The following is a 72,089-nucleotide window of genomic DNA, read 5'->3' on the forward strand; positions in this document are numbered from 1 at the left end:
GCATCAGTTTGCATCAACTTAGTGATTGCTATATCTCCACCATAAATGAATCGGAACTACAAACACGCCAAGTTTCGCCATTTTTGTAATAATCAATGTGTAACATAGCAAACCATTATCACTATGGAGATTCAGTGGAAAGGCTCTTTGTGGCACTGATTTACCTGTGTATTTGTATTGTTGTGGTGTACAGGTACGGTAGTCAACAATTTTGTTTATTTTCTGTTTATTGGAGGGAATATTCTCGAATACTCTCATGACCAAATTAAAAATATACCAATTGTTTCAAAACGAAATCATTGGGCATAATGGATAACCATTACCGATTTTTATTAGGGGGTATTTTTCCACACGTTTGGAATAATTGGTCTATTGGTCATAGCAAATTAAAAGTGATAGCTAACGCCTTAAGTGTGCAAGAGGTATGCAGGGTTTCGATCGTTCTTATAATTTTTACCTGTCACAACACACGTGTATTCAGCAAAACGAACTGTCAAGGCGGATACTGTCTTACTTGTTTAGCATTATGGGATGGTCATCAAATATCACACTGAGGGGACATAGCTGTCATAATGGGGGTTATTGTGCCTTAATATGACTGGCCACACGTTATTCTCGATTACCACACGTTATTCTTGGGCGTCACTGGGCAGCAGTCTCCAGTGATTGCTGATTTCTTAGTATAAAAAGATATCGTTACATAACATATATCATGTTAGCATGATATCATAACTTTAATGTATTAGAAGGTATTTCTCTTTACTTTCTCAAAATAACGTATCACTAGTGTTTCATGGACACTAGTAATAGAAAATCAGTGGATTGTTTTTATGTAGTGTCAAGTTCGATACACTTAGTAAGCTACCTAACACAGTACCGTGCAAGCGTACCCAGGACTGCGACTAATTTGAATGAGTCAGGTACGAACTCTTGACCTCACAAGCCTTGTTTATTGTCTAAAGATTTAAAATCACGGTCACGTGCTTCTTTTGCTGAGTCGCCTTTCCGCACATGGCCATACACTCAGCTCCCCTGGAAAAAAAGCCCGAGTCATCTTCAAATTCTGATCCGTTTGGCAGATTGATCCGCCCAACAAAGGTGATACATCAAGGATTAATCAATATTTTAAAAGAAACCTCCTGGAAACAGCCGTGTGGATAAGGCTGTGATCTGCTCGAATTCAGTGGCGTGTTAAGTTTATTCTTAAATTAAAGTTTTGATACAGGGCAGTTAAAATATCCAAAAGTTATCGGTAAGCTGTTGAATTTTAATCGAGCCCTGTCTAATCTGTACTGTGTCTGATGCTTACTGAGCAGTGAAGCTTGTCTAAGTTGTTGTTGTTTTTCAACAAGGGACCACTAATCCGGCTTCATGCCCGATCGGATGACTGTCTGTAGAGAAAAGTACCAATCCTGGCAGTAGACTGGAGAGACTTCCAGGCTATTAGGTACCGTATGACGTACCGAAAGCTACAGCGCTACTCGGCTGTTACGAACAGGTCTGACCATCTAGTTATACAACAATCGTCTGGACATTTCACTTGTACAAAAAGAAGAGAAAACAGCTTAAAAAACAGTGACCTGTACCAGTGATCTAAAACACAGAAAACTGCTTTCTCTCTAAATTTCACATTTATAAGAAAGAAAAGCACCTTCACACTATGTAGGCCTACACCCTACTGCGTGTGCTCTACTAACCGTTTTTGCTTGTTTCTGTGGTCTTTTTGAGGTCTTGGAATGGGTGTGGTGGAGGTGGAGAGTAGAGTTTTGGGGTGGGTGGGTGGGTGGATGTTTGGGGGTAGTAGGACGTTAGAGACATTTGGGCGTCACTATCTGTGTCTGATGAAATTTCCCTACGTAAACATTTATGACGAATGAAGCACGACCACTTGCTCTCCATACGAGTAAACATGATCAGAGGTCTTATAACACAGATCTTTTTGCACCAACACACTGGCAAAGGCATTGTTACAAACATTAATTTTTGGTTATCATGGCGAGATCAAATCCACTTGGTCCTTGGGCTATCCCATTACTGCATATTAACATAACAGTACCTTTGTTACTCACTTTGTTTCAATCTCAAAAAAATATGATCTTTTTGAGGTGCTAGGTGTTAACGAGTGAAAAAAGTTTAAATCATTGATATATCACCATTATACGCAATCATGCTTTTGCTATCTATTATGTCCCTTTTGTTTTAGTTGTCGGATGTTATTTCAAGACTATATACTAGACAACATAAAACATGCTTGTGACCTTTCATTTATAGTTTATAACTTCTAGAGTTTACCGCTATTGTGCACTCGTATTGTTCAGAAATAGGTCAACAACAGCAACACTCCATGAGACTCCATCGACAAATCGACTTTTGCAACAAAGGGCATTGTGGGTTGAATGACGTCAGTGGCAGAGAGATAATCGGGTGTCTATAAATAGAACAGGATCATTGTGATAGGATGACTAAATGAACCTGTTCACTTCCGATCCACTCTTGTAATGAATTTGCTGAAGTATTTTTATCTCTGTGATTCAGAGCTTACCTGACATTTTGTGCGCTGTTACCCTGACAAACAAAAAAAATCCCCACCAATTGACAGCCATAGCAAAAACCAGGCATCTTCTCGGAACAATTATCTCAGCGGGACGCGAGAGGAAAGAAGTTCGCCAGTTAATCCTACCCTCAATTCAGGTTCTCCAAGCAGCCTTACAGAATACGTTTAATACATACTATTCAGCAGAGATCGTGTGGATATCTGAAAGCTTCGTATATTAATGGACGCGTATGATGCATTAATAAGACAACCGGATACTCTCCTCTTTCTAATTCCAATATCTTACTGTCATCTCAAAAAAGAAGCAGTTTACGGATTGGTTTTGAAACGCTGCATTGTCTGTTAAAGCTCGAAGTTTGAGGTTTTCGGTGTTTGCTTCCCTCTCAAGGTAAAAGAAAATATCAAAGGTGTGACCGTATGACCCTAAAGTGCCCACTGTTAATTAAAATTAATTTCAAGCAAATTAACATTGCTATTCACATGCATCAACATACATTGCCTTTTCTACCGAAAAAGTCAGATCGATATTTCACCCAAGTCATGGAGATATATTTATGTGTTTGTGTTTTTGATAATATCGTGGATACATGAAGAGATTTTCACATGAAAAACTTCTTTCATATTGGACAGATTATCAGTATGATCGTTAGATCAAACCTCACAAGAGAAATCGAAGGTGCTTCTGAATGGAATCTCTGAATGGATGGACTGGAACCTACAGGGGGCGTTGTCGCCTGTATCTAAGATTCTACTTTATACGCTAATCATCTGCTCATCTAATTTAAGTATCAGATAATGGTTGGCAGTCTACTTCTTGACATCGATAAACCTTCTACGAAACCATCGGCCAGGCGTGAGGAGGGTGGGTATCTCATGAACTTTAAACGAACAGACGGATCACATGCGACTAGACCGACCAGAAGAACCCAGGAAATCATGACTGATCGTGTAGCTGAAAGATAAAATAAATGAAGGGAAGACCGAATGAGACAAGATATGATAATCACTCTTATAATCACTGATGGTGAAGGGGACACACTTGAACTGGATGAAGCTATGAATCAATGACTGCAGTCTTTAGTTTCTACACATTTACTCCCTCATAAACCTATCTGCCTTTATGTTTTACAAGATAGGAAGAACAATTTTTACATACCAGCGCTTGGCATGTTTAGTAAAACAATATCAGTCTGTCAAACAAACAAACGAAGCCACGTGTTGCTCTTGGATGCAATTTACCATGTGTTAACTACCCAATACTCATTCTGCCGCCACATACATGTTGTTTAATACGATTCCACCCTCTGTAGTACTATTTCTAGTGGTAGCCAACGCCAAATGTTCCGTGAAAACGTTATTGCTGTGAGCAAAAAAAGTTAAAAACATTTTGATTCCAAATTATCAAACAGCAAATTTAAAGAGCACACCAAACTTTTTCTATAGCTATTCCCATGGGGTGAAGTAATAAGGAACTAGACATTTCAGGCGGCATAGTATGCACTTCCTGTTTCTCACATACTTTGCATTCATTGCAAAGTGATGGCTCTTGTGATCAGAAATTTTCAGTATGAAAACACGAATAAGAACTGAAGATTTCTAATAGTTAATATCTAATCGTTTTCAAATCCAACTGAACCGATCCATTGATTTATAGTTTAGCTAACCTATTGCCTGGTTAACCGCGTTTAACTTCAGATCGCGTTTAACTTCAGTGAAAGTGGAACTTTCTAGTCCAGTTATGGTCCTTCCGTTAGAAGTAAGGGAAAGGAAAGGAAATTAAATCTTAGAGACTATATATGAATTAGGATTCGCAGTAAAAGATGTAGTTTTCAGTAATCAGTACCAAAAAAGGCACAATAATTCCTATGCAATGAATTGCGAAACTTTGGTCGCTTCCCACATGAGCAACTATCTGTCTATGCAAAGTGACTATTTAACTATGCGATATTTACAAGGCAATTTCTCCGTTATTGGAAATATACACTCAAAGGCTTCTTAAGACCAGATTGTGCTCTCTGAGGGAACGGAAAAAGGTGCCAAATAACGAACGATCGATTTAATAATAAGCCATATAGTGGAGTAAATAAGCCACGGCATGTCATGGCGCCGGTAATTTGTGTTTGCTGCTTCATGTCGATGGCAAATCGTTCTAACCAGTAATATATTTAACACATTTCGTCTCAACTGCCTCTCAGTCCTAACGACCTACAGTGGTTCAGAAATGGCTTGGGTAATTTGATTGCTAATGGTCTCCAGGATATGTAAGAAGGAGTTTTGTGCAAAAGTCTAGTCTAAATAACCTAACGTAAAGCATGGCTTGTTCATTCCGAAGCGTTTATTGTGTTGTTTTGGATACCGACTCAACAACGCGGACGCACCACTCTGAAATATTCATGTACTTTATGCTACAGTGGAGAACTGTTTACCCAAAACGCCATTTGAAGTTCTTTGATGTGTTTTCCACACAGATTTAAGGTCGTTTGTCCTCACTAAGGAAAATCTAGTACAAGTGGTTAGAACGCTTGACATTCAGATAAAACACGTTGATTTGAAAATGATAAGACTTCAGAGCCACGCCCCAGCAGAGTTCAAACCTTTTACAAGAGCAGGATCTATACATGAACATGTCTATGTCAGATACAGGCGCCCACTCCTAAAACTGAACTAAGTAATGGACAATTACTCTGTAACTGGTGTTGGTAATGAGTCCAATAGCTTAGGCGCCACTGTTACCGTACAGTTTTCCGTTCAGACTTACCACATTCGCAGTACTTCTACTAGACACATATGCCCCGCGTTACTATAATTGTTGAACCATCAGCAACAGGTGGATCTTGTGCATGATGAGCTACCGCTCCATTTAGTCAAAAGAAGTACAAGACTTTAGTTACATTTTGCACAACAATAATTGCTTATATTTCATGCTAAGTATGAAACGATTGAATGTTATAATAGCCTATTGCAAAAAAGAAAGTCTTTATAAGTGTTCATGAAATGTGGAGAATAGAACTATTAAATACAAAACAAAAGTGTCTTATTTTTACATGAATCTTCGGAAATGAATTTGCTAAATTCTTTTTCTGCATCTTCTGTGTCTTTTGCCCGACAAGTTTAAAAGTTGTGTATTTAGTTCCACCATCACCATCTTGACACATCCTCATTAGCTGTAATCGAGCGATCTCTAGTAATGGCTTTTCCAACAATGAGTCCAATTGTTGATTTGGAGATTTTCACTTCACACCTTTATGAGATGTGACGACAGGATAGAGCAACTTTTGTGAAGCATTTTGTAAGCACCTATGGAAAATTTTTAAACTACTTCAGGGGATACTGTTAACTGTGAACAACTAGAATGTATTCAAATTATTACCCTATTATCAGTGTTTGTGCCGACCCGTGTAACACCACTTAAGTCCAACATATTTTACCCCTGTGTTGAATCAATTATTACATAGCAAACAAAGAAGGTCATGTATTTATCTACTTGTTTGGTTGTTGTTTAACGCCACACGGAAGAATTTTCACTTTATATGATAGTGGTCAGTTTTATGGGTGCAGACAACATGTGACGCACAGATATACACATCACAGTGGGAGACAAGTGGTCAGCAAACTTTGAACAGCGCTTGTGGATAAAGATCGTCGTGGATCGCTTATTATCACCAAGGCCCGATGATCGATGAGTGTGAGGGAACTTAGAGATTTCCTAGGCATTGCAGATTGAATGCAGTGTAAATTTGACCTTTGAATATTGCTAAAAATCAGGATAAAACGGCTCATCTGAGAATCAGTTGATTTTAGGGTCATTTGTACAGTGGGTCATGTTGACCCTTTTCCGTAAGCCAATCCCTGATACCTTTGTTATGTAAACAACAAGAAGAAAACCTCCGAAAACATCTGAGTTTTCATGTTTCCTCCCATGGGAATGTGTAATAAGCGAAACGTCACTGTATAAGAGCCTAGTCAGATATAGCCAGCCATTTCTGTCCACGATGGGAAATCTTTCAGTAGTTTGCAAGTTGCAATTCATCGGCTAATATTAAACCGTCAGTTTTTGTCGGGCCATATTCTCATAAATCCGTCCATGGCATCAAGCTAGTAAATCTAATCTCTACAAACAAAATGAAATACAAGAGGTGTCTAATACATGGTATAGACTGACATTTACAATGTTACTGTTGAAATCCCACACAAATAACATACCACCTCTGCAAATTTGCAATACATAGCATAAAGGTTAGCCATATATCCCTCAAAGACATTTGCATTGTGCTGTCATATTAAATTTTGCAAATTAAACGTATTTAGTACCTCTAGTCGTAATGCCTTCGAACATATTAACACCAGCAATCGAAACACATTTCATGTAATTTTCGACTAGAAAGCTATGTTGTTTGCAAAACATGCGAAACTGCAGCGTTTAGAATTCTTCTGAGGGTTGTTTCTAGCTTGTGAAATCATGTAATAAAAACCTTGCTTTGTATGATATACGCCTCCTGCACAAACTTAAAACAAGACGAATAGACGAAAAGATGAACACAGGTAGCAAGGAAACATAAAAACAGACAAAGTGGGAGTATATATGTCAGTGTGCAAATTTCTGTTTTGGCTTTTTAGCAAAATGTGTTAGCATTTCTGCATTTGGAATAATATAAAGTCTTCTTTTCAGGGATTGGTTAACTTGACAGAAAAGCCATATCAACTCTTCTGGGGTGGAATCGACCGCGTTTCTCTGGGCCAATATCGTCTGGAAGATAACAATGAGCCAGATGTACACAATAGGTGAGGCTACGTGTAGAAATTATGCTACAGACACGATAGCACGGCTTGGCCAAGTGTTCATTTGCACACGGTTTGACTAACGCGGAAACCAATTAAGTCTGAAATCTTTCCGTTGCTCTTTAACTGTTTCCGTTCGTCGTATTGGCACTTTAGTGGCAATGACTTATTCAGCCAACTTCTCTTCCGCACACTTAATGACGGGAGTGGTTACACAAGAACTTAGTGGAGTCTGAAAATTGTCAGAGATGTAAATTTATAAGCTATTATTTGAGCAAGTACACATAGTTAAGTGCAAAATGTTGGCATAGTCGACCGTGTTTTGCTGTTATCGTTTCCTAATTGGTCGATCAGTATTGTTTTCCAGTTCACAAGTTTTGCGAACGAACACGTATATTTGCACTCGCCAGTGCGAATATCTCAGCCTCGAACCTACTTAAACAGCAAAGATTAATGCCTGGATAGCACGAAGGCATTCCAGGTAGAAAGGTTAGCGTGTTTGATAGCCAGTAAGCTTAAACAAAGCCATTATTTACTTTGCATGGTTTCTCCTTTGGGACGGTCGACGGACATCGGTTGGGATTTGGTCAATGGTAGTTAATGGAGCTTGAACGTACGTGGCTTGACACCTAAATCAGTTTGTCACGGTCAGTTATAACTCACACGTTAACCGTCTTGTAAACGTTGGCAGTGATTTGTACAGCACTACTACGGTAGCAGATTTGCGCTGCTGTCATATAAACCCACTGCCTGTCTTCTCTCTGCACTGATTTGTTCAGCTATCAGGCGGGGTTAAGGAGAAAATTAACAACCGTGTGCCTAATTTCAGTCTTAATCTGTCAAAGCTGAACGCGCACGTTTCTGGTGAAGTTAACAAAGCCCACTAAAGACATGGACTTTAAAGTTGCTTCCGAAGTGATAAATCACGAAGTTTTAACAAAATCGGCCTTTTGTTGAAAATCTCTGCAAAGTTTCCTTTAAGACTTCCAGGTACACTCATTGGATACAATGTACAGACCTGAGGAAGTTTATATCTGACCGAGTTAATCAAATATCTTGAATATCTTAAAAATCCCAAGGCATCTCCAATAATTAACGGAGTTATTTACTGATCATATGTGGAGCAAAACCTCAACAAACAGCAAAGGTTCATTATCTTCATGGTAAATATGCAGACATATTGACCCAGTAGTCAAAAACCGTGTGCCTTACACAGTGTCAGTTGTGCCCAGTGTTATGTATAATGTTGGAAAATAGGGGCCTCTGTGGTTCAGGCGGTTAGCTCGCTAGCGCAGCGTAATGGCCCTGGTGCCTCTCACCAATGCGGTCTCTGCCAGTTAAAGTCCAGTTCATGCTGGCTTTCTCTCCGGCTGTACGTGGGAAAGTCTGTCAGCTACCTGCGAATGCTGACCGCCGTGGTATGTGGAATAATTTTGACGGCGTAAAACACCAATCAACTAGATAAACAAACAGATAAAATGTTAGAAAATACAAAAATGTACAGAAAAGAAAGAAACCAGAAAGAAGGTATGACGTTACATGTATATGTCAATAGCTGCCTGCTACCACCTTCCGTGAAAATGCAGTGAAACTGCTCTATAAGCCTAATTTTTGATTGCTGTGAAACCGTCTCAACGTAGATTATCTCTAGCTGACTGTAGTCAGGGAACTGCAATTAATTCTAGAAGCCATGGAATAAATCACCAGGTCTTTAGTGGTAATTTTTCACGGTAAGCCTCATAAATGCCAAAGCTAATTTGTACAGGCCATCTGGCGAGTGTCGTCCCATTAGCACCCCGGTGCTTGATCTGCTATATTCGACCAGAACAAAGATTTACCGCCCTTTTCAATAGCGGCTTACATGTTACCGAAACCTCACTACGCCTACAAAGACATCTAATACCCAATGCATATTCTTTTACCGTTCATGTCTCACTTTTAGTATGATTCCAGACGGCGAGAAAATTCCAAACAGCAAACTAGAGGGTACATTTATTTCTGCCATGTTATTGGCTGACGTTATCATACAGAGAAGGTTAAGTTATTAGTTATCCATCACTTAACACTGTTTGGCACAGTAGCATCCAGTACAAAAATACACATGGGTATTACAGCAAGAGAGTAACAGTGAGTATACTGAGGCGTGAATATGTTGGCAACATGTTCAAGATTAAATCTGCGATGTGTCTTTTGATTTAGTGCTATTATCGAACTTTTACCCAAAGAAATTAGTAATTCGTATTTTTGCTCGCTTAGTGAGCCACTTTACGCAGTATTTGTCCAACATTTACACACATATATAAGCTTCTGTAAGAAGGTAGAAACTTATCATGAAGCTGTAGACTTCCAATAATGAACAGCCGTTAAGGTTACAATCGTTCATGTGGGGCCTCCTTGGCTCAGTTGGTTAGCACGCTAGTACAGCGTAATGACCCAAGAACTGCTCACCAATGCGGTCACTGAGTTCCAGGTCATGCTGGCTTCCTCTCCGGTCGTACGTGGGAAGGTCTTTTAGCGACCTGCGGATGGTCGCGGGTTTCCTCCGGGCTCTGCCCGGTTTCCTCCCAGCATAATTCTGGCCGCCGTTGTATAAGTGAAATATTCTTGAGTACGGAGTAAAACATCTCTGTTTCTCGGCAAAAAACACGAAAAACAGTTCTCTGATCGTATATGGTAATCCTCGTGTGAGAATATGGAAATATATGTAAATCTAGTAAATATATTGGTAACCAAGCTATTTTTATTGCTATATGTATCGGCAAAACAATGTAACTAATTGCCTATGAATTGCTTCAATGCATCGTTTAAACTGAACAATCTACTGTTGTAATTCTTTGAACCGGTTGTTAAAAAATGCGCCCAATAGATTGATTCCATCGAGCCTTACGCTCGCATTGTACAGCTGCTAGTATTTACGTGATTTGAACAAATGCAATACCTGTCTAACCAGTCAACAACAATAATACAATTATTAAACTCCTACAAGGTTCAATGCATTTCAGTTGTATTAAGTTCAAATTTTTAGCCTGTGTTAATCTTTTCACCACGGCATCTGCCACGCCATTGAATGCGCACTGCATCATTTTATAGGTTGGGTAGTAGGCTTGTGGATTTAAAGGCACATGTAGTATTCAGTGTGCAATAGGCCTACGGGTAAACAAATGGGTATTACGTTTTGCAAAGTCTGATTCATGCAAAGATATGGATAGTCCATACATCGCACTGAACCCAGCACTTTGAGTCTCTGTATAATGCAATCTCCTCAGATCAAAGTACAGTCATGCGTAGGAGAACGCCCCCTCGATGGTAACTACTAAGTGCTCATGTCAGAATCCCGCTTTAGAGAGAGCAATGGTCGGTCGCTTGCTTCTTTGAGATTGGACATTGAGTGACAGAGATTCCTGGCCTGATTAGAGGGCTATCTGGAAAAACAAACAGCTCACAGGCGGAACAGCAATCATCTGCGCCTTGATATACGTTTGAACAAGTAAATGTATTTACGACTAATCAGTCTTTAGAAAGGACAGTTGAACCCGTGTTTCCTACAAGCTGTTCAGATTACTTTTTTTTGGAAGTGCAAGCTCTGAACTGCAAACGTATCTGCAAACCTTGTAGTACAGGAGATATTAGTTGAACTTTAATAAATGGCAAATAAAATTGCGCTTACATGAAGAGGGGTGATTTACTTCACGCGATTCCTTTAGAACAAGTGAACAAAAGAGGTTGACGCAGTTAACTCCAGATCATACCGGATAAAGTCAAAATTGACTAATTTCTGTGTAAAACAAGCCTACTGACGAGACCACTAAACCCAAAACAACATTGATATTATACTGTGTGGATGGATAGAGTTCCTCATGACAAAGAACGAAACGTTTACTAGAGTAAAACATTGTGTTGGGTAGGTGGGCTGAGCTGAAAGGAAGACGTTTTTGTATACAGTTCAGGATTGTTCTCTATGGGAGACCAGAGTTTCTCATGTGACAGAGACTGTGCTGTGTGGCTGTGAGAACGATACGTTTTACACAGTTAGGGACTGAGTTTTGTGCTTGGGCGGACTTCATCATGAGTTTCACACATGCAGTAGAAACTATGTGAGGGTTTATCTTGGACTGAGAACAGTTTTACACATTTCGGACAACAGATGAGCTCGACAACGGTGTTCTGCACGCATTATTATTAAGGACCTTCATATACCTACAAATCTACCGGGAAACGCACCAGGGCCGACATATATCTCTACACCTCCATCTTTTTTGTATGAATATCTTTTTGCCAGTTAATTCTACATTTGCACTCTTTTTCTACAAGTCACGTAAATGACCCACTTTTCCTTAAACGAACAAGTTGAAACTAATGATAAAGTGTTATATGGCTTCATGAATGATGTACTGAATATGTAGATCTAACTCCTGTCTTGAGTTGTTGGAGTGTGTTATAAGATTAAACAATAACTCTATAACATTATGAATATGAGAATGTGACATTTGAAGTCTACCTGCCATTATGTCCAGTTAATAATATTTTCATGCTTTCGTATATCCTTCTATATGAGTATCTAAGTGATTGTTTATCTCAGCTCTCTCACTTTCAACTGCAGATTTATGTCTGGTACCAACAAAAGTAGTTCTTTTCGGGCTATCCTGCTCCGATAAACTTAGTACGTGTAACATTTTGAGCACGGTGTTAGACATCAGTCTATCATTTTAAACTTTTTTTGTAAAAGGAACATGTGATATTTTTCACAGTCAGATCATTTATTTACATATAGACCCAGATGAGAATAAGTTCGTTTTTTGGAACTTTATTCCCGTCATTTATTAGGGTCCCTATATAAAATGTCTTTTTTTATCTTTTTTGTTGAAATTATGTGGTAAATAAAGCAAATGAATGAACAAAATCTAGAGACGCAAGCTGTATCAAACTGACGGAGAATTTACCTAGAAGAACAGGACGCAGTTTGTCAGCGTGTCGTTGTAGCCACTTGTAACTGTAAGTAAAACACATCCAGCTGTCCGCGAAGCGTTATTATTAGTACATAACAACCTCCTACACCTCCTACCATGTATCCTTTTACCTGCACAATTCGTACGGTGTAAGGGTCACGCTATAATATGCCAAACACATGGGTATTGTGGGTGCCTTACACGTATTCAACTCAGATACTTTCGTGTGCCCTGCTATTTCGGAACAGACGTATTCTCGCGGAATTCCACAGCCATCTCCTGTTAGTCTGTTAAGCTCCGCCTATTCCTCGGTCTTCCACATCAGGTGCAGCTGCTCCGTTGTGCCTTTTCCTCACCGACTAATGAACCTGAGCTCAGTGGGGTGAAACTCCGGCAAACAGCCATGCCCTCAGTGCGGACTGATATCCTGTCAAGCCACTTACTCCATTTTCCGTCAGACACTTGATGGTTAAGTTTCTTCTATTTTCCCAGCGTTGTTGGTGGTAATATTCTTACCATTCTGTCGGTGTTTACCAGCATTGGGCCTGTTATTTTAACACTTCTAATAAAGTCTCTGTCACTTGATGAAAAGATAGACAAGCTTATCACTGGATATACAGAAACTATAAAAGAAATGTTACCAGGACAACAGTGTGCGTACCTATAATAGTACTAGTTTTTAAAAACTCACAACAGGGTTGGCGAAGAAAAAAGAATATTAAAGCTGGATGAAAGTCCAGATGACGACAACTTAATTAATACACTTCCAAATGAGCTCGGTTTGCAGTAATACCCCTAATATCAAGTTCCTCTTTTCCAAAAGTGACCTCAAACCGCGAATACCATCAGGATTAGAGCCTTTTTATGTGGTATTTACAAGTAATTACGTAATTAGTACAAAAACCTATAGGGTGGGTAGTAAAATTAGAGCAGCAACGACAGTGTGATAGTCGGCACAGACTCACGAAACCGGAGAAGTCTGGTTTGTCACTTTCCCTTATGGATAAGGCTTTATTCTAACGACTCGTCTAAATACCAAATACACTTTTAATGAGTAAGTACGGAATATCATTTCATAACAGTGACGAGTTGTTTTCTGAAGCCGAAAGGAACTGATAAGATCAGTACTTACACATTTTACTTGATAACATTCAAAAACATAACAAAAGATATTCAGTGGGAGTGAATTCACGGGTGCTTCTACTCCCCGAAAGCATATAATTTTGGTTTGAAATAGTGTAGTATTTAAAGTATATTTTCTTGGAAACTAATAAAGTGAAAAGATTCAAGAAACTGGGTATGACTTAAATTCTTTTGACATTTAAGGAATAATAACAAAAGAATTCTTTTCTCAGTCATATTTTAGGAAATATCTTGTTTTTCTCTCATTTAGGAAAATCCTGAAAGATTTCTCAGTTTAAAAGCAGTTCAAACTGAGCAACTTTGACCTTTGCGTTTAAGGCATCTTTCATTCTGTGGCAACGACCTCCACCTTAATGACTAAAAATAATTTGACATCTGCGATTCTGTAGAACTGAAAAGCGTGTTTTCTCAGAAACAAAATGGCAAGGAAAACTAACAAAAGGTAAAAAATTCCAAGAACGTATTAGTTTTCTTACAGGGATCTTTTTTTTTTTTTAAAAAGGAGACATTGTTGTGTTTTCCCTAAGTAAATCCGTAACCCTGTGTGTCAGAGAATGGCTTTTTGGTCTCATTACTTTTAAGCTGTTTTCTGATAAGAAATGTGATATGCCAAGAAAATATATCTTGATTCTTGAAGCAGTGATGTGAATGTCACACGCTGATGTTTAATTTCAGCGGAATAAATAAGGTAAATTTGAATAAATTTCCAGGATTTCTTAGGATTATTGATTGTGTTAAAAACAAGAATACTGGCTTTATGAACTTGTTTTGAATTTGAAATAAAACTATAATGTGATCTTAGTGCATACAACATTGAAAATGTCCTACCTGCAGAAAACTGAACAGAAATGCTCAGCATCAGGTTGTTGACTACCTTTTGTCTGTTCGTTAGTTTCGTGACAAGGTTATGTATATGTTACATGTAGTCGTGATAAAAAGACAGTCGAGATATTGGGTTGCTAAATCAAACCCCAACAGCAAGGAACATGTATACAACTCAAGGATTTTTAGATTCTGCTCTCATACAGTTATTTTCATGCCAATAACTTGACACCTAGAACAATATAACATGATTGGTTTATTGGTCCTATATAGGTATTTCTGTCATGAAGATATTTTGAGATCTGTATGAGGTTTGAAATGCCCACGCTGCATGCTAAGCTCAAAACTTAATTACTACTTAGGCAAAGGAGAAAGATACATGAAATCATGTATGTAGCATTTGTACACTGAATATATTTGTTTATGTATTTCATTGGTGTTTTACGCCGCACTCAAGAATATTTCACTTACACAACGTCGGCTAGAATTATGGTGGAAGGAAACCGGGCAGAGCCTTCGGGAAACCCACGACCACCCGCAGCAAGTGGGCTGAATATAGTTGATTTCGTTTAAATGTATCATTTGTGCCGAGTTTCATACTGTCCTGCTTTTTACAAATTAACTAACAGTTATATTGTGCGATTCCAAAAATGATTTAAAGATATGCTTTCAGAAGTAGAAAACACTTTGTTAGCAATTTTGTAGTCGCTGCTGCAGCAGTGTACTATTTACAGCTAGACAAATTCAAACTGGATTAAACGTTTTTCAATAAAACTTTTTTTATGGGCTAGCCGGAGTATTTTTTTTTATCAAACCTCATGCCTCCAATCTTCAACAGAGTATACATATAGCGGTGGCAAACCTCAAGCTCAAAATGGGAGGTATATCCAGTACAGTTTACATTGCAACAAATTTAAAAAGTCATTAAATTGAGTGACTTCTTAAAATGGGGAAAGTTGTGTGCACTGGTGACCAAGCCTTAATGGCAGGTCCATTTATCAGGGAGAGATGAACTCACGTGGTATTGTCCTTAGTTGCCTGGATTATGTCAGGTAGCTGGGGAGCAATAGATCGAAAGTAAAGTACAGTGGATACACAAAATGATGATATAGTAATGTAGTTACTTAGGATCTGAACAAAGTAGCTTTCATGGTATTATTTTCCGACCAGGTATATTTTGTGTACACGTAGTTCCCTGCTCATAGACTAATTCCTGTGTTTAAGAGGTAATGTGCTCCCTGGGCTATACGTTTAAAAGTCTTGTAAACATCCCCACCTTTACGAATCCTGTTATTATGCTGAGTGGCTGGGAGCAGTTTGAAATATCACGTCCATTATGGTACTACATGCCCTTTTATTTCCTGCAGGCCATACTGGTAGAAAAGCGCACGTTATTCAGTCCGGTGGTATATACCCCTGTGGATAATAGCGTGTATCTTTCGCACAAAGTCTATGGAGCTGACCAGGGTTCCAGACGCCGCTGCGATTGACGAGTGATTAGAGTGCCCATTCTGTAGATGGGAGGCATGGACTCAGTCTCGCGTTGGGTTATGCGTAAGACTTCACGTTTTACGTACTGGTACTTTCTGGCATAGTCTGGATGAAATAGCAAGATGACCTCGAGGCATTTACGGGACTAATTTTATAACGGATAATTTCACTGTAGTGATATTTGAGAAATAATGTGGAGGCGAAGTTTCAAGAGGTTATAATAAAGATTTTTGGCCAAAAATTAATCAGGGCAAATTTAAGGAAACTTTTGACATTATTTTAGAATGTCAGCATTGGAGGACAAGAATCGTTCACAATAACCACAGAGTTCATCTCTCTCTTTGACAAATGGACCTGTCATTAAGGCTTGATCACCAGTTCATACAACTTTCTTAATTTAAAAAGTCACTTTTAAACTTATTAGCAGGTAAACTGCACTGGACATACTTCCCAATGTGACCGCAGTGTGATGCATGGTAGCCAGTCCAGTACATTTAACTGCATAAGATGATGCCATGAGCATTTGCCACTGCTACATGTATATGCTGCTAAAGTGGAGGTACGAGAGTTGATAAAAATAAATACACTGGCTATTCCATAAAAAGTTTTGTTGAAAAACGTTTAATCCAAATTAAAGTTGTCTCGTTTTAAATACTACAGCTCCTACACATCGTTAACAAAGACTTTTCAACTTCTGAAGTCATTTTTAGGACTAGCACTGCCCAGCATCGTTGTTCTTTAGCGCAGTCCATTTGTGAGATAACACGGATGTTAAAAAAATAAACCAAAGTGGAAAAGTCAAATAACACCATTCGTATATTAAAACGAAACCAGCTCCATTCATTTCGCAAATGCTACTAACATGATTCCATGTATCTTTTCCTTTTGCCTAGGTACATTTTGTATAGTAAGGGTATAAAAATCTCATCTTTTTACTTTTTGTTGCTTTTTTAGTTTTCATTTATTTTGTTTTTTTATTTATTGCTTTTTGCAGAAACTGAGTATCTCTAGCTTGTTTCGGGTTTATATCATCATCTTCACGCTTTTATGGTCAATATTTTCTCAATTTGTGGAAAGATAGTAAGGGGAAAGTGGAACACTTTGGCACTGGCGTCGTTTGAAAGGGCTTAACCAATGGTCTTCAGTATAATATTTATGCTTTGTCTTGATAAATAAGCCATATACACCGCTTAGCAAATCTTACACATTTGATTATGCCTTGGAAATATTGTGTTTTTATCAGAAACGTTAGCACACCAGAGTACATGCTTTGTAAGCCGTTGTGTCATGACAGAACTTACGAACGTTTGCAAAATTTCCCACAATTTGACTGAAATGGCGGTGTTATATACTTGCATTTGTTTTCTGCTTGCCAGGACTTAGAAGCGAGTATTCCTCTGAGTAAATGGCCTATTGACATGTATTGAGATTTGCCAGAACGTGATAGTTTTACCCTAAAGTTATAGTCCCTTTGGGTTTAAAGACCTATTTAAATGTGAAATAGTGTGCCGAGATGAATAAAACACAGCGGGCGGCTATTGGCCGTTTTACTGTACTATTTACGATCGTAGACGTGAGAGCGGAATACAGAGTAATGTCTCCTCACACTAGCCTCCGTATTAGGCTCACGTAGGTAGGCCCAGGTCTCATATTTCAGTCACCTATTCTCCCTACACTGATTTCATTACTGGCACATATAAAAAATGACCTTATTAGAAATATTTGTCCCACAAAAGCCTTCTTGGACTGATAATCTAAATGAGTTTTCATATTCCATCTTTAAGTTATCCAACATTCATTCAGGTTTCTCTAGAAACAATGCTAATTTTGACATGCTCCCTTGACAGGTTTTAGCATTTATGAACAAATTGGGTTTACTTTGAGAAAAGATCGAGCTCACATACTGATTGAGATAATCAATCACGTTAACAGGTCAACAAATCACTTTAAATTATCTCATTGATAAGGGCAATTACGAACATCTTAATAATTCAACGAGTATATTAAACACGGACTGCCCTACATATTTCAGTCACTTTATAATTTTCGGTTCTTTCATTGGAATAGGTTACTGGGTTTCTGTAACCTTGAACCTTGCCTATAGAAGAAACGTTGATGTTCAACATACATGGCTTCCAGCAGAGGTCCTACCTGAGACTGATCGGGACTAATTGCTACCTTCATGACTACTGGATCCGCCTAAGCTGCAGCAAATCACACTTACTCACCAAAGTGTTACACGTACATTGTGGAAAGGGAAAGAGAAAAAAACCTCACTGGGCTGGGGTCGAGAGAATAAGGTTATGATTGGCTACAGGCTGAACTGATCGAGATAAACATCAGCTGGGAGTCTGGGGAAGACATTATTTAAGTGCCTTGAGTGAAAGTCTCCCACACTGAAGACAGGATAGACTAGATAACGACAGCCAATTGTACTCATTTTCACGTCACAAAATATGAAAACTTAGACTCGAAATGACCAATTAGACAATAAGGTAAATAAAAGGTAATCGCAACGAGAATATTATGTTTCCTCTGCATTCCGATATGTATTCTCAATTGGTAAGTAATGCGGTAATTGTTTTGTGTTCCAATCAAAGTGATATTTCGATAAAAATTGAAAGATGCAATTCTCAGTTTTTTTGCGTTAAAAGTGGTTTGCCTACTTGATACTTGGTGTTGCAAATAAAACATATTGTCATTTTTTTGTGCTTCTTGATAAATACCAATATTTTAAAACGTTTCATTATATAACGATTTATAATAATATTGCAAAAAATGCCATACATTTTCGATCAAATCTTCCAAAAATAGGTTTTAGCCAAGTACCATTGGCGAGCTGCATGCCAGTCCTTCAGTTAGGCTGGGTCAGTTCACTTGAGGCCAAGCCTTTCTACTGAAAACGTTTTCAGTACCATACATGCAGAAAAAATAACAATGAACAATTTTTCTTTCAGAAATGTACAGTACTTAAAAAATGGACATATTACCGATAGAGATTGGTATATTATAAACCATATATTATGAATACATTTTTTGTTTATTTACTACATTTATTTAATCCTTATTTCAGTTATCTATTTGATGTTTCCACGGTGTTGAAGAATAATACAGTTGTATTACGTCGGTCAGGTTATTGGAAATAAGGAACCTAAGCGATCCAAGTACGAACCACCGTACATAACAAAGTGGCTGAATCATCCATGTCCATCTGTCAGACTCTCTAGGTCTTATGTAGAATTCTGATCACGGTGAAAGGCGAAGTAGCCGTCATCGGATGTGCGCAGATTGTTATGTTCCTCTCTATTGATGTTATTCTTGTGCCATAACCAGTCTGTGCACCGACATGCTGCCAGAGACATGTCCGTGTCGGCTCCAATTCTGCAGACTGACGACCTCATGTTTTACTCACATGTCCACCACAATATGAATAATATTGTGTTGATTTTGACAGATGGTAAATGTTTTCACATAGAGTACAAATACTTCTACAGCTTGGGCAGACGAAGAAAACATTGGAAATGATCGTCCAGAGCAATGAGTGATTTAATTTCTTTAAAGGAATTTTGTGTGAAAAGGGGCCAAAAATCACCCCATGTGGATACGTGTCACAATTTGTCAGATATCACACTGCTCTGGGTTCTCTCTCTAAGTTGTACGTGTTTAATCATGTCATTATAACTTATTGATCTTTATGATCATTTAACACTATAAATGCTACAAGTACAAATCCAGTGTTTACAGTCTGTATTTTTTGCAAATGCAGAGAGTTTTAATGATTATCAAATATGAAATTGGTAAAAAATCGGCGGCGTTGACCCTATAGGAACCTGTACCCTGTTAGCACTTGCGTTTTGTCAGGAGGGATGTAACGGATGTAATTCGGTGTACTTTAGGGTGTTAAGTCTTTTTTCGCTGTCAACCTGCCATTTTTTGTGTACAGGCACATGCTTGGTATCAAAATGATGGAAATTGTCAAAACTTTGGGCAGGTATGAGTTTTCATGATGAAAGTTTGAAATTCTTGGCGAGGGGGCCCAAGGACACAGGTGGTGATCAAGGCTGCTAGTGACGCCCCTTTGGGGCTGCTAAGCACCCCGATCAGATGCTGACATAGAAAGGTCATGATTTTTATGGCTGCTTTCTCACGAATTAGACCAGGTATGCACCAAAGGCCACGGAATGTTTAGGACTAAGTTATGACATTAAACGTTAACATTGTCGCTTATGGAAAATCAAAAGGGGTCTGAGGCCATCTATAAACCCATTCACAATGTAATCAAGTGAAATTCAGGAAAGAAGTGTAATAAGAAGTGACTGTTTATTTGATTGATTGGTGTTTTACGCCCTACTCAAGAATAGTTCACTTCTGCGACGGCAGCCAGCATTATGTTGGTATGAAACCGGGAAGAGCCCTGGCATTTCTCCATTAGCTAAGAGCTTATAAATATAATATGCGTTGTGTATCACGCAGGGAAAGCGTTTATTTCTTATGGAATTGAAAGAAGTTTTCACGCTTAAATAGCTTCATGTTTTCAAAATTTGCCGGTAATAGCATTTTCACAAAAAAAATCTTCTACATATATTAAAACCTGTCCGGTACACACGGGTTTCTCTGGACAACCATTTAATGTTTCCAGCATCTGCCCAGAGTGTAGACGTACTGGTACTCTGTGAATCTATTTACCATCTGTCAAAATAAAGCTGATATCATTCAGGCTGTAGTAAGTGTATGAGTAAAACATAAGGCAATCAGCCTGCAGAATCGGAGCTGACACGGACATGTTATACCAGAGTGTTTATGCACGGACTGGTTATGGAACAAGAATAACATCAGTACAGAGTACCAGAAGAGACGGACACGGACCCTCACAAACGACAGTGGTGTTTCCTATCTCGTTAGCTGTCTGCATTGATTAAGCGGGAGATTCTTCCGCAGAATGTCTGGTAGCCTTTGCCCATAGAATTCGCTACAAGTGCTTTGCTAAATGTGGAAAACCTTACCAAAGTAAAGCGGACGAAGTATTCTTGAGCACGGTAAAAACATGAAGTAAATAAGTAAATAAATAAATAGGTATACAAGCAATGGTAATATATACGGCCTTATACACAAAATAACCTTAGATTTTGTGTCATTAATTCAGATGTTTTACGATGTACCAACTTCTATCGGTAATACATCAGTCCACATGTGAAAAACTGTTCATAAGTAAGCGATAAGTTGTTGAATGAAAATAGATCGATGTTGTTTTTTATGTACTGAAAATGTTTTCCTCAAGTGTTGGGACAGCCCCCAAGTGAGTTGACCCAGCCTAAGTGGAGGACTTGTAGCGAGCTCGTCAATGACCCTTGGCCTTTTGAGGTGATTTAATCGAAACTTTCCAGCGTTTTTTGCGTTGTTAGCATCAACCCTTAACATAATGAAACTTTTAAGAATATTCGTATTTATCAAGGAACACAAAAAGTAAAAACATATGCCGATTGCAACACCGAGCATCAAGTTTGCAATACACTTTTAGCGCAAAAGAACTGACAATTGAATATCTTTATCGAAATATCACTTTTATTGGAGTACAAAAATTTATCTAATTACCTCATTACTTGCCAGTTGAAAATACATATCGGAATTCAGATGAAACCTTATATTCTAGTCGTAATTACCTTTTATTTAGTTTATCGTATAATTGGTTATTTAAGGTCTATGTTTTCATATTAGGTGACGTGAAAATGAGTACAATTTGTTCTCGTTATGTAGTCTATTCCTTCTTCTGAATGGGGTGTATTTCACTCCAGGAACTTAAATAGTCTCATCAACAGACACCCGACTCAGCTGGCTAGCGCGCTAGCGCAGCGTAATGTCCCAGAAGCCTCTCACCAGTGCGGTCGCTGTGAGTTCAAGTCCAGCTCATGTTGGATTGCTCTCCGGCCGTTATTGGGAAGGTCTTACAGCGACCTGTGGATGGTTGTGGGTTTCTCCCGGGCTCTGCCCGGTTTCCTCCCACCATAATGTTTACCGCCGTTGTATAAGAGAAATATTCTTGAATACGGCGTAAAATACCAATGAAATAAATAAATAAATCACTAGACTGATACTTATGTAACTCAGTTCAGCCTGTAGTCAATCACAATCTTATTCTCTCGACTTCAGTCACGTGTTTTTTTTGCTCCATGTGCGTATAAAAGTTCCCCATGGCCAAAGGTTAAACAAGTTTGGTATATAAGCGTGATTCGCTGCAGGTTAGGCGGATCCTGTTGTCACAAGTGAGTTAGCAATTAGACCAGAATTCGAAGTCTCAGAAAGGACATCTGCTGGAAGTCATGGATATTGATCCCCAACGTCTCTTCAACAGGCAAGGTTCAAGGTTATCGAAACCCAGTAACCTATTGCAATGAAAGTGCCGTAAATTATTCAGCGATTGAAATATGTAGCGCAGTCCCTGTTTACTATACCTGTTGAATTATTAAAATGTTCGCAATTCTTCTTATCAATGACACACTTTAAAGTGAATTAGTGACCATTATCCCACTCTCAATATGAGTTCGCTCTGTTTTCAAAGTAAACCCAGTTTGTTAATGAACGTTAAAAGCAGTCAAGGGGGCACGACACAATTATCGTTGTCTTCGGAGAGACTCGAAGTGATGTTGCACAGCTTAATGACGGAATATCAAGACATGTTTAGATTTTTTTGTCTGAGCAGGCTTTAATTTATGGTGCAAATATTTCGAAGCTTCTTATAAGGTCATGCAAGGGAATTATTGTCTTTATATAAATCAATAATGAAAGCATGCGGTATAGGGAGAACACGTAACAAGCGTTCACTACACATTGAAATATGAGACTGTGGGCCTGCCTGCGTAAGGCCAGTAACGCAGGCCAATGTGAGGAGACATTATTCTGTATTGTACTATATCGAGTCTAGGCTCTTAAATTCAACCCTACAAACGGTCAACAGTGGTCCGGTGTGTTTCATTCTTATCGCCATTCTATTTCATACTTAAACAGGTCTTTAAACTACCGGCAGATCTCAGTTCAGGTCAATAGGCCGAATGCTTGCTCTCAAATCCTGACAAGCAAAAAACAAATGCATATTTATAACAAAGTAGTTTTAGTCAAGTTGGGAGAGGTTCTGCGGCCGTTCGCCAGTTCCGTCATGACACAGCCGCTTACAAAGCATGCATTCCGGTGTAATAAAGTTTCTTATAAAACACAATAGTTCCAAAGCATAATCAAATGTGTGAGATTTGCCAAGCGATGTATATTACTTATTTATCAATACAAAAGCATAAATATTATACTGAAGACCAGCCTTTTGAAACGACGCCAATGCCAAGGTGTTCCACTTTCCCTTTATTATCTTTCCACAAATTGAGAAAAAAGTCCATAAAATGGGGGAAATGATGATATAAATCCGGAACAGGTACATGCTCACCATTCACCAGGCCAATAAACATATTTTGTTTAGTCTAACTAAACCGATTATATATATACCATATATATATATATGGTGTGTGTGTCCAAATCTGGGTAATCTACTGATCACGTTAGTAGAAAAAGTCGAACTCTGTGCCAAACAGTGAAACAATGAATGAATGAATGATTATGGCTTAACGCCACATCGGCAATATTTCAGCCATATCGTGGCCAGAACAAGGTGAAAACATGAGACGGTTAAGGTTTTCGAAATGATGGTGAGAACATCAAAAATAAAACAAAAATTACAGACATATTTAAAATCAGATAAGAAAAACCCAAAACAGTTAAAACTCGAAAACCAGCATATTTAAAAAATAGTATATCTGGAGAGCTGTATGTATATAACTTTTACCTATAAATATTTCAGACAATTGAAATTTATATTTTATGATATAGGCCAATGGCCTTCAAATATTTTATGACAACATCGCCAGCGATGCTGTCAAATAAATCATATATAGAGTTGACCGTGTAGAACCTTTGCCTAACATTTGCAAAGTCTACACAGTCAACCAGGATATGTTTGATGCCATATTGTGCATCACATCCAACACACTCGGGAGCACTGCACCCATCTAAGATGAAATTGTGTGTCAGATGAGAATGCCCAATACGACACCTCATTAAAACTACTTGGTCTCTGCGAGACATTTGACAAGTATAGGCACTGTAGCTAGTGACAGGATGGATGACATGCAGTTTATTGTGGATCTGCAAGTCCCATTCACCTTGCCAAAGGCGACGAATATATTTAAGAATATTAGACTTCACGTCAGTATAAGGGATTTTAACCCGAGATACAGGTTTATATAGAGCAGCTTTCGCTTCCCTGTCCACGACTGTGTTTCGTGGATACCAGTGTGACTTGGTATCCAACAGAATATAATATCTTTACCTCTTTTAATTAGTTTTTGGTGTTTGGCTATGATCTCAAGTATCAACGGATTTTTAAATTTATTATTCTGAATTGCCAAAAGGCAAGACAGCGAGTCGCTGCATATCACTGCCCTCTGGGCATGCCCAGAAGAAACATGTGATAAGGCCAGGAGTATAGCCCTGGCCTCTGCAGAAAAGATAGAAGATGAAGGTGGTAGACGAAGAGAAGCGATCCGCTGCTCTAGGACAGCCGCAGCCGCAACCCTGTCCCCATCCTTTGACCTGTCATTATATATAAATTTATAATCCATATAATCAGCCTTGCTTTCAGCAAAACCTTGCTGAATGATAAGAGGATTTGTACTTGATTTATTATATTTACGTAGATCAAATATTAGTCTAGGTTGTGGAAGAAGCCATGGAGGAGACTCCGGAAAAGACACCGGAGCTATATTCTCCAGCTTGATGTTAGCACCCACAATATGGTCCCGTATGCGAAGACCAAACGAAGGGATCTTGTTAGGACATTTAGTATATTTGTCTACATGTAATGGATTGAAAACACAGTCGTAGGCATTGTTGTTGGATGAGCTTTAAGCTTTGTAGCGTATTGAAGGCTCAGTTTTATACGTCGGTTGTATAAAGAAGGCTCATTAGCCTCCTCGTATAAACTTTCTACTGATGAGGTTCTAAAAGCACCAAGGCTGAGCCTCAAACCTTGGTGATGAACAGGATCCAACATTTTAATATACGACTTCCTAGTGGAATCGTAAATGATGGATCCATAGTCCAAATTAGACCTCACCAGAGAAAGATATAAATTAAGTAAAACTGATCGGTCAGCACCCTAATTGGTGCTAGACACGACCTTAATTATATCGGGAGCCTTTGTACGTTTAGGTTTAAGCATTTTAATATGAGGTATAAAAGATAGCTTACTATCAAATATTATACCTAAAAATTTAGTTTCTCCAACGATTTTAATCTGTTCACCACAAAATTAAGCTCAGGGTCAAGATGAAGTTTCCGTTTATTACAAAAATGCATACCGACGGTTTTAGATGTTGAAAATCTAAAACCGTTTTCAGTTGCCCATTTCTCGATTTTATTGAGACAAAGCTGTAACTGACGTTAGATACTATTCATATTCTTAGCTCGGTAGCATATAAGGAAATCATCAACGTAAATTTATAAAGGACCCTCTGTGCCCGATGTTAATGTTTTGGCTAGGCTATTTATTTTTATGCTAAACAGAGTTGGTGATAGAATGCTGCCCTGGGGTACACCCATTTCCTGCTCATAAGAGTCAGAAAGAGTGGACCCAACCCGTACCTTAAACTGACGATCAGATAAAAATTGAGATATAAATATAGGTAATCGACCTTTAAGTCCATATCCGCGAGGTCTTTTAAAATACCATATTTCCATGTAGTGTCGTAGGCCTTTTCAAGGTCAAAAAATATGGACACCACATGTTCGTTATTGATGACTCCATCACGAATAAAGGTTTCGAATCAAACAAGGTGATCCATAGTGGATCTACCTTGTCGAAAACCGCATTGAATATTACAAAGTAACTTGTTGGTTTCGAGAAACCAAACAAGTCTATCATTAATCATCCGTTCCATAGTCTTACAGACACAGCTGGTAAGAGCTATGGGACGGTAATTTTTTGGATCAGTATGATCCTTACCCGGTTTAGGGACCGGGATAATACACGCCTCCCTCCATGACGGTGGAAAATTACCAGTTATCCAAATATCATTAAGCAAGTCCAAGAGAGTGTCCAGTGGCTCAGGTGGTAAATTGTTCAGAATCTTATAATATACATTATCAGACCAACAAGCAGTATCGTGGGCCTTTCTTAATGCAGTTTTAAGTTCTTCGATATTAAAAGGACTTTCTTAGAAATTCTTAGAAGAAAAGGGCAATTTCATTTTCTCCTTCTGCTTTTTAATACGTTGAAATTCTTTAGTATAATTCTCCGAAGAAGATTTCTTGGAAATTGTTTCAGCTAATTTATTGGCTATTTCAGATGGAGCGGTTAATATATTATCTCCATCTTTTAAATGCTGGACTTTTGCTTTATTATTTTTGCCCTTAAGTTTCTGAACCATGTTCCAGACTTTACGCATAGGTGTTTTTGACGTAATGCCCGAAACAAAGTTCTGCCAACAAGATCGTGACTTGGACTTGAGTAATCGACGAGCCTTAGCTCGAAAAATACGAACGTGGTTTAAGTTGTTATCATTCGGACATATATTAAAATTTCGCTCGGCCTTTTTGCGGTCTTTAATGGCTTTGCGACAGTCCTTATCATACCAGGGTTTACTTTTGGGTTTTGGATTTGTCGAGGTCTTAGGAATAGTTCTATCGCAGCTCGTAAAACAAGATCATTAAATTTTAACATAGGATCATCTACTGCATTGAGAGCCTCTGGAGTGATATCAGCCTCACAGAACATCTCAAATGCGATCCAATCTGCTTTATCGAATGTCCACCTAGCTACACGTTCTAAAGAATTAGAAGTGATATGTTCTAGGATTATAGGAAAATGGTCACTTACCACAAAGATCGTCATGCACCTTCCAAGAAAAATGGAAGTGATGGATCTGAGATAGTGAGATCGATAGCAGAATAAGTGCCAGTACCCGGATGTAAATAGGTATTAGAACTATCATTGAAATAACACAGTTCTTCGTTAGATAAGAATTCTTCTACTATCTTGCCCTTATCATTTATGTTATTACTGCCCCAAAGGGGGTTATGGGAATTAAAATCACCCATTATTATAAACGGTTTAGGTAACTGTTCTTTTGAATTATGTAACTGCAAAGCTGACAACGAAGTGTTCGGAGGTATATACCCCGATCATAATGTGACTGTTTCACATAATGAAACACGAAAGGCCACAGCCTGAAGCTCTGTATGGAGAGCAACAGGGCTGTGGATAATATTGTTATTTATGAAGATCGAGGAGCCGCCTGCAGCTCGCTCTTCTTCATTACAATAGGTGCTATAAAGTGAATAATTTTTAAGAGTTATTTTATCTTTTATTCAGGTGTGTTCCTTGAAGACACAGGGCAATACGATTTAATGATTGAACAAGCTGTGTTATTTCAATAAAATTTACCTTAAGGCCTCGACAATTCCACTGTATAATTTTGTCATATATCGCTACTATGGAGGTAGACGAATAGGAGATTTTTCTTTATGTTTGGACCGAGGACGACCCTTCCTTGGAGATCGGCTGTTAGATCTCCCTGGTGGGGGTGATATATCCATCACATCCACATATTGTTGTGAAGGATCAACGTCCTCCAAAGATCCAAACTTATTATAAGTTTGAATGGGATCCCTAGTGGCCTTAGACGGGCGGTCTGACTGTCCACTAGGTTTACGATCTTGTTGATTAGACCCTTTTTGACCCACCTTAAATTTATTTTTATCAGCAGGAGCAGATGTACTGTTATGGTTCTTTCGTTCGGTATCGGGTTGAATTGTCTGCGTAGAGCAAGAAGAAGTCATAGTTTGGTTTACAGGTTTAACTAATTGTGGTACAGTTATTGTTTTAGGTTTGTCATCACCAATGGGCCAAGTTATAGATGTTTGAGTGCCAACAGATGTGGACACTTTCTTGACTACGTTGGCGAATGAAGTTTTCAGGGGAGTGCTCGGGGCAGAGATCAGGTGACGTGCTTCTAGGTAAGTAATGTTATTTCGCACCTTAAATGTAATAATCTGTTTCTCTTAATAAAGAGAGAACAGTCCTTAGAGGAGGCCATATGGGCTTAGCCACAATTGAAACATTTTATTGTTTTAGTGCAGTCGAAGCCCTCATGGCCTTCTCCTGCACATCTGAAGCACACCAACCGATTTCTACATTGGCCCTTGCCATGCCCAAATTTTTGACATGTAAAGCACCTCGTTGGATTAGGTATCTACAGGTTCACTCGAACACTGTACGGGTCAATGTACATCGATTAAGGAAGAGATGGATTGTTGAAAGTCAGCAAATAAGTATTAAGTTTTATAATGTTATCACCTTTTTATGTTGTAAATCGTTTGACTTTAACAACTCCTTGCGATTTTAATTCAGAACATATCTGTTCCTCGGTAAAGTCGGCGAGGTCCTGATCTCTATCTCGGATCACTCCCTGATTAGAATTTAATGTTGTGTGAGGAGACACAACAACAGAAAAATCAGCTATTTTATTTATGGACATTAAATTGAGAGCCTGCTGTTTACGAAAGACTTCGATAAGAACATCGCCCGATCGAAGCTTTTTAACTTGTTTAACCTGTCCTGCCGACCCGTCTATACATTTTGTAAGCAAGAAGGGGTCTAATTTGCATGCAGGTCTTGTGTTGTTTTTTGTAGACAGGACAATAAAGGCAGGCCAATTATTGGACCCACCATCCGTGTCTAACAAAACTTCATTTTTTCGTTTTTTTGAAACATTTGGGGAAAGGTTTAATAAAGACATGGCAGATATATAAAAATTCACCCCACGTGTCCCCCACCCACCACGGAGTGCCAGCAAGGGCGATGCCTGAACCCGGGGATACCCAGCAGGAAAACACATCAAGGACTCCACATGAGGTATACTCGAATAGATGGCCTTAACATGCACACCCAATTCCCCACCACGAGCATCTCTGTCTCCTACCCAAAGAATAAGGTGGCACATCAAATGCACACCACTCGATTGACCCATGAGCCACCGCCTCAATCGTAGTCACGCAAACGAAATTTCAGAAATAACATTTTCTCTAAGGAATAGTGTCATGGAGAAATTTTGGGACCACGCAGAGGCAAAGCGTGACCAAGCCGATTGATCAGACCGGGCCCATCCGACCTCCCGTCTCTCTCCAAGTAAGGGCCAAAGTGGCGTGTTGGTCGTGAGGATCTCGCAAGACCAACACGCTCTCAACCACCAGGATCCCGTCCTCGTAGATCACGGATCGCAACCCACGGCAAACAGGTCGCTCCCCGGTTGCCTCTCACACAACCGAGAAGATGTGAGTCTATTATATTCACTGGGCTCACACAGCAGTGAAACAATACAAGATAGGGAATATGAATTGTACGTCAGATTAATTTAATGATGAGACATCTTTAACCGAGGAAGAAGACACAATTAGTACCAGAGGACAATCTGTTCTGCCTTACTAGTCCAAGCCGTAGGCAGATGATATTGAACTGTCTAGGGATCCATGCAGAGATAGAACAGGTGCGATTTATATACAAACTGTCTTATATAAAGCGAGGCTTTCTTACTATTCACAGCAAGGACATACACAATTACTATTGTTGAACACACTAGGAAATTACACCCGTCAGAAATCTTGACTACCCGTGTTTATGTCATCACCAGCTAGAAACACTTCATATATATATTACATTTCTGTATGGCTACTGTCATGAAAACGAGTTTAATTTACCAACTCTAGGACTTATAGTAACCAGGACACCATTGGAGCCTGAATTTATTCACAGTCACGTCGATTTAGTGGCCAAAGACTTCATATAGAAAAGATTACTAAAAACCATGGCCCCCTGTTCGATTACTCCAACAAGTTGACATGATGACTCATTTCAGACCATTTGCCAACAGTCAAACTGTCGTCGCTGCTCTGGCTGTCGTCTTATATTTTTGTGATTTTGATATTTTCGTGGTTATTTTACCAGCTTGTTGTCCTTTCAGAACTTGGGAGGACATTTAAATTCACCTTGGTAATAAAACCGTTAGCTAGAAGTGGGTTATGCCATCACTCTGCTAAAGCCTGTGTACAAACTTATTTAAGTACGAGTGGTCACCTTGCTGGACAGTTTACACCCACTATAATCTCTTATCAAAGCGACATTGGCATATGACACGGAAAACTCCTCGAGCCAGAGAATATTTTTATCAAAAAGAGAGACGCCTAGTGTCCATACACAGCAATTAACCAAACTTCTGATTCAAGGAATACCTGTTCCATCGGGATCCATTTAGCCCATTGAGTTAGCTTCGCTGGTTACTTTCCCCCTTCACAGTCATGCTATATGCACTGTTACTTTTTTCTGACATCTCAATACGGCTATTCAAGAGGGGACGGAGTATTACAAGATAATTTGAGAGTATATATTCATAGCTAGAATCATGCGGTATTGCAATAACAAGCCGCCAATAGAAGAAAGACTGAACGGTGCATTTGTCATTAATAGGATGAGAAAATCGACCAGAACCGGAAATGAAGTTAAAAGCGATCATGGACGCATGTGGGTCAAATGAACTTGCTCCTTGCCCATCCAGAGCCGACAGCACAATGAAAGCGTTGGTTCTCATTTTTGTTTCCGGTCAGGCGAAAACATTTAGTATAAAAGCTAATGTAACTGAAGTAAAATACACCTATCTGGGATATCTGCCATGTCAAACAGAAAACATACAGTTAATTTTTAAAGGGAAAAATAAAACGTGAAAGACTTATTTTGTAAAAGACCGGGTCGTTATTCGGTAAGGCTTTTCTTAACTCCGAAGAATTACTCAGGAAAACAACACGGCCACTATGGTGCTGTTCATCTTTGGCAACGGTTAGCAAACGGATGCGTGGTGTGCTTAACACAAAGGGCTACATGTCAGAATGCTCAGAGCGTAACTGTCAAAAACCTGGTGGGAAAATCTCTTCCTGCCCGAGAGAAATATCCCTAATAACTACGATAACGTCATTTCCATTGTGAATGATTGCAGGGATTATCGATCTGATGAATAACCGTATGGCCAATGTGGTTCAATCATTGATTCTGAGAACGGACAACTTCCCAGCGCGCTACAGAAGAAGCCGGACAAAATCAGTGTACAGACCCTGGACGAGTACGCTTTTGTACGCCTGTGGCTCGATTGCTCTGTTGGTGCAGGTTACCATGATAAAGAGCCAGAGCGTTCAAAAGACATACTTCATCAAAATAGACGAGAGTTGTCAGGCGCCTTTACTCTGTCAATCTGGCTAGAGATTTGTTTGACGCAGCGCTACATACATAAGAGTCTTGCCACTGGGGAATTTCAATTATCACGAAGATGGCGTATCTAATGGCCTGTGAAGTAACACGATGGAACACTTGCAGAAGGATAACCAATATCTCCTGTAACTCCGAAGACTACTTTCCCAGAAAGTGACGGTCTTAATAATTCTGTGATTGAATGTAGAGATAACTTGTCATGTAGAATTTATTTTTCATATAAATTCCATTAGCTCATGAAACATAAAAGGCATGTACCTGGCATGTTTGAGTACCTGCGTAGAGATTACGTGGATTGATGCATCTAGTCAGGTCATATTTATGAAGATTTTAGTAGCTTTTATCTATACCCAGTAGTAGTGTGACGTAAGGTCACTTATGAAAGTAGCTACTATTCAGGCCTCAGTGGCGCTCTTAAAACCTTGATAATCAAATTTCCATGAGGCTGTTCTAAAATCATTTATATACGAAATTTAGCAATCAAAAGAATTCTAGACAAACTGAGTCTTTGAACTTCTCAGCATCAAAAAATTATTTTTCTATGTGGATACTAGTGACCATATTTTGCTCTTTGTTCAGTATTGTCTAAATTAAACATGCGAGATAAAGTATATTATATGAAAGGGAGAAAATAATTCTATCCTAGTGTTATACCAGAGAACTATTGATTTGTAACACAACAAAGAGGCCTCAAGTGTCACGGATGTAAAAGTTATTAGTGAGAAATTCTATCATTATATTCTCTAAGTACACACTGCTATGGCTTCTCGTCTTCCATGGCTTCCCTTAAAACTGTGAATCTTCTTGACGCAGTGCAAAAGTTCAAACTTTCAACATATTTCATTCCAACAGTTATGGACACTCAAGAACTGATAAGGAATATAGCACGGCGATATTTCTACAGACAGAAAATGACTGCATCGCTGGTTCCCATAGCCCCTTTGTATTGCTTTACTGTTATTATGCGTTAAATGTGATGACAGCACAGCATAATTAGGATAAGAAAATAAATAACAAGAGAAATAATAAGGAAAAGACATTAGGCCAGACGTCCGATATGTACCAATCCACCCTTTATCAGGAAACATGCAGGGATGGATTTAGCCGATCTGAACATTCAGCCTAGATTGCCGCTCTCGATAGACGAATGTCAGACTGGCAAGGGTGGAGACTGATACGATAATTCTGTATCATATCGTTACTGCTGTACACTGAGTCGAGGCAAATTCCTGATATACCGTGGACAGAAAGTTTGTCTCCGCCGAAGAGAATTCATGGTTCAAGGTCAAAGTCACACAAAAACATATACGATAGATTCTGAAGAAATGAAACAGGTATGATGTAACGAATCTAAAACTCGTGACTTGACGATCAGTGAATTGCCAGAGTTATGGCAACGTGTTCCGCAAATAAACACCAGGCCAGTGTACTTCGTCAACTGCTTAATGCCTAGCCGAAGTCTTCGAGGACGTTCTTTGTTGTCGATACACATTTGGCTTTCCATGCATTATAGGATAATCCTTAATTAAGCTCCTCTTCGAAAGACGCTTCACTTAGCGTGTTGTACATTACTTCAAAAATCGAAGGCATAATCCTTACTCCTGCAAAAATTTCTCGTGAAGGGCAAATGAGAGACTTTTAACACCTATTGTAAACTTGCACTGTGCATTAAATAACGCCTACCAGTGACGAATTATCATTGAAAGATTGCACAATTTTCGATTTATTGGTCATATAACGTTATATATATATATTTAAACACTAAATACGGCGTGGATATGGGCATAGGGTTAGTCCTACATATACCTCATTATAGTGAACACTGTTTTATCTGAACGGTATGACGTGTAATAGTTCCGGGGTGTCTGTAAAGAGGTCCTCATCTCCAATCGGGAAATGAGTTTATCAACGTCAGGGAAGAATGGGAATTATTGTTTCTGTGTCACGCATATATACGCGTACATAACACCCAAGTCATACGCAAGAGGACCTTGGCAAATGTACTCATACAATATACAGTGTGTATGCCAAGCTGAAATACTCAAATGTGATGTAAAGTTCGCCAGATTTCATTTTTTATGGCGCTATGGTTACAGTAATCGCCAACGGCGTTTGTGGGTCCATTTGCGAGCCTCGTCCTCCACCGGTACGGCGTACACGTAACACTTAAGGATTTTATCAGTTACAAAGCGCGGTGGTTGGAAGCCCGGTTGCCATCCACAAAAATAGACTGCCATTGTACAAGTAAAAACTGTTTGATTTGATTTATGTGATTGTTGTTTAATTCCAGAAAATTCTGAAATGAAATAAATCAAAATAAGCTCGAGACAAACGCGAAAAAGACGAATGAATTAGTGAACCACACCATTCTACGAAAGTTATTGTGGCATCAGATTGATGAAATATTTAGCAGTCTACTTTAGTAGAAAAAAAACTTCATAACCCTCATTATTAAAAGCTGGACGCTGTTTGTCATCAAAGCATACACATCTATATGTACTCATCATTTTCTTTTAATATCCTGAGCAGTTCTCAAGTGCCTTATAGTGTGAACGCTCTTTCATGCAGTTGAGTATAAGGACATATTCGGACTACATTACAACGCTTTAGCGACAAAATGTCATATTCCATGCCTAAAAGAAGCTGTACTCACGTTCATGAAACTTGCTCTTCAGGGTGTGGTCGTGGTCTTATATCACAAAATTACAACGACTGTTTCTATTGGAGAAGCTATCCCTTTGTCCTTACCCAGTAGAAATCTGATGTAGCATTCCGTTAGTCGAGACATTATGCCTGGAGACCTCTTAATGACAAATACTGAGAATTTGTACTTACTAATGACTGCATGGGTATGCAAATGGTAATGGCTTATCGGTATGTAGCCAGAAGGGATGTTTTACTCAATCAACAGATAAGGAAACTCGTTTTCTACATGTACTTTCAAACACGTTTTCTTTTGCAGACGATGAAGCAGTCAATTATAAAACTTATAAAATTAAAAGACAGAATATTATCTCGAAAATATCTCACGCTGAAGATGAAAAGCAGAGGAAAGGCTTGAAAGGCTCTATGGTGCAGCGAAAGTGTGTCGGTAATGACATCTGATCTGGTCGTTTATCATCTACCCTGTAGGCCTACACTGAAGTTAAGCCCTCACATGTTTGTCATTTCCTGATCCTTAAATATTTCCCCATGTCTTTATTAAGGAAGTCTTATAAACTCTTGTTAATAAAAATTACGTGTGGATATGCAATGTAATCGTTACCTGTGACATTCAAGGTTTAATATCCCATGTTCCATTTTGTGTCATTCCATGTAATACAAACAAGCCCATATATATCACTGAAGCAAATATGACAGATTTGATGCATGAAAGTTGCAATGCAAGCGATTAGCTGAAATCTCATAATGTCGAGGATCCTTTTATGTGTTTCGCCGAAAAACGAGTCAATCCATACATGTATCAGATAAAACCCCTATATTTGTGTCCCTGTGGGTGTTTCATGCTGACTGATGTACACATGCTCAATTGTACGTAACGTTATTCAGCCTTTTAAGCCTAATTCAGTGGAGCATGCACCTGAGTTAAGCTATTGCACGTACAAACACTGCATATACAAAACATTGTACATCAAAGCTATGGCAAAAATATATGAAGAGTTATTGTTAGCTTATTGGTGTAGATTGTCTATGGATGTATACCAATAAGAATAGTACAGGAAATTTATGAATCCTACACCGATAAGAAGGGCACATAACGTTTGTCAGTCCCATACCAATAAGACTGGCATAAAGTGTTCAATAGTCCCACACCGATAAGAATGGCACAGAGCGTTTAGGAGTCCTACACCAATAAGAATCGCACAGAACGTTTGTGAGTTCTACACCGATAAGAATGGCACAGAACGGTTAGGAGTCCTACACCGATAAGATTGCTACAGAGCGTTTAAGAGTAAAAATGGTATAGAACGTTTATGAGTCCTACAACGATAAGAATGGCACAGAACGTTTAGGTGTCCTACAACGATAAGAATGGCACAGAACGTTTATGAGTCCTACAACGATAAGAATGGCACAGAACGTTTATGAGTCCTACACCGATAAGAATGGCACAGAACGTTTAGGTGTCCTACACCGATAAGAACTGCACAGAACGTTTGTGAGTCCTACACCAATAAGAATGGCACAGAACGTTTGTGAGTCCTACACCGATAAGAATGGCACAGAACGTTGTAAATCCTACACCGATAAGAATGATACAGAGCGATTATGAGTCCTACACCGATAAGAATGACACAGAACGTTTGTGAGTCCTACATCGATAAGAATAGCACAGAACGTTTGTGAGTCCTACACCAATAAGAATGGCACAGAACGTTTGTGAGTCCTACATCGATAAGAATAGTACAGAACGTTTGTGAGTCCTACACCAATAAGAATGGCACAGAACGTTGTAAATCCTACACCGATAAGAATGATACAGAGCGATTATGAGTCCTGCACCGATAAGAATGACACAGAACGTTTGTGAGTCCTACATCGATAAGAATAGCACAGAACGTTTGTGAGTCCTACACCAATAAGAATGGCACAGAACGTTTGTGAGTCCTACATCGATAAGAATAGCACAGAACGTTTGTGAGTCCTACACCAATAAGAATGGCACAGAACGTTGTAAATCCTACACCGATAAGAATGATACAGAGCGATTATGAGTCCTACACCAATAAGAATGACACAGAACGTTTGTGAGTCCTACATCGATAAGAATAGCACAGAACGTTTGTGAGTCCTACACCAATAAGAATGGCACAGAACGTTGTAAATCCTACACCGATAAGAATGATACAGAGCGATTATGAGTCCTACACCGATAAGAATGGCACAGAACGTTGTAAATCCTACACCGATAAGAATGATACAGAGCGATTATGAGTCCTACACCGATAAGAATGGCACAGAACGTTTGTGAGTCATACACCGATAAGAATGGCACAGAACGTTTGTAAGTCCTACTCACAGAATGGTATAGAACGTTTGTTTGTGCTACACCGATAAGAATAATATAGAACGTTTGTTTATGCTGCACCGATAAGAATGGTATAGAACGTTTGTTTGTGCTACACCGATAAGAATAATATAGAACATTTGTTTGTGCTACACCGATAAGAATGGTATAGAACGTTTGTGTGTGCTACACCGATAAGAATAGTATACGTTTGTTTGTGCTGCACTGATAAGAATGGTATAGAACTTTTGTTTGTGCTGCACCGATAACAAATGTATAGAACGTTTGTTTCTGCTCCACCGATAAGAACAGTATACAACGTTTGTTTGCGCTGTACCGATAAGAATGGTATACAACGTTTCTTTGTGCTGCACCGATAAGAACGGTATATAACGTTTGTGTGTGCTACACCAATGGGAATGGTATAGAACGTTTGCTTGTGCTACACCAATAAGGATGGTATAGAACGTTTGTGTGTGCTACAACAAAAAGAATGGAACAGACCGTTTGTTTGTGCTACACCTATAAGAACGGTATATAACATTTGTTTGTGCTGTACCGATAAGAATGGTATAGAACGTCTCTGTGTGCTGTACCGATAAGAATGGTATAGAAGGTTTGTGTGTGCTACAACAAAAAATGGTACAGACCGTTTGTTTGTGCTACACCTATAAGAATGGTATATAATATTTGTTTGTGCTGTACCGATAAGAATGGTATAGAACGTGTGTGTGCTTCGCCGATAAGAATGGTATAGAACCCCTGTGTGTGCTAGGCTGATAAGAATGATAGAAGGTTTGTGTGTGCTGCACCGACAGAAATGGTATAGAACGTTTGTTTGTGCTACACCGATAAGAATGGTATAGAACGTTTCTTTGTGCTGCACCGATAAAATGGTACAGAACGTCTGTGTGTGCTGCACCGATAAGAATGGTATAGAACGTTTTTTGTGCTGGACCGATAGGAATGGTATACAACGTTTGTTTGTGCTACACAGATAAAAACGGTATAGAAAGTTTGTTTGTGCTGCACCGATAATAATGGTATAGAACCTTTGTTTGTGTTTCACAGATAAGAATGGTATAAAACGTTTTTTTTGTACTGCACCGATAAGAATGGTATAGAACTTTTGTTTGTGCTGCAGAGATAAGAATTGTATAGAACGTTTGTTTGTGTAACACAGATAAGAACGGTATAGAAAGTTTGTTTGTGCTGCACTGATAAGAATTGTATAGAACGTTTATGAGTCACAAATGATAAACAACGTTTATGAATAACAAATCTGTAAGAATGGTATAGAAGGCTTTTAATCCCAGGAGAGATCTGAATGGTGCAGCACTTTTATAAATCTACACTGAATCGAATAGCCATGGACTTTAATGAACCCTTCACGGACACGAATTGTAAACAACGTTATAACTCGTACTTCAATAAAATTTGTACCTAGCAAGAGCAGAACTCACAAAACACTTGAATTGTTTGCTGACACTTCAGCAAAGAGTAGAGATTGAAAAATGTGTTGTTTAATCATTTTGTTTTAGGTTTAGAGGTAAATTTGAGGTCTCATTTCAACAAATAACGTCATACAGTATATTGTTTACAAAGGTCATGTGCTCTGGAGTATAAAAACACACACAAAAACGCATATGATATTTATATCTTTTCCATAAGGGACAGTAGGGCAGAACTTTTTTTCATATCGACATCAAACTAACGATTAGCTATCATCCAAAATTACATTGTACGTGTGTTAGATTTGGAGATTCTGCCTGGCTGAGAATAATACCATTGTTTTCTATTATAAAGAGCAACAAAGGATGCCAATTTTGCCGTAAGAGATGAGATAAAATGCATATGTACGAGACCAGCCTGCAGGATTCGCGTTTGTTTCCATTTACATCTGATATCTGTCGATCTTTTAACAGATTAACTTAACTTTTATGCATCTTTTGACTGAGGGATTCAAAGCACAAGATCCTCACAGCATTCAGCCTAAGATGTAGACTGAAGTTTTGTTAACTGCGTCGGCCCATTCAAACATCTTGAATTCATTTTCAAATACCTACAATTTATTTCCCAGATATCTTTAATAGCAGCCTTGTGTTGGTATGTAAACCATGTATTTCAGATATCTGAAAAAGCTTTTCCATGCCACACATATCAGGAAATCCGTCAAAATGTACAAATTGCAGTGGCTGCTCCCTAGGCGGAAGTAGAATAAGTTCACTTCCTCAAGCCATCATTGTTGATCGCAAGGAGCATACCCTTAGTGCGAAGTTAAGATTACAAAGGATCTGGTATGGAAAGGCGGGGAATCTGCCCAAGTGCAAGAAACTGTGCACCTCAAGAAGTGAGACTGACTATAGCTGCGTGTGACAGCTACTGGTACACTCGCAAGGCTACTTCTTTTTCAGCTCTGTTTTTACTCTTCTTTTCCTGTTATATAACGAACATGGGACTTATAAAGCTCCATACATACACTGAAGCAATGTTTCGGTCATAAAATTATTGAGCACGCAGTTATACAACAATGAATTAAATACATATATAACAAATATTCAGCTTTCTACTTCTGCTATGCATATTAACATTTTAATGTTAATGTTAATGATAGGTAGAGGACCACATGTGCTCTCAACCACTATGATCACACGTGGTCATGTGCTTTCAACCACTATGATCACACGTGGTCATGTGCTCTCAACCACCATGATCACACGTGGTCATGTGCTCTCAGCCACTATGATCACACGTGGTCATGTGCTCTCAACCACTATGATCACACGTTAGCTAATACCATAGCTTAACATTTATCCATTTAAATTCTTGATAACACTTATTTAATGCAAGACAGCCTTCATCTTTACTCACACAAAAAGTATGTTGCCCAAGGCAGAAGAAAGTACCACAAAGTTTCGAACTGTTCCCAGAAGTACAACATGTTCTGCACAACAACTGCGTCAGTGCACTGTACTTTGAAGGAACCTGACAGACAACGGCCGAAATAAGAATTTTAAACTTGCCAAAACATGACAAAACTGATGACATTATAAAGTTTATTTTTTACATATGAAGACAAACGTTAACCAGATCGAAACCTTGACAGTACGTAGAAATATACATATGAAAGTTTCAGAAGACATTCTTCTTGTTAACTTTGGCCTTAATACTGTAAATTAAAGACATTGCGCCGAGCTTGAACGAAAAATTGGCGTTTTTGATCGAGAGTGCTTTTTTGGCGGGTTATTATTAAGCAACCATTTCTTTCAAAGCCGTATAACTTTTATGGGTGATTCGACCAAGTTTTATATCTCTGATTTGGACAATTACAGAATTGTGCTGGGATTTTGAAATTTGCACTTTCTTATCATATCTCTCTTGGGCCGCCCGTCCGCCTTTAAGTACCAGGTCCTTTGAGTTTTCCAAGCTATTCAGTTAGAGGTTGGAGAAGCAGCCAGGCACAGATCTTAATCCTTGATCAGCACAACAAAGCCAGCGCTTACTTACGTTAAAAAGTATTTTCAGGATGACAAGTGTCAACAGTTTATAACCTTCATGACGAATACTTTTGCAAAAATGACATGAGCCATAGGTGACAATTAGCGTACCCTCTTAGCGATATAAAAATACTACATTTTAATGGAAAGATCCGCTAATAACAGTTACTGTAGATTATGTCTGAACCTTTATCAGCTATGTAGGCCTACTTGGTCGGCATGAACATTTATTTCTCAAAAAGCGTAGAGTGGACTTCAGTTAAAGACATTATTAAAATAACGATAAATGGAGTTTGTTCGGAAAAACACGAATCCAGATGGTATATACGTCGTTTCAATGATATTAATTCGAGGGAATAGTTTTATTTTTAGATTTTCTAATATGCCTGCTTAAGCAGGAACTAAACCATTGTATCAGTTACATAGAGCACAGTTCACTTCTCCCCAGTTCACTGCCCACGGTCAGAAAACTGTATATATTCCTGTTGACACACCTGTCTTGGCTTAAGCGACAAATCTGTCAACGCCCACAGAACAGATCATTTCTTACATTTAAGCTAGTCAAAGTAATCTGTTGTTTTGCGACTATTTAACGATATCTCTTTCGTGGATATATCAGCACATGATATGGGTGAGTGAGTGAGTGCTTGGGGTTTAACGTTGTACTCAACAATTTTTCAGTCATATGACGACGAAGGAATCCTTAGGGTGCATGCACGTGTAATGTGCCTCCTTGTTGCAGGACGGATTTCCACCGCTCTTTTATTTAGTGCTGCTTCACTGAGACGACTTACCGAAGGCAAGTAAGCAGCCCCACCCCAGCCGTTATACTGATACGGGTCAACCAGTCGTTGCACTATCCCCTTCATGCTGAATGCCAAACGAGGAAGTTACAACTCCCTCTTTTAAAGTCTTAGGTGTGACTCGATTAAGGATTGATCCTGGATCTACCGGTCCCGAAGCAGACGCTCTACCAACTGTGCTGTCCGGGACATGATATGGACATATGCTTGGAATTTTACGTAGTACTTAACAATTTCTCAGTCATATGACGTTTAGGAGTCACCAGGTGCGTATACATACACCGGTACTGTGTCTTGTTGGGGCAGGGCGAGTCCATGTCGCCAGTGCTGCCGCCACATCAGACATAACACCCCACCCAGTCACATTATACTGATTCTGAACTAACCAGTCCAGGGGCCCATTTCACAAACTTCTGTAGCCCTCTAACGTCTGTTAGCCAGCAAAGTGTAATTTTGCCGATTATCGTAAGTAGGCTATGGAACGAAAAGAACTGATTAGGCCGTTTTACAAAAGTACAACTATAAAGCTTAGCAGACTTACCTTATTCGGCTATGAGGCCACTCTGTGTATTAAATTACTATGTATAAATAACAGAAAAAGGTGATATTTTCTCCTTCAGTTTCGATTTGACACATTTTATTAGCAAAGGGCAATAACTCTCATAACAGATGGTCAAAGCAAAACAACAACAACGTATGTGTTTTGCTGGTTTGTGGGCTTAAAAAACACTTTTGTTTGCTGCAAGAAGGTGATTTATTCCTGTTGTTTAGAATCTGTAAATAAACTTGAAAAACACAACACTTTTGAAGTCAACTTTGCTGTCTCCCAGCCACCTCCGGAGCTGGCAAGGGATTTTGGGCAAACTTTCAAAATCTAAGACAAAAAGCTTTAGTCGATAGCCAAATATTTTCTTTGTGAAACGGGCTAACTGAGTTAGCCGTCTAAGCTTAGCCTTTAGGTTTTTTTGTGAAACTGGCCCGTGTTTCCTTGTTCTATAGGCTAGCCTCTCAGTGCTGAGCTCCAAGATTTACACAGGCCTATGGTTCGTGCATGTGTAAGTGCACGTGCACATAGAAATATGAACATAACCATTTGTGATGAAAATTTGTTTAACTCAGCCCTATGATAGGTGCAACCAAAACTGTATAAAAAAAAAATCAAAATTAGATACTTTCGATAAGTTCAGTTTTAATCTTTTCTGTTTCATATACAGAAGCCTATCAGAAGCAAATTACCTCCTTCATTATAAATGGGTAAAACTGAGTTCATCTAATATATCTGAATTGTGTTTGAAGGAGAATACAGACAAGATACAATTTCCGGTTTTACTTTTTGCGATGTGCTTCACGGTTTAATGACATGGAATTTGTTAGCACGTTAGCCTCCTCCCGGTGGAGAAATAATACATTGACGGCTTCTTTGGGAATATCTTCTTGACACTTGTTGATTTTATCGCGTGTAACACGTGGCTGCGCAAAGATATGTAAGATTTTGTAAGAAAATATAAAACGTCTATATATCGAATAGCAAACGGTCAAAAACTGCAAACCACCGACTAGAATATTATACGTTGCATCGTGTTGAGTAAAATTGCCACGTTGCATATACGAACAGTTGTTATAACGAAATTCAGTCGCATCATGATAATGGATACAAGATCGTCTGTTGTGACATCTAGATCTTTGTTAAGTTACGTTCATACGGTACTGTTGTCGTACGACTTGTGAAGTCCGACCGGTGGAATGAAAACAGGACACGCGGCGTTTTCAGGCGATTCCAGAATTCGACAAAACGCGTCGTCTGAAGTATAAGATATACTTGTCATAGTTTCATTCCACTTGTGGACGAGTCGACTGAGATGTTTTCTTGTTATGTGATGTAAATATGTGGTCCGCCTCAGACACTAATTATAATCACAGCCATCAAACTAACAGCTGTATAAGACCTACCAGATAAATAAACTTGTTTAATCCACATGTGCTGATGTGTACGTGCGCATGATTCATATCGAATCATTTTATTTTCCTCTTCTGAAGTCTAGAGACGGTTTACTTTGCCCTCAGATTGCTAATATATTTGATGGACCTGATTCATTAATATATTCAAACCTTTCGTTTATCTATATTCATGTTTGGATTGACCACATTTCCAAGAAGCCACCAGGAATTAAAGAAGCCTCGCAAGCAAGTGATACAAACACCTTTTCTTATCGTGGAAAAGTGCTTGGTTTCAAGGGCTGTTGGGCATGATTGCAATTAAGTGATGTGTCCATTGCAATATTCCCTTGCTGTATAATATCTGGAACCATTGATTTTCTTCTACAGCTTTACAAGTGCATGACTTCTGCAACACATAGGGCCTACTTAGGCAAAAGTACATGATTTCTGCAACACATAGGGCCTACTTAGAAAAAAAATACAAGATTTCTGCAACACAAAGGGCCTACTTAGGCAAAAGTGCATGATTTCTGCAACACATAGGGCCTACTTAGGCAAAAGTGCATGATTTCTGCAACACATAGGGCCTACTTAGGCAAAAGTGCATGATTTCTGTAACACATAGGGCCCACTTAGGCAAAAGTACATGATTTCTGCAACACATAGGGCCTACTTAGGCAAAAGTGCATGATTTCTGTAACACATAGGGCCCACTTAGGCAAAAGTACATGATTTCTGCAAAAGCAAGAACACTTTTATACAATAGGTTATATCATTAAACTTGTGTGAAAAACAGCCCATTGTATGGCCCACTGCACCATGTGTGTAAATGTGTAATGTGTGTAAAATAATCAGTAATCTAAATTTAGAACGAAATGTCTATTAATAATGATACCAATATATGGACCCCCCGTATACAGATACTTACCCTGCCTGAAAGTCATTGGATGTATCTTTAAATGACTGACGCACATCTGATTGATATTATCACACTCAAAACTGAGTGCTTGGGGTTTAACGTCTTACTTAACAATTTTTTTAGCCATATGACGACGAAGGAATCCTTAGAGTGCATGTAATGTGCCTCCCTGTTGCAGGGCGGATTTCCACCGCTCTAGTGCTGCTTCACTTGAGACAACTTACCGAACGCAAATAAGTCGCCCCGCTCGAGCCATTATACTGATACGTGTCAACCAGTCGCTGTATTATCCCCTTCATGGTGAACGCCAAGCGGGGAAGTTCCTCTTTTAAGGTCTCAGGTGTGACTCGACCCAGGGTTGACCCTGGATCTACCGCTCCCGAAGCAGACGCTCTACCAACTCTGCTATCGGGGACGGTACTCAAAACTGAAGAAGGGATGCTGTTAGGCAGCTTTCAAAAGCATTCTGCCGAGACCAGCCTAGCACTGATACACAAGATATATGGGGTAGCATGGTCTCTTCTCATACCAAACAGTTCATCTTTCTTGAACTCTGCAAACATAACTGGAAACAAATAGCACAGTCTTTAATATGGTAGAACATTTGCTAGATTTGTCAGTAACAATAATAAATTATATTGATACTGATTTAGAGCATCGTGAATGGCTCCAAGTGTCTGGGTGGCCAGTTGTTTAGCTTTCGTGGAGGTGTTCCTCCACAGAGCCCAATACTTAGGCACTAGCGTGGATTCATACAGTTTATGATTTCTCCCTAAATCTGTACAATTAATCCCGAGTCAGTAGCTCAAAGATTTGTACAGTTTCATGGCGTGTAAGTACAACATTTGTTGCTCTTTTTGTGTTCTCACTTTGAACCGTGGAGTTATCATATAGTGATATAGTTTGTGTATTGTTTGAGTCTATATCTAATACATGTATGATCCTTCTATCCTTAATTCTGCAAGCACATTGGATGAACATTAAAAATTTTATTGACCAAATTGCACGTGTTTTGAAAATGAATCCTCATAATATATGATATCTGTTAAGAAATGAAGTTGCAATGTGGTGAATGGAAAACAATACACAGAATTCGGTAAACACTGCAGGTGCAAACTTGTTGGGTTTGCATTCCTTTTGGAAGTAGTGGAAGCTACTACTGACTTCATACTCATAAGTGAAACAACCACTTCGGTGGCCCTCCTTGAAGTCGAGACACCAAAGACTTTACAATGTTTTTTCTTGGCGCGTGGTACTGAGAGGTTAGAGCGAGGGAGTAGGATTGGTTGACAGTATAATATGACTAGGTGGGGTGTGCTGTCTGGTGTCTTCGGCATGATACTTCAGAGGCGGCAGCACTTTGGTGGCATGGACGCGCCATGCTACAAGAAGACGCAATATATATACACCTAATTCCTCATCGTCATAGGACTAAAGAAATTCTTAAATACGTCGTTAAAACCCATTTATACTCACATACATACATAAATACATGAGTGAAACACGCTCTGCTACAGTCAGCAGATGAAAACGCGTAACGCACAATGGGAGCTGCTACATGGAGACAGAAGTGACGAATGTCTTCGCATGCGGTGAAATGTGATAGTCAAAAGCTGAAGACGCACGTGTCAAAGGTCAAGTGGGTGTTGCGAGGAATAGTTTCCTTTATTTTACACCAGCCAGGTGCAACAATACAAACAATCGATTAGACTGAGCGTAGCCACGAAACGCTGTGAAAGCGAATAGCTAATTACATTAGAATAACATACTATAAGGATAACACGTACAAAATTGAGCGCAGCCACAAAACGCTGTGAAAGCGAATGCCTAATAACCGCGTATGATCCCATTTTATATAGTTCTCAAAGCTTGGGGTAACCAATGAAATTGGAGGGATACCAATAACTGATGTATAGTGATTCGATTAACATATTAACGACAGATACCGACTTGTAAAAAAAAACAAACAAAAAAAACAAAAAACAAAAACAGCAGTTACCTTCCAAAAGCACTCTATACACCATCCAAGTTCGTGTCCCCTGGCACCAAGCTCATGGCTAAGCAACAGCACAATAGACAGGGCAGGGTGCAAACACGTGGGAAAACACGAAGGACGTAAACACAGGCACGAAGCAGATAGTTAATATTGGAATTTAATAAACAAGTATACAGGAGTCTCCAGTGGGGGTTACATACCATCGCAGTATCCGCGACATAAGCATGAAGCAAGTTCTTCATGGTTGTGTGGTCTACTAAAGGCAGCAGCTGAATCGTGTCGGTAAAGCACGTTGAGCTTCATAATAATACAGGCAGATTTATGTTCAGTGTGAAAATTTAAACTATACATTAGTGTCCGCTTGACTTATCTATACCCAGGTGAGAAAGGAAAACTTTATGGGTTTTAACTCTTAATTTAGCTAATGTTCAATGTGTGTTTCCGCTAGTTAGACATACCTACATACAAATAAGGGGGATAAGTTGAAGTAATTGCATTTCTTCCAGCACATCTTGTGCCACCGTCCATATCTCGTTGTCTCATAACAGACGGTAAACGATCACTCTAGATGTATTACTCTTGGCTAGAATCACGTGGATCTTGAGTAGTCCCTCCACGTGCAATCCTCATATGATGATATCTTTTACTAAAAGAAAAACAATTCCTCTTTGTTCTGATTTATTGAATTTTGACTGATATGATAGTAACTTTCTGTGAGGAATTTATTTAAACACCAGGATTAAAGAGAAGGTTAACCAACAATGCCTTCAGAAAAACATACACATTGATTTCATCATACCATAACGAGCGCCATTTAATTATGATAAATTATTATTAAAATGGAAACAAAGTACACTGGTACTATTTCCTCGAAACTAATAAATCTAATAAATCAAATAACGTGATATGTCGACATCGTTCCATGAATAGCAGATATTTCTATATATGTTACCGTTCTTATTATGCCAGGGGTCAAATTTTCGCTATACGATATTAAAACCTGCTTTTTGTTCTGTTTTCGCCCATCAAATTTGCGAGCTGTAAACTTGGCATTACAAAAATGTCAAGATTCAGTCTATAGTGAAAGAAATAAATCAGTTAAAGACAAGAAAGAAATTCACAAGTCGATGCCTAACGACGCTAATAACTTTACTTATCTCCAAGTCAAAATCCATTGATACACGCTCACATTTGTAACGCCTGGTAAGATCTTCATCTGAGCCACTGCCATGTTTAATTGATTGATTGCTTCAATACTCATGGGAAAATTGAAACAGCGGTTTTAGGCAAGTCTGTGTTTCATATCATTATGTTAAGAGTAGGACAGCTTGATGTATACTATTGTGAAACATCAGATAAAACAGTTCCCCCTCCAAAACAATGACGGCTATAATTGATTGGCTGCCAACGCAAGTGTCGCATAGCTACATGTATTCAGTAAACATTCATGCTATATATTACAACAACCGGACTGACTGATTATCGTTGTGTGTAATTTGCATTGAAATCTTCAAACTTAACTTTCAAAATGATTTCAGAAACTGAAGTTCTTTACGGCATTTTCTGTTCTCGATACAATTAACATACAAGGAGCAGGTGTTTCTCTAAACAAATAAGTTCTGTGGTCAATGTTCATGAAGACGATAATCCTAACTAATTAGAACACACACATTCGCGACAACTATAATAAGTCCATACGGTTATCCATAGTTGTCTCGAGTTGGGAAAAAAGCCGTCTACTGCTATCGCCTCCCACTTCAAAGTCTAAGTCCACTAAGGATCAGTCTAGGCTTTTAGTCAGTCATACGTTATCTGCGTTTGCACAAGTGTATTTGTAGTTTTATCTTCTGAGAAAATCTTTACGGCTTGTATATCACTTTTAGTTACCTTAAGATGTCTGTTAAGAACTATGAGTGATTAAATAACAAAGTCATCAAAGATCAAAGTCAAGTTGATGTGAACTTGTTTAGATGTTTGTATGTTTGGTCTTTCAGGGTATTTAAACGAACGTTCATAAATTATAATAGAAAGGTAAGAACTTCACTGTGATTGTGAGTTCCGAAATATACAGTCTTTATAACTTTGAAGCAAACAATACCTCAGCCCAAGTCTAGAACGAGGCATTTTCTGGCTGACCTTTCCACTGTGCAGTTTCCACATACTGATAGGATAGTTATTAATTTAACCAATGTCGAATGAAAAACGTGAACAGAGTGGAAACAAAGAAAATCGCCAAGAAAACTTCAACTCCTCGAGCATTTCAGTGAAAACCTAGTGGTCTTTTGACATTAGTTTGTTGCCAAAGACAAAATATTGGTTTTTTGCCTGTGTTTGTATCTATCTTATATTACAGGTAAATAGAACAAAAACATATTTCTTGCAATTTTGTCGCGTGGCGTGTCTTATTAAAACAAAATAGTCTGTCCCATTCAATATAACTACTCGTATCACATCTCTTAAAAAGACCCCTACATTTTCCGATGGTAAGTTAAAGGGAGTGCTATGGCTGTAATCAACATATATAACGGAAATGGGAGAGTAATGCTGTAATGCCTGTGTAGTTTTTGTGCCCTCATGTGTCAGATCAAAGCCTTCCAGTATAGCAAAATCTATAGACACTCTGATCACAGACAAATTCATCGACCTATAGTCGTACCTTGGAGTTTGTGGCGCTACTCGATATAATTGCATTTGTTAGTCGCATTCATTTAATTTTAATAGATTGATGTCTATTAAAAAAAACTTCCAAAGTCTAATGTGTCACGGTTATCTCATACTCGCGAAAACTAACTGAACATCTTTTAAAGAAAATCATGAATTTGGCGATCTTGACACTGTGTGATCTTTCAATCCTTTTTGTGCTCTAAAAGGACAGTTCAAAGACGCGGTTTCCAGCAAGTCCGGGTAATATTGGGGCTACAATTCCTCTGTAAAGCAAGTTACAGGCCTGATCCACAGCCTGGACCGGAATCCGGCTGTCAGTTGAACTGTTACGCTGGAGGGCTTTGGTTGTGATTAGGTGTCAGGAAGTGGAGACGTGGTTCGGGCTTTAGGGTGTCATCGACGACACATGTATTGCTCAGCAATGCTATTAACGTTTGGTTTACCATAGAGGATGCCTCAAACAGTCTGTGGCCCGAATGGCAATGGGCATATGTTATACAAACACTGAAGAAATCCATTGATGTAAGACGCGCAATGGTCAGACATATTTTACAACCCTTTATCTGTATGAGACCATACCAACAGCTTCAAGTTGGCATTGCTCGTTGGCAACATGGTCATCGACGTGACAAAGTGCGTCAGTTTATCAAGCCATATGAACAAGAAGTCTTTATTTGATCGGAACGACGACTCTATTGATTTTCGGGATGTGTCTCAAAGATGGCGCCCTTTGTTTAATGTTTTCATGAGTATAGTCTTGCGGGAACATAGACATTGTCAAATATTATATGTGGCAACAACGCCTACATAAGTTTGCCTTTTGTGTGTCTCATAAAGGTATATTACATCTTATGATGGTGCCCTAAGTTGAGTAGTGAAAACCTATTGTGTGTTAGATGAAAACTAGCACTTTGTTTGCCTTTGATATCTAGTGATACATACCGTCCCTCCTCCACGCCCCCCCCCCGCCCCTTCTCTTTCCGAAAAAAACAATAACAAGGAACACTTCCTTGCAACGTCACACATACGCCACCTCTGCATCTAGGGAACTAGATGCAAGACCTTGGAAACCAAGGGCCTTGTTTAAGATTATAGTGAATGTATAAGTTTTCTCCTGAGACAATGGGAATGGCACCTTGAATCACAAGACCTAGTTACTGCCGTCTTAGAGTCGTGCCAAGGGAGACAGTGAAGTGATGTAGTGATTCTGTGTATGGAATGTAGTGAAGGAACTCAACTTGCGCCTGTGGATCTGACAAAAGCCGTCAGTTTTTACCTCTAGTGAATTTGAGTGGTATAATCCGGTGTCAGCAATTTAGCTTACTATTCCTTGGGCAAAGTCTTTTTCTGATAGATGTCAATTTAGGTAAATAAAACGCCGGTTTATAAAACGCCGCAATATAGTCACCTCCTGAGAATTTACAAATATTTTAACATTGATAAAGAAGCAACTTCAAACGATAAATCTCTCGGCGGTGAAATGTCGGCGATTGATTAAATAAGCCGTTATATTAACAAATAGACACAGATATTTTCGTAAAAATTAACTTTTTTATCGTGAAGTAATTGTTTACTGATTCAGTGTGTTGTTAATTAATAGGGTGTATATTTTATTTGTGGATAACGAAACAGGGAAGTCACAGTCACTCCATGACACATTTCTGCTTAATTTAAGTCAAACACACACAAAAATAGCTTATCCCTAATGTATTTATGTATGTACACTTGGGGTTTTACCTTGTATCCTTAATGCCCATATCCTTTACCCCATAAAACCGAAGAAACAGAGGTAGCTCTAACATCTTATCTTCCTTCCGTCGACCTCCCATCCGGTTCCATAGTATGAATGCCCCTTATCGTGCACACGCTTTCTACCACAATAAACAAAATAATCTTTGCAAAGACGATAACTGGAGTGGCTTCTGGAGTAACGGAAACGGTGCAGATCCCGCGCGATTGGTACTGTTCTCGCGACCTGCGGTGCGAGGGGACGAGTAGACAAAGACGGTATTGTTCGCGTGCGATTTGCTCCGTCCTTGTGTCACGGCCTGCGATCAGGCTTCCATATTTATTTATTTGATTGGTGTTTTACGCCGTACTCAAGAATATTTCCCCACGTACGGCCGGAGAGGAGGCCAGCATGAGCTGGACTTGAACTCACAGCGACCGCATTGGTGAGAGGCTTCTGGGTCATTACGCTGCGCTAGCGCTCACCGACTGAGCCACGGAGGCCCCACCAGGCTTCCATATATATAGTTCCCGTTTAAATGTAAAGCATTGTGAACTATTAAAAGGAAATAAAAAACAAACAAAAAAATTATTTCTATTACGCAACTAAAGGAGATTAAAATAATAAAGTAGAGAATCCTAGACAGTGTTATTCACTTAAAGTCTAGACCCAGAAAGAAGACTTTTCTGATGAACTTACACGCACATTTATCATTAAGGCTTAATCTCTGTATCGTAATGGTGAGGCGTGTTTCCCGACGGATTAAGGTCGTGTGTTGTATCCTTTCTTACTGAAATACTTAACATCAATTCCCAAGCTTGTCGGACAAATGTCCTTTATTTAATAATAATACGATGTACATACACATGAAACTAAAGCTATAGTGTGTGTGAATGATGTAGACGCTTATGAATCATGACCAGCCGAAAGGTTAACGGTAAAGCCGGTTGATAGGGAAATGGAAGTTTTACTTTGTTAGTTATACTGATTATTTTATCCGGCCTATCCAACCATTTATGATCACATTCACAATCTCTGTATGATAATGGTTAACAGTGTTGATCAAGCATCACACCCACTCAATATCCTAATCAAACGTAACACATTATTGTTACGTATAATTTATTTATTATATAATTTATTATATAAATGGCCTGCTGTATCTAAGACTTACATTCAGATTTTCAGTTTGACGATGGCGGTCGGTATTATGGGTGGAGAACGTCAGAGCCAGAGTAAACCATTGACATTTGGCAATTTACTGACGAACTTTTGCACATTATTAGTGGTCGACAATCTGTCTCCAACGAACGTTTGACTCCGGAACTTCCCCACGTGAATCTTCGGCCGCTCATTGTCACGAAGACTCAAAGCGGGAGAATACAAACTTCCCTGCCCAAAGCCATATGCTACATGTATGTGGGTGACATACGTGTCTTATGCAGAAATAACAATTATTAGATCTATCTAAATTTGCATTTTTGCTTTATTATTTAGATAAAAGTTTAATGAATGCTACCGTTTGTTATTAAATAAAACGGCACACCAGAAAACAATTGACTACTTCAGAATAGTGAGTGCATAGGAATTCATCAATGGCGGCACAAACCCTTCTGTCAAAGGAAGTATGCATTTCACACGAGGGAATCTAGATACGTCCAGCCTAACGGCAGCACGCATTGCACAAATACTGTCAGTTAGTATATCATTGAGCGAGGAGTGTCAACTGTTTTTACAGATTTTTGTTTTTACTCCAAATATCAGGTACTCAAGGTGAAACGCGACAGCGCAATACATCAGTAACATATGGGTATTCATGTGAGTACTAACTGTGCTCATCTGCTAGAACATGTTTTTGAACTGTTATGTATACCCATGCTACATGTAAAAAATGTTTGGATTTGTAAGATGTTATGTAAGTAATAAGTTAGGCTGCCGGATGCTATAATCTTACTTTTCTCAGTGTGACGTCGACTGTGTAGAATCTTCGTGTGGGGCACTAAAGGTCATCTTACCAGGTATATTTGAAGCTGTAGCTTCCATCGTTTAGTGTAAACTTTTATCCAGTGTCCAAATCTAAAAGGAAATCCAGGATAAACCATGTCCAGTGATGTACCAGTGAGACCCAATGACATGGTGAATGAGATGCAATTAATTATAAGCAGTTTATTATAAACTTTCACGTTTACCCCAACGATCGCAGGAAATAATAGTTGTACATATGTACCAGTATGGCATTATATTCAAAGCAGTGAATGGTATGGGACAAGTTGATCTGTACATATGGGTACACCCTAGTTTTAGTTTTAGAGTCTGTGCCTGTGGATATCGACATCGTATATACAATACAATACCAAAGAAAATATAACATTAATTGTTTTACTTATAATTTGTCTATGAACTGTTAATATCAAAAACAGCGACACCGTTTTATGTCAAAAATTAGCTAATGTCATAAAGCGGAAAACGTTAACCGTGATAGATTGCTGCCCTCTGGGTTCGGCGAATGAAACAAATGGTAGGGGTAGAACACTCTTGTGTCGTTCCAAACAATGAGAAATGAGGACAGCAGATGTCCTCCGGAATGCCCCACAGCCCCACCCGTTGTCCCTTCACCCATCAATATATATAACATATGTGATCCCCAGAGATTGCAAATATGTACGATAGCAAACTGCGAATTTCTCCGATTATTATTTTACTTTTTTTCTGAATAGCATGCATGCGAAGAGGCGACCTGGGAAGGGTCACAGGTGCTGCTTTCCTAAGCTTCATAATGGATTCCACGATATCGTTCTGCTTACAACTTGCAATTGATTGAATTTTTAGAATCTTCATAATTACAGATCTGTACTCTACATATTCGTTAACCTTGAAGTTGGTCCTTCCACTTATAACGTAATCAAGGTGGATGCCACGAAAAACAAGCTCTCTTGATCCTGAAGCAATTCTGAATTTATAATGCCTCAATCACAATCGGTTAAGCGGTAGTGAATAGTGAGTATATCGTAGCAGTTAATACAACTGTAACCGACGGTGCTATACAACGTGTTTGGAGGTCTTAAATTTATTTATTCCATCAGTAATGAACTCGAACAAAAATAAGAACATATGTGAAAAAAGAAAATGATCTTAATTTTGGAAAGAGCAGTCCAGTCCAGTCTAGCAACCCAGTCACATGATTCAAAATGTGAGAAAGTGAAATACCGAAGTAAGCGAGACCTTGCTTAGCTGCCTCACTACCTTGCTACCTCCGTGCCTCTAGGTATTTGAAAGGTTGAGATGGCGAAAGGTCCGGCTATCGCCTTTCTCGCAACTAGGTGACATGAAGTCAGATTTGCAGAAGATTAAGAAGGCCATGTTTGACGATATTTGTCTTAGATATGTTTAAGACTTGCAAAACAGCACACACGGCAAGTTCTAGGTTATTGACAATTTGGAGCGGAAAATGTTGAGCCAAACTGAGAACATGGTGAACTGATCTCAGAGCTTGTAACAGATATGACTATAAGACTATAAACTAATTACACATCACATTCATAAATCGTTTTTTTTGGGGACAACGAACATACCAAATCGGTCCCGTAATCTTAGAAGTACGTTACTATCGTGAATTGCAGCTCAAGCCTATTCCCTAATCTGCTGTCTGTCAAATGAACTAATCACTATCTGCACTCTGGAAAAGGCGTAACCTTGACAACAGTGCCAAAACGGCCGCTGTGTTCCCAAGATAAAGTGACAGTGGCGCCACAGTTGACCTCTTCAAACAGCAGATCGGATTTTGGTCAGATTGCAGTATTCACGGAGACGCTACATGCTTTACATGGAGATTTTGAACTGGTTGAATTTCATCTTGTTTCCTAATACACATAGTGCTTATGGACAAGAAAAGTTGACTTAAAAGGCAGCTGGACATTCGATTAAGTGCAAGTGCAAACTGATTTTTCACTCGCGAGCTTTGTCACAGACTAGCCTTGAGCGGATATCTCTGACGACATCGAGAATAGGTCTGGCTATTGTGATAGATTTGATTCAAAGTACACTTCCTTTGTGGTTTGTTTTACCATTTTACACAAAAACTACTCACATCACTCTACACATGCAACAAATCTAAAACAAGCGCGTGTTAAAATCTACTGAATGTTTGATGACCCTCTTAGAGGCTTACTGAAAAAGAAATGAAATAAATAATGCACTCAGCTATAAGATATTAATAATGTTTAAAAACATTGTGATGAAATCGAAATGAGTCAATTTTCAGTACCCCATTTAATACAGAAATCTATTTCACTGACCACAGATTGGGTCCTTCACATAATTGTTACACTCACGATTAAGGAATAATATACGTCATTTAGAAGCCATGGTATAGATTCGCAATTTAGCGTTTTTACGAATGAATAAGCTATTAACAATCGCTTCAGGGTCAGGTGATTTCATCGTTTTCATGTGAAAATATATTTAATTATTGTAATAAGGTGAGAAGACGTAGGAAAGAGTATAATATATGCACACAAATATTATTTGACACAAAAAGGAACTTCTCGCAAATAAATAGATCGAAGCAAAAAAGTATTTGGATTTCTTTTTCGCTATGTACACACATACCTCACATCGAGAAATCGATAACAACGTGGCATATGGGCAGAGTAAAAGGGTACAAGCATGTACTCGTATACCTTGAACAATATCAGTATTTAGAGTTGCCATCCAATATTTCACGCGGAAAACTGAGCAAGTGGACCAATGAGCAATATGGCGTGAGAGATCGATTCTTAGAAACGTGTATTAATTGAACAGAGCTGTCGAGTAGCGCCGATCAGTGACAATTACAAATCAATTCTGCCATCATTAACACTTGGCATATTGCTAGCTGTCAAAGTCATTTGGGTTTCGGATTTACGAGACAAAAACACGAATTCAACAGACATGTATCGACATGTCACTCTTTAGAAATAAAGGTGATAGACGAGAATTTATGTTTTATTCTATTTCATTATGACAGCTTTTATTAGAAGGGGAGGAACACACATAGATGCTCAGAGAGCAAGTGTTTGCTTCGATTGATTTTTTTTTTTTACTTTTTGATTCAGGTTTTACACGGTGACGTGGAAAAATCACTCTGAATGACACCGAGGACTTATGTGGTTGGTTTACCAGACTGGTCTTGGCACTGCAGTGTGCGTTGGAAAAAAGGGAAACAGCGCCAGGTGGTGGAGACTTAAAGCGGCTAGCATATATACCTGGGTTAATCTTAGCAGTATCATTTTCAGTACTACATTAGCTGTCTTGGTACACTTCTGACGCTCGTCAGAAGATAGGCCTGAGATCTGTTTCATTCTTCCCAGCTTAGCTTTCACAAATTCAGATCTGAATACTCTTCCATTTACTAATCTGGAACTCAATCCCTTCGCGCATGCGGTGCTCAACATATGGAAGCTGTACGCCACAGAGACATGTTTCCTGTAATCCTTCAGTAATTCTTACTTCATGTCACCTAATTATTCGTAAATAATAAAGTCCTGAAGTTCACAGTTAACACAAATGTACCTGTTACATTAGATAGGAAGCCAAATTTTGCTATCCGCCATTTTCAATTTGAGCAGGTGGCACTCGGCATCGTCCGGAAAAAAAGGTAAATTCGTGGAATCATTTAGTTGAAACCAGTTAGATGTACACCAACTAAACGGCAATTGGCAAATTATATGGGAGTTTTAACTTTAATAATCAACAAAAACGAACTATGACCAACATTTGTGAAAAAAGGGGACTTTGGGATGGCTGTTGGCAATATTTTGATACTGTCCGAGTGAGCGCGTTGGCTACATTTGTGTTAATTGCGATGATGTGGTCTTTATTATTTCCGCATAATGTGGCGATATGAATCCAGAATTACTTTATCATCACGGGACCTCTTTTTGTGAAATAACCGAGTTCCAAAATAGTGAATGTAACGATTCAGAGCGGTTAATGCGGAGGATAAGCTGGGGACATGGTCATCCGATCTCAGAGATAGCCAAAAAAGAACAGATCAAGCACTGGTTACCAGAATGTTAATAGACTACAACTCTGTCTGGTGTCTTCAGCATGGCGTAGTCCATAAATGTTTCGCGATTCCTTCCTGGCTCATTCCACTAATGCGTCACTATCGTGGAGCCCATCGCTTCTTGACCAATGTGGCAACGTGCCCGAATCTTACTCCTACCGATTTTGCCTTGGCTTTCCAACATCATTGAAAACTGTTGACTGCTTTTTTTTGCAAGTTTCCGTCCTATTGTCGCACTGTATAAATTTTCTTAGATCTGTGGTAGTTTGCGTTAAAGGGCGTTCTTGGAATTGGCCTCGCGATTACTGACCTGAAACGTGTATCTTTGTTGGCGGCTGGTACACGAATGTCTGTTTCGACGCCTAGATTCTAAGCAGATTCGCCAAGAAAATTTCGAATTTCCAAGGCCAAATCCTGTGTTCTTCGGTCATAAAACTATCCATTGCATATTATAATAGAATGTGTCTGGAATACACCTACTGCGTAAAACCGGAAACAATAAATAAAGAAAAATAAACATGAACATGTACATGATTCATGGGGACATGTTAGTAAAATAAACGGATGCGAATTGTGAAGTGATTTGACTAAAATCTAAACTAATCTAAATACAAACAAATACACCCCACCAAAAAAGCCCCCCCGCCAAGCCCCCCCCCCTCCAAAAAAATTAATGACAATCTTTTCATTCTAAAGCAGCTTCATTCGCCAAGCTGTGTGATAACTGCATACACGGACGTTGGCATCGTTAATCTCACAGTACTGTCATGTAATAAACATGTAATGGGATATACTGGAAGATAATGTATAAGTGAAATATTCTTGAGTATGGCTTAAAACACCAAACAAATTAATAAAACTCAGTGAGAGATGGTATCACATTTTTCTTTGGTAAAATTTATGGTATATGGGCTATGCATTGTATTACATGTAAATATGTGAAAGTACATTCTTTCATATCGAATTCCGCGGAATAACGTTTAACCTTTACTGAGAGATAGGCCGCCATTTAGTGACGGAATCTTACAGATTATACTGTCAGTGTTCAGGATGTGCCAGATGTGACTCTGGGTCGGGGAATCAGGTAACACTTATCCGTGCACTCGACGAGTCTTCATTAAAACGCCTGGCAATACTACTTGATCCGTTGCTAATTTCGAGATAGCCGAACGATAATGACAACCCCCTCCATTTGTGCTGGATATTTAATATTCAATCCGCGATGTGTCAGGGAAATTGTCACGTACTCCCTAGACAGTGATTATTTCTCCATGCCATGTATGACCCGTTCTCTGTAGCACTGGTGAATATTGCCGTCATTACTTACTTATTTGTTTATTTGTTTTTTAACTTCATGCATGCACATTAATCTTTCACTCATACGATGGCGGACAGTTTCCTGGGTTAAGGAAAAAAACCCGTCGTAAACCAAAGACCTTCGGCAAGATACTGACGAACTTTCTCCTGCCGTCTTTGTATGTAATAGTCTGTTCTGACTTGATTTCTTTTCTTTCGGTTCAGCGTCGCGCTACCATTATTTCTGGTATGTCCATGCCCATGGAATCAATGCCAACACTGAATTGTTTCGTCACATATATACCTAAGTCTCAGTATACCAACACATAGCTAACCAGAAATTGTCCTAACCCACTCGGAGTTGAATCAGGGCTTCCTGATTGCGACAGTCACCTATTTGTTGATGAACAAATTCACCTTACACCACACAGATCGGTAGTCACAGCCCGGGATGGTGGCACATGCAGGCCCACTAGGGTCACAAAGAGCACAAAAAAGGAAGCGGTGTCCTACCATGTATGTTACTGCTATAAAATACTAACAAAGTCAGCCTCCCGTTTACTGATCAGAATCCCCTCCGAGGAGTATGCGTTGTACTGATGCACTCAGTTAACTCTGGTCTAGGAGAATAACGGAAGGTAGCTGCAATTATAGCAGAGTCGCTACATTTAACACCGACATTGTCACAGCGGTGATGAGCTTTTACCCCTTAATGAATGCTCCCTACAGGGCCGTGATATTCAGACTGCTTGGTGTCAAGAAAGCATGATCTCATGCCACTGTCACATCAACTTGTTATGCTTTAAAATTTAAGAGGAAATCATTAAGAGTAATGATCGTATTTCAAATGACATGTAAAGTGGAAAATCCTCCCCCCCCCAAAAAAAACCCCATACTATCTCGCATATTAAGTTTTGAGATGGAAGTGTTTTCTTGATTGCAAACACTGTGGAAAATGGAACCAAACTGGATCTCTTTGATTGCAAAGCATACTTAAATAACACTATTTTATTTGTTAATTACAGGACAACTTTGTAGAAAACTAAAATGTCATCTCATACATATTCTGAGGAGCCAAAATCAAGTATGCCATCTTCCACGGAACCACTTATCACATGCTATTATTCAACCGAAAAATTGTTAATGTACAAAAAAAGAAATTTTTTTTAGCTCCGGGGATTTACTTCGTGACTTGGGAATGGAAATAGCTGACTCCCAAGGACAGTGTGGATAACATTATTTCATGTGTTAATTAAAGGACAAGTTTGCAGAAAATGTCATCTCTTATATATTTTGAGCAGCCTCAATCAAGAGTCTACTCTCTCTCAAAATCGATTATCACAAGCTATTATTCAACGACAACAAAAAACATTAATGGACAAAAAATAGCAAGATGGCTCTGGGGATTTATTTCGTCGCTTGAGAGTGGAAATGGCTGACATCGTATGACAGTGTGGATTAGCAGGTAGGTCAGAGACTGGTTATCCACACAAATTGGGAAAGTAGATAAATAGGTTGTGACCTTACCTTTGATTTGCGATCTAAAAAAGTACTGAGAATTTTATAAAGAACCGTCTTCTTTTCACTTCTGAACCAGTCTCAATTGCTGATATAGTCTTATATGGTAGTATTTATGATTTTGAAAGTTAGCCAAACAGAAATGAGCGCTGCCTGCATTGAGCTTGTCTATATATGGATGTACATTTGACATTATTTTTTAACTAACTGTCTTAGAAGTTTACTTAAGAACCCCAATATCATTACCAAAGTCATCCAGTAGACATTCCACCATACGTACTTGTGCATCCGGATATTGCATCGTTACGGTGAAAACATCACACTGATAATTAGATGATGATTGCAAGACAGGGTAAAAGTAATAGCAAGGTAACACATCAGATATAGTTCTATAGTAATAGACAATGAGACTTGAGGCGCAATAATGTGAGAAAGTGCAATTGTACATCGTGCGGTTTCATACCATACCTGAGAACACTAATACAAAGAAATTGTTTCATGTGTCTTCTACAGGACTATTCGTGACAACACTTAGCTGGGACAGAACTGACGTAGCACGCGGGCGTTGCCAGGACTTCGAATTCGGTAGAAGTTCTAATTCAGAAGATGGTGGACGTTGGTTCGTTTTGAAACAAGATAGATTTTGCGATGGTGGATTTGACCTATCTACGCTTCGGAAGACTTTGTGAATCGGTGCATACCAAATTTCGCGACAGGTTCGAGCTGTTATTTCATTGAAATTGTCCGCATGACGGTAGGTTACACCGAAGCTGGGCGCTACGTTAGTGTCTCAGCCAGCTTTGGGTCAGGTTTAAGGGCGTGAGGAATCCAGGTGGCCTTGAGAAAACCACTGCCATTCGCTAGGTACTTGACAAACACAGTAAAATCATCTAGTTGGATTCGAGCCTGCTGTATCATTGAACAGCGGCTGTAGCAGAGTGAATCAACGTGCAGCTCAATTATCTATCCAAGGCCACTTTGATCATGGGACATATCTCGGTCCTTTCACATATCGCATCAAAGATCATTATTTCGGCCTCTTTAAATGTCAAGCGAAATTAATTTGAAAGCCTTTGGCCGTATAGATTTTCTACATATCGGGTTTTAAAAGCTCATATTGAATTTATGAGAGGATGTTAGTCTTCAGTTCAGATCAGATTCTGCCGTACTGTGTCACCAACATGCAAGCGGGCAGCAATGTTATGTAGTTGATGCACAGACAAATCCAAGCACGAACGAAAGCTATTTATCGCAGTATGATACAAACACATCATTTTATGATGTAAACATTATGCTCCATGAAAGGCCTTTGATACATATACTTTGTGACAAATCAGGATGTTTGTGCAAATGCGACGGGTGGTGGTTTACTGTGGTCACTCCGGTTTCTCCCACCCATTAACCTAACCTTTTGAAATGTGTTCAGACATCCAGGTAGACCTATTTCCCATCATAATATTAACAAGCGTGATACAGAGCTTCTGGGTTTCCTTAAGTTAAATCGCAGATAAGTATTGCGACTACCTGTGGTCTGTAGACCTCGAGAATCATTGAATCGATGGATTTCGTGGATATCAAAATGTAAAATGAAATCAAATCAGATCACGTGTAACATAGCAACGTCCTTCAGGAATTGCGACAATCTAGGCCAATTGTATACCCTATCCCTGAGTTGTTTCAGGCACCACTCCTTGGCCAATACGAATGGAACCGAAGGTTTTCCCCCATTTATTGATGTAGGCTCAGCAGATGGTCAGAAATTATGATATTCTTCTACAGTATATGGTTTCTGTCATCGCATGTCAGCGTCTTCAAACAGCATTAGTCAATGTTCAGACAGCCAGATCATTTTTATTTATTCTATTGTCATAGTATCAGATTTTAATTAGAATAACCAGACTTTGAAATCTGATTGTCTTTGTTCTGCGAATGCATGGGATGTCTGCTTCTGAAAGAAACTATATTTCATTTATTTATTGACTGATGTTTAAGAATATTTCACTTATACGACGGCGGCCAGCATTTTGGTGGGAAGAAACTGTACAGATACCGGGGCAACCCCACGACCAGATTGCTGTCAGACCTCCGCAAGTACGGCAGGAGAGGAACCAAGCATGAGTTGGACTTCAACTCACTGCAACCGTATTAGTGAGAGGCCTCTGGGTAATTTCGCCACTTTGGCGTGCTAATCCTCTCGGCCACGCCCCCTCCTCCCACCCCGCTTAAACAAACTATGACAAAAGTCTTAGAAGCGCTACCAGAAAAAAGGGACCGTTTGGAAACAGACTGTTTAAAATCTATTACATGAAACCAATGACTTTTTGCACCAGACGTGACAATTTTCTTCCTCGAGTTATTCTCTTAGCAATTGCGGATGTACGCCATGTCCAGAGCCAAGAGAACCATGAAGTGTTTAAGGGATTTCAGGACAAGTTTTCTAGAGAACATCCTGGTCTCCAGGGCATACTTCCAATGCAATACACCATAACACACTGTATCGTCATCGTCCATCGTCAGTTTTCTTTGTAGAAATGATGGTAAAGGTTAAAAAGAAATTATGGTAAAGGTTAAAAAGAAATGTCTGACTGTCACCCGAGAAGGTGCATGACACGGCCATTCGTTCTCTTCTGCCAGCCTTCACATTTCTGGAAAAAAGTGTCAAAAAGGGAGGATGTAGTATCATTTGTTCCATTTCTGCCCGCTACTGAATCGCCTCTCAACTGTGTTATCTCAAAGTAGACAAAATGAAGCACAATATACAATGTTCCATATACTACTAGACAGGCACCTCAGTTTCCTCAATGTGTTGAGAGAATATCGAGCGATTTACATGTGGGCAGACGGCAATGATAACACGGGATTACTATAACCTCCAAGGCCCTCTGTCTTCACGGAGGTTCGGTGCATGTAAAACTTACAAACTGCGTGAAGATTAGTTGAGGAACAACCCGCAGCCCCATATCCTTGTCTACGAGCGCCTTGACAATTACAATGGCCTTCAGCAAATCCATAGTATCAACGACACCGATAGCAACATTTGAGAAATAAAAGGCATTCTCAAATATCAACACTTCCCGGCCGTACATGGAAAGGCCGGGGAAGCTGCGGATGGTCATGGGACTCCCACGAGCTCTTTCCCGTTTCCTGCCACCATAGGAGTGAAGATATTTTTGAATTCGGCCTAAAACACCAACCAAATAAATAAAAAAACCCAAATAAGATCAAAAACTTAAATGAGAAATTAAAACGAAATCCTTTCTAAAGTTTGATTTCGCTTTTTTTTTAAAGGATTTTGTTCACAGCTTTATGAGTACTAAAAGGACCACAGGGCGCCGAGTAAATAACCCGCCTTCGCCGGGTACAATCCCCTGATTTAAGAGGGTCATCTGGTATCAGATATCTGCAAATTTATATTACACCAAATCTTCGCTTATACTTAATATAAAAAGCTCAAAAACAATCTTTATTAAACAGCGAAATGTACACAATATACACAAAATGATCAGTAAACGATTATGTGTTGATTAAACGGACAATTTATAGCGGTCAGTAACTGGCTTTATTGAATCGACTGGTAATTTATAACTGTATGGAAGCAAAAAGCTTTATTCATAACGCCGACGAGTAAGAGTTAACCTTAATTATACCTATATACGGGATAAGTTAATTTCTCCACGACCATTCGAATCTATCGACTCTATGTTCTATCAAAAGAAAACCAGGTAGGAGTGAAAAGTGATCCCGTGTTGGCCACTGAACGCTTCGTACGATCCATTGCTTTGGTAAGCAAGTAAAGATTTGCTTTGGTCGAACTGGAAGTTTGTCTTCAATGATACTTTTAATTATTAATACTAGAGACAGTGCCCACGATAGTACAACGAAATAAAAATACTTCAGCTATACCCGGCGTCACCGATCGCCCACGTCTGAATCATGAATAGCCTGCATACTTTAAAACTTGATATACATCAATGAAGTTGGTAAAATATGGCACATATTCAATTCTGGGCTTCGTTCAGAGCTGCTGGCGTCACAGGCTGACAGAGAAACTTTCCATTGGTGTCTCGGAATTATGTTAATTAGCCAGTTGTGTGAGTGTTGAATGCTCTTTCAGCAGAAGAAGTGGACCACAGGCAAGGGACCCCTGCATGTGAAGGGTAGGAATTAGTAAATATCACAGTGAACAAGTATTTTTAAAATTAATCTATTTGCGTTATCAAAAGATTTGTAGAGCTTTTAACTTGATGAAATCAGACAGTGTTCCACCTGATTTAAACATCTATTACAATCTACTTGTTCCCTTTGGCATTTAGAAAATATCCAAGTCTGTTCCACCAGATACCTGAAGGCTTGGGCGTAATACTTTATTTGAATTTGGATTACTAGGACACGAGGCAGTTCTGAAGCATACCGTGGAGAAAAAGCATTTCATAATGTTTTGACATATTGCAGACAAAGTTTTCTACAGACTCCATGACAAAACCTTCTGAAAGCTTTTCACAATCACTCTTACACGTATTAGTACCAAGGAAGTATCTGACATTAAGTTTCAAGCATGAAAGGGTCTTCCTTGACTTGCCGATGTAAACATAATAATGGGAGTAGTAATTGTTAGATATTTTAACTTATTCAAGAGCCCTACGGGGGAAGAAACATGTCGTTAAAATAAATACGCTCATCACCAGTCATTATGGTTTTAGATCTTCTTAACCAGATATTGGAGGCATGGACACACGTAAAAGACAATTCCTTAAGTCATTATGTGTTCATTACAACCAAAAGTAATGTCTGTGCTTAAACGATCCGGTAGCATACCTGTAGGCCTAAATACTGAGCTACACGTAAAGTGAACAAATACTTTTTCAATGTATTATTTACCTTGCTCATTTCACCCTAAATCTTTAAACAAAATTAACTCATATTAATTTGGTCCTTTATCTAAAGTACAGTCTAAACAAGTGCAACGATGCGGATTCGTGAGTTACCTTGTAACGTTAATGTTTCCTCGTGTTAGAATTTTTTCACGGTAGACGTATATATATGACTATGTGACGTTAAATTTGCCTTGATATGTTCTGTTTGTAGTGCAGACTGTCTGTAGTACTGATTTCTATTCTTAAGGTGTTTTTATGCATCTTGCATCTTAATAGACTGTCTGTTATCAGAGGTAATATTTTATGTAGTTCTGTTAAAAACTCATCATTTCGGTTAAGTGCAAAACGATGTTTATTGGTAGATTCTCAACCATGTCAGGGTATCGGATCGGAACACTAGCCACCAACGATGATTGGACGGGGCACATTCCTGTGTATTATCGCACAATCATCTGCTTGCAAGACATCGTCTCATTGATGTGAATTTGTCCTCACAGAATGTAGTTTTTCAGATGTAATGGGCTTTATCTGATGATATAATGACGGACTGGTTCAAGTTTTATATATTAAATCTATATATGTTTGCGTTTTGAAGTTAGGCTATATTTCGCTCGTGTCTCTGACTAGTCAGGTATACATCTTGGCACCGTTAACAAAGAGGTAATTATGTTCAAAATAAATTCTGCTTCAAATAAAAGTACTTTTGAACTTCTCCGTTGCTAGGATATAGCTTGCGTATAACTGACCTGGCGATAAGCCTCAGTCTTACATTTATTTATCTCATCACACTATACTGTAACGATTCATTTCACGAAACAAAGCAAATTAAACATCAAAATTTTCTGGATATGAAGGGAAAAAACCGCTCCTTTGACTATTTTGTACCCACTGTTGTCTCAAATGTTTTTATTGAAAGACCCTTTGTAATTTGTTAAACAGTCTATGGTTTGTTGATATTGAAAGACGACTGGCCATTCTCGGACACTTCCACTTTGGCCGAAATCTTTAATTATTTTCAGTGAGGAACATGTCTGGTACATGAACCAATTAAATAAACCAGACTTAGAGATCCGACAAGAAATAGGGACACTTTTGAAAACAGACTATCGCAAAACTGTTACATGAAGCCTATGGCTGCTTGCACTAGTCGTGACAATTTTATTGATACCACGAAAACGTCATCCAGCTTCACATATCTTATTTGTTCTGGCTTCGGGTCTTTCTCTTAGCAATGGCGGGTGTACGCTGTGTCCAAAATCAAGAGAACCGTGAAGGGTTGAACACGAAGGGATTTCGGGACAAGTTTCCCAGAGAACATTGTGGTCTCTAGGGCATACTTTGTCTGCCAAAAAAGTGTAACACACTTAAGAACATCGTCATTTTTTTTTGAAAAAAAAAACGATGGTAAAGGCTAAAAAAAAACGTCTGACTGCCACCCGAGCAGGAACATGACACAGCCGTCTTATTATTTCACACTCTTCTCACGGGATTCACATTTCTGAAAAAAAAAAAAACGTCCAGAGGGAAGAATACAGTATCATTTGTATTCCATTATTCGTCAATTCCTTGTCACTTGGGCTCTTGAACATCTATAAGGCGTCCCCAGAGGAATGGTTTGTAGGAAAACACGAAAGCTATATATAATTATGTAAATATAATGACGTTTGAATCCCGGAAATTAGGTTTCGTCCACTGTACCTCTTGGGAAATGGTGAGCTCTGACAGCGTGTATACATGTATTGTTATATGCAGAAATAAACTATTAAGAACATGATTAATATATCCTACCCATTGTACTAAAGGCCATCAATGTACATGTTACGATCTCATCCATTTCACCTTACTCCGAATTAAATGCCCTACCGAGCTGTCGAGCGAACCACTGGGTTTAATTTCAGGTCAATGTAAAATAAATTACCCACACTATAGATTTGTGATGTGCCATGTACATGTACGTCTAGACAAACACCTCAATTGCCTCAAGGGCATTTTTAATTATTGCTTGAAGACATCCTATGTCTATTATCATTCAAACAGATCCGTCCTTATCGACATAATACTTTTTCGGGCTAGGCGTTGAGGGAATACCAGGGGTTTTAGACGTGGGCACACTGCAATGACAACTCGGGATTACCATAGCTTCCAAGGCCCTCTAACTTCAGACTGTGTGAAGATTGGTTGAGAGAGAAACACCGTGTCAGAACGAGATTTTGGCGCCTTGAGAATTGCAAATTACTTTTACATGAATTCAACAGATGCAGAGTAATAACGAGAACAATACAAACTAGTGAGAAACAAAAGATATCCTTGAAAATCAACAACCCAAATCAGAAATTTCAATGAATAAATTAGTGTGATTCCGCTATTATTGAAACTGGGCTCTTCTCAGAATGATCAACTTTATGGGCGGCGAAACGATATGGGACCCAGAGCAAACAACAGCCCTTCATCGGGTACAGGACATACCCATGACTCGACGGTTTCCTGATCAAGTCCTGGCAGTCCTTATCAAACAGTGAAATATACTAACACGAAATGGTCAGTAAGTAATACTGACATAATTATGCATCAACACTACATGATATGGATTTCTGTTTTTCATATAGATGTATAGATGGTCTTGTACAACCCTCACATAATCCTTATGTGTCCATCCAGGGCACACCAATTGTGTTTTCTGAAAATGTCAAATTCTTTATCATACAGCTGAATGTCTAAAGAAATGTGTCTGGCATATACAATAAACTCTGAGTTCTTTCTTTGCTTTGCAGGTGGGTGTAAATTATGCATGACACTTTCTTGATCTGTATACATCTCTTGAGTCTTCTAAAGTAAATACTTGAAAAGTAAAGATTGGCCGGGAAATTGGATGTTACAGCTTGAAATGGTACGGTCGCTTAACGTTTTAAATCAGTTATATACGTATGTTTACTGAGAAACAGATAATGTCCGTAATGGTCTTCTCAGAGGGATAGTAAATCATCAAACTATTAAATGAGTTATAAAGTTTACCCGTGTCATCCTGGGACAAGTCTTTGGGTACGTATAAGACAGATGCACATCGACACAGGCATGTTTTAAGAGTGGACAGAAAAGAACTTATAAATATGTACATACACACAGGTATTCATGTATGTATCACAATCACTACATAGCAATAAAATCGACAACTAAGTTAATATCAGAAGTTGGAAGTTGACAGCTGTATTAAAAATACCGACGTCTAAAAGATAATCTATTGTAAGGGTACCACTATCTGATAGAAAAGATGAGAAAAAACTGCCTTGTTTAACTCTCGGATCAGTGATAGGCCTTACACAAGATCAAAGAAAGAAACACGTAGGCGCTTGAATAAGTTCAATACACATATTTTAACAAACTAGACAAATAATACAAGGTATCTTACAGACAACATAACAAAAAAGAGACAAGAAACAAAAAACAAGAACAAGAAAAAAAGCTTTTCTGAATCACTCCCACGCACGTAAATGAAAAGGTATCTAACATTATGTTTCAAGCTTGAAAGGATCGTCTTTGACTTACTGACGTAAAGGCTATAGCGGGAGCTGTCAATGTCATAAGTCCCATACACTAACTTATTCAAGACGAAGCTAAAGTCAATATGTTCAGCATCAGACGGCTGAAGGAATATCATAGTATTTGGTCCTTTATATAAAATATAGTCTTTAAAAGTGTAACGTCGCGTTAGGTGAAGAATAAACAACCCCAGCAAAAACACTAAACTAGCAGATGTGTGTTTTACAGTTCTGTTACCTGTATGTACTCTCTTTTCTGTACTTCTCGCCTTAGTTTTGATTGCAATGCCCTATACTGTGTGAGTTTAGCTTTGTATGTACTGAGTCATAAAGATTTATAAAGAAATTAAACTTGCTGGCGTAAATTCCTTGCGCCGACTCGATATATCAAGAGCCATAAAGATTTATAATATTTATAATAAATAATATTTCAGGTAGCTCTGTTAAAAACTCGGTTACGTGCAAATCGATGTTTATTGGTAGATTCTCAACCATGTCAGTGTATCGGATTGGAACACTAGACATTAACGATGATTGGATGAGAGACATTCCTGTGTATTATCGCACAATCATCTGCTTGCAAGGCATCGTCTCATTGGTGTGAATTTGTCCTCACAGAATATTAAGATTTAGTGGGTTTTATTTGGTGCTATTCTGAATATACTGGTTCGAAACGCCTGTTAATAAAATTTGAATATGTTTGCCTTTTGCTGTTAATTTATATTTCGCGCAAGTCTCTTCTTGTACAATTGTATATCTTGACACGACTCACAAAGAGGCAATTATGTTCCAAATAAAGTCCGCCTGAAAAAAAAACTATTTTTTAATTTCTCCGTTGTGAGAATATAGCTGGGATATAGCTGACCTGGCGAAAAGTCATACAATTATTCGTCTCTTCTATTATAACGTTTCATTTCATGAATCACATCAAATTAAACATAACAACATTGAATATAAGGGGAAAAAACTGTTCTTTTGACTGTTTTGTTCCCAGTATTGTTCCAGCACAGTGTTTGTATTGATTGTTTTTATTTATTTGATTGGTGTTTTACGCTGTACTCAAGAATATTTTGCTTATGCGACGTCGGCCTGCATTATGGTGGGAGGAAAACGTGCAGAGCCCGAGAGAAACCCACAACCATTCGGAAGTTACCGTCAGGCCTTCCCACGTACAGCCGGAGAGTAGGGAAACCTGGAGAAATCAAATGCTGTTTTATAACAGCCGTCTTTAGAGAACCCCTAATGGATCTCTATAGACAAGCAAACTATTAGAAACCAGGAGGATATATCTCAGAGAACTGAATGATACTCTGAATCCTGTTATGATCTTGTTGATTTGTATAATCCGAGCGTATGATTACACTCATCGTTTACTCAAGATCTTCCGGTAGTGGAGACACCACTACATGTGAGATATATCCTCCTGGTATTCAAACTATTAAGAAGCAACGTCCACAAAGAATTTCAACTCGAAACTTGAATGGTTAATTTATTCTAATGAGACATAATTCTAATCTTCAACACACACACACACACACACACACACACACACACACACACACACACACACACACACACACACACACACACATTTAATTCACAATGAAGTTACAGTGCAGGAACTGCCAGGTCCCCTGACCATTTCTCAGAAAGTGAATGGTCCCTAACACTAGCTCGTCAAACTCCGAACTGAATGATCACTCAGTCCAAATGATTTGAGAGTCCTCAAGCTAGCCACAATCCAGCTGAGAATTCAAACAATGGATGGCCCTTACAATGTTCCCCAGAAACTGAATAATGCCCAGGACTAGCTTAGCGAAACACCAATGGTCCCAATAATCCAAATGACTTGAGTCCTCAGGTAAGCTACAAGCCAATCACAGTGGAATAATTCTCCAAAACTGGATGCTCCCAAAAATGTTTCCTAAAAACTGGATGCTCCCCCAGGACTAGTTTAACGAAACGCCAAACTGAATGGTCATCTGTTTCCAGTGAACTAGGGATTCTCAGTTTAGAGACTGCTAGGCTTGATAAGCCTTATGGAGTTTTACTTCCCGTTTGGTGTTAGAGTTTGGAATCTGCTTGCGCTTTACCGCCTCTCCAGACCACCATGTACACAAGAAAAATTCAGATCGGATTGGTCTATCCACGGAGACCCCGGCTGGAATATTGCTGTCTGATAAGACAGAACGCTGCTCTGAGAGAAATGGCTAAATCCCAGCGAGATTTTTAATTCTGCAAGCAAATAAATGTTCTATATTCAGCCATCCTTCTAAATATTTCCCAGATAACTGCTCCCCTATGTTCAAAGTTTATTTTAAGATGACATATGCTTGAACATGTTTCAAATTTCCCTCGAAAAATGTACAGTAAAGAGGCTGGCATTTTACGACGTGTCAGTTTCGTCTGCATGGCGGCTTACGACGTGAGAGTGACCAGATAAAAGCGTTAGCTTAGTCTCTAATAAAAACTGTTCTATGGTGCTAACATATTGCGTAAAAGGTATAGTAAACTGTTTGAATTCAATAGTTGAGTGGTTAAAATACAATGTCTGCTCACTGTTCTTGATGGTAGAATGAAAATCATCACGCTACCGTGGTTAGTTTACATCTATGATGTCTGCATATGCCTCTAATGTCACTAAGTGTCCAGATATCGTTTCACCGTTTCTCGAAGTTTTCCGTCAGAATGTTATTAATTTAAGCATGTCTAAGGATCTTAATGTTTAACGAGTGGGCTATGTGATAACCTTAAACCACTTAGTTTACTTTCGTAAACGTGACTGCTCACAATATACCCTAAATTAACGAATTTTAGAAATATTCATCATATCTCATAAATTAGAACGACGACAACCCGTTACACAGGTTAACCGATAGTGACATTAAATATTGAACAAACTCCCACTAAATAGGAGGTAATAACTATCAAACTTCACACTACAATGTCGTAAAAAAATGTCACAATCACCCAAAATAATATTTTCATCTTACAAGAAGTTGCAGAAACAAAAATAGATGGCTGTCTTCATGACAATCATACCATCAACAGCTGACCATTTATGTTATGTTGATAAAACGATGACTTGGTGTAACTTCATTACAATATGGAAAAACTGGTTGTAATGTGTGAAACAGTCTATGGTATGTTAATATTGAAAGAAGACCGGCCATTACCGGACACTTCCACTTTGACCCAAATCGTAAATTTGTTATGGTGATGAACACGCCTGGTATCTCAGCATATTTACATCTACATTCGGAGATATCCTCAGCATGTCAATGTGTCCAAATAGTATTCGTCAATGTTTACATTGCTAGACAGTGTTTATTTAAGCCACTTTCATAGGTTCCGATTTTAATTAGACAAACCAGACTTTGAGATCCGACAAGTAAAAAAGAACCCTTTGAAAACAGACTATCGAAAAACTATTACATGAAGCCTATGGCTTCTTGTACTAGCCCTGACAATTTTCTTCTTCAGGGTGATACCATAAAAGAGTCATCCAGCTTCACATATCGTATTTGTTCTGCCTCGGGTCTTGCTGTACGCCGTGTCCAAAGCCAAGAGAACCATGAAGTGTTTAACGTGAAGGGATTTCGAGACATGTTTTCCAGAGAACATCCTGGTCCCCAGGGAATACCTCCTCTGCAATACACTATAATACACTTTAGACCATCGTCAGTTGTCTCAGAAGAAATGATGGTAAAGGTCAAAAAGAAATGTTTGACTGCCACCCGAGCAGGCACATGACACAGTCGTCTTATTGTTACATACTCTTCTCGCAGGATTCACATTTCTGAAAAGAAAGAAAAGAAACTCATTTGTATTCCATTAATCGTCAGTCTCCTGTCACCAGGGCTCTTAGCCATCTATAAGGCTATGTGTATGTCCCCAGAAGATTGGTTTGAAGAAAAACACGAACGTACAAACACTGATGTAAATATAATGACCTTTGTATCCCGGAAATTAGGTTTTGTCCACTGTGCCTCTTGAGAAATGGTGAGCTCTTATAGTGTGTATACATGTATTATTACATTATCTTATATATACATCCTACCCATTGTACCAAAAGTCGTCAATACACAAGTTACAAACTCATTCATTTCACCTTACTCCGAATTAAATGCCATGTATAGCTGTCGAGCGAACCGCTGGGTTTAATTTCAGGACACCGAATCGCCTCTCACCTATGTAAATGAAATTACGCACACTTAATTACACAACGTGCCATGTATGTACGTCTAGACAGACACCTCAAATGCCTCACGGGCATTTCTGATTATTGTTTGAAGACATCCTGTGTCTGTTATCATTCAAACAGATCCATCCTTATCGACATAAAACTCTTTTGAGGGAATACCAGGGGATTTAGGTGTGGGCACATGAGAATGATAACACGGGATTACCATAGCCTCAAACTGTGTGAAGATTAGCTGAGAGAGAGACATCAAAGTGTGTGGGCGAGATTTTGGCGCCGTGAGAATTGCAAAGCACTTGTACATGAACTGAACAAATGTATGGTAATAAGGAGACACTCACCAACTAGTGAGAAGAAAAGAAAAACATTCTTGAAAATCAACAACAAAATCATAAATATCAATGAACTAATCAGTCTGATTCCGCCTTTATTGAAAATTAACTTTTCTCAGAATGATCAGCTTAATGAGGCTCGAAATGACATGGGGGCCCAGAGTAAACCACCTCTAGGGTACTGGACAATACCCATGACTTGACGGTCTCCTGATATCAGATATTTTAAAATATATCGCAAATTTACAACCGACCAAATCTTGGTTAATTCTTAACATAGGAGAAATACAAAAGCACAAAAACATTCCCAAACCAACAGTGAAGTATACTTATATAAAATGATCAGTAATTAATCCTGACCTAGGATACACCAACTGCGTTTTGGGAAAATACCATAGTTTACACAACTGAACATCTCAAGAAATGTGTGTGACATATACAATAAACTTTGAGTCCTTCCTTTGCTTTGCAGGTGGGTGTAAACACGACACCTTCTTATTCTACATGCATCTCTTGAGTCTTGCACTGTAAATACATGTACTTGAATAATAAAGATTGGCCGTGGAATTGGATAAAGTAATAGCTTATGTTTGAAATCAATTACATACATATACTTGAGAAACAGGTATTGTCAGTAACAGTCGA

This window comes from Liolophura sinensis, chromosome 1, assembly GCF_032854445.1.
Source record: "Liolophura sinensis isolate JHLJ2023 chromosome 1, CUHK_Ljap_v2, whole genome shotgun sequence".
NCBI lineage: Eukaryota > Metazoa > Mollusca > Polyplacophora > Chitonida > Chitonidae > Liolophura > Liolophura sinensis.